The sequence below is a fragment of the Panicum virgatum genome, chromosome 3N, assembly GCF_016808335.1.
Source record: "Panicum virgatum strain AP13 chromosome 3N, P.virgatum_v5, whole genome shotgun sequence".
NCBI lineage: Eukaryota > Viridiplantae > Streptophyta > Magnoliopsida > Poales > Poaceae > Panicum > Panicum virgatum.
This window is the reverse complement of record NC_053147.1, coordinates 26,798,885-26,868,040: the sequence shown is the minus strand read 5'-3', so window position 1 is coordinate 26,868,040 and position 69,156 is coordinate 26,798,885. Positions and strand designations below refer to the sequence as shown.

Sequence of the window (69,156 nt, the reverse complement as noted above, 5' to 3'; positions counted from 1 at the left end):
TTTTGTAAAGGAAAGAAGTGGAAGAAAGAAATGTAGTTCTCTTCCAGTGATATTTTCAGAAAGTGTGGTCTCTACTACCCTGAAATTACATTTTCTTCTTAACTACATGATCTGAGCTGCAAGATGTTGTAAATGTAGCATTCCAGTGCCACAAAATTTGGTTGCTGAAATGCAGATAAGTTCTGTTTTTCACAATTTTAGTCTGTACTTGGCGCTTTTCAGCGGACCATTAGTCAGCATTGTCAAGAAAATTATATTAGTAGATATAATGATCTATGTGCCACTGTGGTTAACAAAAGGTGGCTTAAGGCAATCATAAAGAAAAGGTGTTATGATTCGTAGCAATTTTTAATGAGGAAAAGAAAATGCAAGATCATGGGTGAGGTACCTGTAATGGATAGTATAATCAGAGAAATTTCCCAATGGAAATAAAGTCAAGCACTATAGTGAAGAAGCAATATACCTCAGTAATATCAGAAACTCCTAGTCCTTGAGTAAAATATCCAGCGAAGTAAAGAGAATGAGTGAATTGATGGTAGTCAGAGATTGTTTCATTTTTATATAAACATAAACATTTAATAAGCAGAAATTCTTGTATTGTTCTCACTGCTCGAGATTTAGTAACTCTGGAACTTTGAATTGAGCGAAATGAAAATACAAAAAAAACATAGGCATATCATAGGCATTCTCATCTTCGCCATCCCAGTTCCACGACCTCCATGTTAACGGTAAGCAGTACAAAGCCATTAATCTATACAATTCCTTACAGGAAAGAATCAAGATCAATTGAGGAACAATAGCTTACTCTGAGAATCTCATCTCATGTGATTGCTTTTCCAGTTGTTAGCCCAAAAGAACACAGATAGCCAATGGGCAATGGGTGCTTGTATTTAGTAGAGTTTTCATATATTCAGTATTAGGTGTGCTATGCGTGATTGATTTTCTTTTCTATCTTGTCAAAGTACAATTACGAAAAAAATGGAGAATGGATTGAACCCACAGCGAAGTTCTTACTCTGAGTGATACTTCTTGCCAACTCCAGTTTTGAGAAAACTAACCTACTCAGGGAAGAAAAAGAAAATGCAGATTTTACTATTAGGCGGCATCCCAGATGTTGAGATGCCTTGATATTTAATGTGAGAACAAGCAGCTGCTCATCAAACAAGGCTTAGATGCTTAGTACTTGTAGATTAAACTTTGCACTTTAGAGCTGATTACTATTGTTTTAAAAGCAAAGAAATCTATTGTCATACCTGATTACCCACAAGGGCTCCAATTTTTTTGCTATTTTGTACATTTTTCCTCATTGTCGTCCTTTCCCCACCTTGCAGTGTTGCTGTACCATGCTTGTGCTAGTTACTAGTTAGTACTGTTGATTTTACTGGTTTAACACTTTAACTGCTTGGCATATGTAGTAGTGTAGTACTATGCAGGTGAAATGTTGATATCTGAAGGGTAGGTATGGCGAGACTGATCCTAATGGTCCCATGAGCAGGGTTAAAAATCCCGACCGGACCGGTAACCGGTCAAACTGGTCCGGACCGGTTCCGGTTCCGGCCGGTTTCAAACCGGCCCAAATTCAAAATTCAAATTTGAATTCCAAAAAATGAAAAATTCCCAAAAAATTCTTCAAGTTGCGACGAATCTAATGGTGTCAAATTTTTTCAAATATTCGTTCATTTAATATACTTTGCGAGCATTTGAAGTTAAACAAAAAAAAGCGTGCATACAAAAGTATACAAATACAATGTAAAAGTAGTACAAAAGAGGGTTGGAGGGTTCATTGAGGCTAAAACATGTTATACAAACATTCATTTAGTATACTTTGCGGGCATTTGAATTTAAACCAAAAAAGAAAAAAAATTGAATTTGGCCGGTTACCACCAACTGACCGGTAACCGGTCAAACCGGACTGGTAAACCAGTCGGCTAGCCGATAGGAACCGGTTGAATATGAGTTTTTGGTTTGGATTTTGAATTTGGCCGGTTTTTTTCCGGTAACCGGTCAAACCAGTCCGGTTTACCGCTACCGGTGGGCGACGGTTTTGTCCCACCGGTCGGTAAAAAAAACCCTGCCCATGAGTGGTTGGAAATTTGGAATTCATCATGAGCTCCCGACCCTATCATGTATTAGTTTGCTATGATGGGAAATCATTGATTCCTAAATAGTGTACTGGGGAAGCTTATATCATTGTCAGTGCGTCCTGTCAGCATTTATGAATTCTGTTGGTCCTGTTGAAACTCGGAATAGCTATGCAAATTCCATTTTTCCTTGCGAAACACTGCACAAGTTGGTTATAGATTGCATTAAGAGATTTTTCAGTGGGGCTAGCTCCAATTGTTTGATCAAGTATTGCCTGAACGTGCTGAACACTTTGTCAAGTATTATTCTTCTATGTTGTCAAAATGAAACCTCAATTGTGTCTCTATGTATCAATATGTCTTGTTTAATTTTGCAGGGTTTACAAGTAAAGTTTTCCCAACAGTTATGAATTAGCTACACAATATAAGATGGCAACTGAGGTCAATCAAAACTTTTTTGCATGGTCACAGGAGGAAACTTCTGTGCAGGATATTTCGCAGGTAAACTCTCTTTCATCGTTTTTTTTCCAAGCACTATGCCCAGCCAATGAAATTTACCTGAAGTGATATAAATTGCTAGAGCTTCGATGGCAACTACATGTGTCTGTCTGAGGAACCTTAGTTTTTTTGTCAGCATAAAAATTGATTCAAGGCAATGATTAATATCTTACGGTGAACCTGTGTGCCAGTGTAACTTGCTAAAACTTCCAGAATCCTTGGTAACTACCATTACCTTGTCTGTGTTGGTGTACCTGGCTAGTGGTGTTAACCCCGAAAAGTTCCTTAGAAGCTAACATCCTTTCTTTTATTGTATTTTTTCTAGGTTAATTATATCGCCTGTTGATATTCTCACACTTCTTTATTACTGGTACTATTTCTTCCTTTAGGGAACATCGCAAGTGTTTGGTCATGGTTCCATATCTTTTGGAAGATTTGACTTGGAATCATTAGAATGGGAGAAGTGGTCTGTATTTGCCAATGACAGGCGTCATGAAGAGTTTGGAAAGTTCAATGGATTGGTTGCTAAGAAGAAGGCATACTTTGAAGAATACTTTAAGAGGATTAGGGAGCTCAAGGCTTTACAGCAGCAAAACCAGCAAACTGAACTTCATCTGGAGTACGGTGGTCATAGCAGCAATTCTAGTCAAACAGGAGAACATGGACCAGCTGCACACCATGGAGCTCCTACTGAATCTGGAACATTTGTTGATGATTCCATGGAGCAGGCAACAACTGCAAACACATTTGAGCATGGAATTGAATGCAATGGTTATCATGAGAATGGGAGCTTAGTTAATGAAATTTCGGCGCCAGCTCATTCTTCACCAGTTGGTGGCTTGCAGCAAATTGGCAAACAAATGAGAGATGTTAGTGGTGAAATGGATATGTTGAAGCAACATTCTAATTCCAGCCAAAATGATCCTGGAATGGCTCATGAGATTATAATAAGTCCTTCAAAAATAGTTCCAAAGACTATCAAGATCACTCCTAGTAATGTTTCTGATCACACAATTGTTACTAAGGTATCCGCACATTGGCTTTGGACATGTTTTCATCTTGTTCATTGTTGCAATCCTATATGTGCCTTGTTTTCTAACAAGTAGACTATTGTGTTAGGACCCGGTATAATGTCCAGCTTCTTAGCATGCAAGCATGCAAGGCATTAAAACATGCCTATTTTTTATTTATTTGTGAAACTATAGAACTAGAATGCATAAGTTAGATCCTCTCTATTTGAATACCTTGTTGCATGGAGATGGCAAGATGATTTCTTCAATTTCCTGCTATCTTTAGCCATACAGATATTTTTTTGTGTTTATTATGAAGCTATAAGCTATTTTTGATTAATTTCAGGGACCTGGTTCAGGTAAACCCAGTGTGATAAACCAGATGGCAAAGTCAGAAAATATTCAGTCATTGCGAAGACCAAGAGAAGCAACCAACAATTTGGTTGGCACCACAGCAAGAAGTGTCATTACAGGTTTAAGAAGACCTTCCTCGGCAGCATCACAACGGCCCTCAACCAGAGAACGGCGACCTGTCACCAGAGATGCTTCAAGGAAACCTGCTGAAGTACCCACCCCATGCCACCCTTCTATTTCTGAAAGACGCCCTGCCACCAGAGAGTCAGCAATAAAGCATGCCAGCAATGCTACCCCATGTCGACCTTCTACCATGGACAGGCGCAATATGACCAAAGAATCAGCACTAAAGCAATGCAACATTGCTACTTCACATCGACCTTCTACTGCTGACAGGCGCTCTATGACCAAAGAGTCAGTACCAAAGCTATCCAACATTGCTACTCATCGACCTTCTACTGCTGACAGATGCCCTATGACCAAAGAATCAGCACCAAAGCTATCCAACATTGCCACTCCATGTCGACCTTCTACTGCTGACAGGCGCCCTGTCATCAAAGAGTCAACACCAAAGCTATCCAACATTTCTACACCACATCGACCTTCTACTGCTGATAGGCGCACTATCACCAAAGAGTCATATCCAAAGCATTTCAACATTGCTAGCCCATGTAGACCTTCTACTGGCGAAAGGCGCACTAGCACAAGAGATATGACCACAAAACATGCTGGTATTGCACCCTCATGTCTGCTACCTGCTGTCAAACAACATCGTATCACTAGAGAGGGTGCACAGAAGAAGCATGCTGATGTTGTCACTCTGTGCCATCCTTCTACTGCAGAGAGGCGCCCCATTGTTAGCGATGTTGCACCAAAGCATGTCATTGTAGCTCCACCATGCAGGCCTTCTACTACCGAGAGGTGCCCCATTGCTAGAGATGTTGCACTGAAGCATGGTTCACCTCACAGGCCTTCTACCGCTGAGAGGCGCCCCATTTCTAGAGATATTGAACCAAAGCATGCTCTGCCTCACAGGCTTTCTACTGCTGAGAAACGTCCTTGTACCAATGAGATTGCAAGGAAGCAAACTGATGTTGCCATCTCATGTTGCCCTTTGACTCCAGATAGATGCCTCACCAAAAAAAGTGACAATTCCACCCCACGACGCCCTTCTACTGGAGAAAGGCGCCCTATAACCAATATCACTACAATGAATCCGGATCCAAAAACACCTATCGGGTCAAGAACAATGCCTAACTATTCAAAGGGTGCTATGGTCACAGAAGTATGTTCCTATCCATTCTCTCATCATATTGCATAAATATATTAATTCTATTCTAAAAGACAGAAAGAGCTTAACATAGAGAATTTAATGGACAACAGACTTTCTCATTGTGAATTCTTGTTTCCTTTATGCTTCTCATGCAGGGTACTCCCAAAAAGGCAATAACTACCAGTGTTGCTAAAAGTAGCGTGCTGGAAAACATAAGGTTGTTGTTGCAAACTTTTTTTTCTGGGTTGCTTGACTAGATAAATCTTGAGATTTAACTGCAAAGTTTTTGTATTTTTTTGACAGCTATGTGAAAGAAAGGGTGGAATTTCAAGTGGATGGGAAGCAAAAGTCAAGGTGCTAGTTCTATCAGGGGGCTTTTTTTAGAACAATTGTATTAAGGACCTGGAGTGCTTTGGTTTTCAAAATGGGATTAATTCTATGTCTTTAAGCATTGCTCTCATTTTTCAGCCCTTTTAACCTGCCTCCAAGGAAAATGCTGACTTCCAATGTTAGAGATGACCGGGGTCTGGAAAATTTGAGAAAGCCAAACAAGGAGGTGAGAAGCTTCTTTTCCTTTTGTGCTGTTGGTTCAACATATACAATATACACGTGAGCCTGCAGTGTTCAAATTAACAATAAAATTGTCTGTATCCTGAATGCTTCTATATTTCACATAAACTACTTTTTTTAAAAAAAAGCTACTGTTAAACCTTAGTATAACAGTATAGCATTACTGTAAGCCCTAGAGCAAAAAAGGCTGAACCATTGCCAATACATTATGCAAAGAGCAGGCTCATTCTGAAAACTGATGTGCACCTAATTCTGGGATATGCAATTGTCGCTTCCAGCTTGCTCTCGAGTTTTTGACCTTTCATTCATGGGATTTCATGCTGTATCAGCCATGGTTCTGAAAACTGCCAACCTGAACCTGTCTGGTTCTGCATTCTTGCGGCCTTGCCTTTTCATCCCAAACACTGCAATACTTCCCTAAATATAATCAACATCTAATGAAATATGTAGAATTTTGCATTGAAATAGAGGCCATTGCCTGACGAGAACTGGGGTCCAAAACTGGTAGCTTTTAGCTCAAGAGTGGGTGAATACCTGTAATTGGTGAATGAAACTACTTCAGGGGTGTGCTAATTTATGAAGAATATCTTTTTGTAGGGTTTGTGTGAGGGAGTCCGGGCTCAAGCGTATAAATCAAATAACGTGGCTCCACTGACTAGAAGTTTAAAGACAAGGGCTCCTGCGGTACAAGCTTTTATCCTTTTCATTACATAACAATCATTCATGATCGTACGCACAACTTTTGAAGCCTATAACTTTGAAACTATAAATCTATTGTTGATTTTTGCTCACGTGACCTTACAGCCTCCACCACCTCCTCCACCACGTCGACCATCTTGCACTGAGAGGAGGCCGTCGAATGCCAACAATTCCCCTGCTGGTGGAAGGAAGCCAAAGTAAGAGCATCAGATACTGTCTGCAGCAAAACTATGTTTCACTTCTTGCGTGCATTTGTATGTATTCCAACTTACACCATCTCTTTGGTCTAATGCAGGGCCTCAACTCCACACTGGCACTAACACAGTATCTAGGATGATCCTGCAACATAACTCTGAAGCGAAAATGAAGCACTGACGTTACCTAGAAGCTACAACCAATGAACCAAGCTAGCAATGCTGATGTTATCTTTCGTTTTTTACAAGCACTCGTCACCTGTGTTAGAATAACCGTAGTAGTGTATGTAGCTAATCAGTCCGCTAATGTCTAATGGCTTCGAAGTTGTACCATCCCGGATTTAACTAGGGCATTGTATATACCTGGAATAATTGGAGCTTTAGCTGAAGAATATCGACCCGGAAATTATCCCCAGGATTTGCAGGTAACATGTTCTTGAATCTTAACGGATGTCCATACGGACTCCGGATCTACCAATTGATAGTTTACTGTCTGCATGCCTGCGAGTACTCGGTAGGTTTCTTTGTTGATTGCAAGCCATGTAACCATCGGTTGATTTGATCCCGTTTGAAGTTGAAACCGATGAAAGCTCTGGGGTTTTCCTGATGCTGGTGAAACCGTGAAAGTTGTTTTCCATGCAAAAGTTTCGCGATTGGTATGGCGTGATCGCATCGGCTTCCTAACAGACTTTTAATTCTTGTACGGGCAAAAGTTTCGCGATTGGTATGGCGTGATCGCATCGGCTTCCTAACAGACTTTTAATTCTTGTACGGATCATGACCGTTCACTGGCCCATTCCCTTTCCACCAACGGTTGTGATCATTCAGGGTCTGTTTAGATCGCTTGGGATTTTGGGAGGGAATTTTTCAACATTTGAAGTATTAAATGTACACTAATCACAAAATTAATTATAAATCTCGTCTGTAAACTACAAGATGAATCTAATGCGCTTAATTAATTTATCATTAGCACATGCTTATTGTAATAATTTAGTGTCTTATCACGACCTAATTAGGCACATTAGACTCGTCTCGCGATTTACATATCATTTGTGTAATACGATTTATTTTTCAACTACGTTTAGTACACACTTAGGGATGAAAGCGGTCGGGAACGGTCGGGAAAACCCTTAACCGTTCCCGTAACTGTATTTTTTGGTTAGGAACGGAAACGGGAACGGAAAAATCGGACGGGAAAACGAAATCGGTATTACGGGATATCGGGAACGGAATCAATCGGTCGGGAGCATGCCGGTTACGATCGGGAATCGATAACTCAAAACGGGAAAATACATACAACCACTTCAAACATTTAACTCGATAAAATAATTACAACTATGCATAAATAACATGGAAATAAGACTCGTATAACTAAGAAACACAGGTAAAGTGAATCACGAATTCACAATTCACGTTGTAACACATACAAACAACAATTCACGTTTACAACACAGGTAACACAGCCGACTACGACAAATACGGGAATTCCCGCGGGAATTTTCCCGGCTGAAAACGGGAACCGTGAAAACGGTCGGGAAAACACCCCAACTGTTCTCGTTCCCGCCCGTTTTCCCGTTTTGTTTTCCCATTTTTCTATTTTTTCCGCGAAAACAGTTTACGGTCGGTTTAGACGGTAAATGGAGCCGGTCGGGACGGGATTTTCCGTCCCATTTTCAACCCTAAGTACACTATGCAGACGATTTAAAAAAATTTTGGATCCCTAACCGCCCTGGCGAATCACCGACCGCAGCCGCAGAGTCCTCCGCACAGAAAAAAAGACTTTTCGGCACTCGCCCGGTCGCCGGTCGCCGGTCGCCGGTCGTTCCCCAGACACCCCCACTAGGCCACTGTACCAAAAGACGCGGCCCGCGAGGTAGCGCGTAGCACCCCGCCGCCCCCGCGTCCCCGCGCCCCGGGGGGCGTCGGGCGACCACGCTTCCCGTCCACGCGCCGCCCACGCTTTCCTTTTTCTCCAAGCCACGGAAACCTTCTCGAACCCTCGCTGTTCCCCATCCTGCCCCTCCTCCATCTCCCCTAGCTCTCACGCATCTCGGGGGCAGTTCCGTACTTCCGTGCCCCCGCCGTGCCCTCCCCCGCTCGACGCCTCCACGCCTGGGGTATAGAACAACCGGGTCCCTGCGATTTCGGCGCAAGTCCAAAGGGGCAAACCAGAAGTTGCAGTTCGCCTCCTCCTCCTCTTCTCCGTCGGCTCAGATCTCTCTGCGTGCGCGCGGCTGCGATGGCGTCTTTCTCGGAGGCTCCCCCCGGTAACCCCAAGGCGGGCGAGAAGATCTTCAAGACCAAGTGCGCGCAGTGCCACACCGTCGAGAAGGGCGCCGGCCACAAGCAAGGTGAGCGTCGCCCCGCGCCACTCAGCCGTCTAGGATCCGGATAGCCCGCTCCATCCCCCTCCCCTACGATTATGCGTGCGTTTGGGCCGTGGATTGGTGGATCAGATCTGAGCTCGGGCAGTAGATTCCTTCGATTGTGCTCCGCCCCTTGTGCGGCGCTTAGATCTGATCGATTGGTGCGAGGCTGTTGATAGGAACTTGGGTTTGATCGTTAGCTCGTCTTGTTTTAGCATCAGTTACCTGCGGGCTATGCTGCTTATTCTCTCCGCTTGATTTATGGTTGGATTAGGGGCGGCCATGCCTTTTTCCGGACTCGCGCTGCCTTGAATGGTCAGGATTAGGTGGTATGACTGTTTAGGTCGCTGCGCGTTACATGTGCACGCTATTAAGTTGATCTCCTATCTACTACTTAATGGTGTCTGTTGAGATTGCTGTTGTATGTTGTACCATTCAATGTCCTCAATTGCTGGGTCACCCCTTTTTTTTGGCAGCTTATCTGTTAGGAATTTGTACTCGTGCAACTTGCTAATAATGTGCAACTGGAACTGATATATAGAAACGGGAGAAGCTACTGGTGCTATTAGTTTTCGTCAGTTTTTCGTCAGCTTTGTGCCTGTCACAGCACTGGCTGGTGACCATTTGTGCATGCTTGACAGTGTTGTTTGTTCTTACTGACTTTGGTTACAGGATATCAAGTGTCATAAGTGGTAATATGATGAACCATATTTTGCAAATTGCAGGTCCAAACTTGAATGGTCTCTTTGGGAGGCAGTCCGGTACCACTGCTGGATACTCCTACTCTGCAGGAAACAAGAACAAGGCTGTGGTCTGGGAGGAGAACACTTTGTATGAGTACCTGCTTAACCCTAAGAAGGTATTGTTACTTCTCTACTTAGTTATTTGAGATGCTTCTGCTAGTCTTTTTAGTGTTTGTTTTTTGGCATGGAAGGGGAAGGAGATGGAAAGGATGTTCTACTGTAGTATTTTTTGTGAAAATTCCCCCCCTCAATCTTGTGTCTGTTCTATTGCCATTGAGATTACTTGTATCCTGCTGTACCAACACCAGGAAGTATGTTGCCTTGAAAAAACATGTAGAGTACCTAGACAGTTATTTCGGGCAGAACATTGATGTTCTGATGCTACCTTAACTTGATAGTCCTGTGAATCGTCATCAAATTGCTTTGTGAGTTGTGAAGATGGATAGTGCCAAATAACTTTAGGGGGCAAAGGTAAAACTTGCAAACTGCAGGATTTCATTAATTATAGGCCAGCAGTCATGAACAGATGCTTGAATGGTAGTTCATTATAACCAGGCCAAGCATGCTGATTGTTGTTCAACTGATAATACACTCAAAGATAACTGTACATTGCATTCTTACTAATTTAGCAATAACTACTAAATCTGTTTGATCTGGTGTTTTTAAATTAAGCTTTCTAAACTGCCACCATATGGAATGCTTTGCTAATAGTTATCTTAGTCCGTTATGGACCGGCATGCAGTTGCTTCAGGTCCTATCATTATATGCTAGTAACTTCGATGAACTTCCCACTCATGTTTTAATTGTTTCTTCTTTGACTAGTAGTACATTGCATTATTTGCCATTTTCTCTTGCCTCTACTTGTATGCAATTCTGTTGAATAGATCAAAAGCATGTATGAGTACCCTAAGACTTGTAGTGTGGCATGCCATGGATGGGTGCCCTAGGTGCCTTAAGAGTGTCTCCCACTTCATCCTAGTTGTATTTATTTGGCATAATTTGTTTAATCGTGGTTTCTGTTTCTCAAACCTTGCCAATACTGATAATCTGAACTGCTCGTCTCATTCATATTCAGTACATTCCTGGAACCAAGATGGTCTTCCCTGGGCTGAAGAAACCGCAGGAGCGTGCTGATCTCATTGCATACCTGAAGGAAGCCACTGCATAGAAAAATGGCATGCTGAACCATGAAGCAATTCGTTTTACAGTTTAATAAAGAGGTTTAGACAATTCGGGTCACTCTGGTTGAACAGGGTGCAATCCACGAGACAATTATTGAGCATTTTGGTTCTTATGTTTGTTTCGAATGTCTAGGTGTTTAGCTGAACAAAAAACAGTCAACTTTGACTGCTGCTTGTTTCAACTGCTGGAGAAATCCCAGCGCCCTATTTTTGACCACCGGGTGGTGGAACTGGAAATCTGGAATGCACCCATTTTGAAGGATCTGAGATGTGTAAAGATGTCAATTGTTATCCTTCTGCCCGTGTTTCAAGTCATGCTAATTCATCACTCCCATGACATGCTGTATATTCCGTTCTTTTGCTTAGTACTATATTACGTTGTTGTTTGGTTTCCTATCTCTCTGTTCGGCAGACATCCGTGCCTTCTGTGCACGATAGATTTCCTGCCTTCTGTATCCAGCTACTCGGCGGACAAGGGCCGTTTATATATATTTTAGAGCCAACTTAATATTATAGCCGGTTGCTGGCTGATCTTGGCCAATGTGCAAAGACTAGGCAGGTTGGCGCGCTTTGCGCGCCTGTATCAAAATGTTTGATCTAAAATAATAATAGAAATATATTATCATGTGCTACAGTTAAAACAATATCATATTAATGTATTTTAACAACATGTTGATGTATCGTGTGCTACAGTTAAAGTAATATCGTGTTGATATATTTTAACAATGTGTTGATGTATTGGATGAAGTCTGAAAGTTACAGGATATAGGTATAGTAGTTTAAAGTCCGAGAGCACGCTAAATGTATGGATATATATATTTTTAATAATTTTGTTTTATGTTAGTAGGTACGGTTGGTGGAGTGATTTACATTTATTATTGATTTTGGTAGGGTTAAAGATAAGTTTAGTAATTTTATTTGATAGAAAAAATGATAAGATTAGAAATGAATGGATGACTCAATTATATTTTGCGAGTTCACGAAGTGAAAACAAAATCCAATAAATAATAGAGGATAAATATAGTATATAAATTTTTTTATTATTTTTGTGTATAAAAAATAACTAAACATTTAAACATGTGGGTCCCACATGGTTTAGTTTTATATTATAAATTATTTTTAATTATTTTTTAATTATGAACAGTACCTGGACCCACATAAACAGTAGCTTTTATTATTTTCTATTATGAACAGTATCCCGGAACCACATGAACAGTGCTCCCGGGCCCGCATGAACAGTACCTCCGGCCCCACGTGGGGCCACGGCTCACGAGGGCGCCCCGAATCCTGGCGCTTTAGTATAGGTTATTGATACCTTAAGAGGTGTATTGCTAGAGAAAAAAAGGTTACCTATGTATAAATTTCCTAGCACACACTAACCACATCATATATAAAATGTATAAATGGTGTATGTGTGGTCAGAGGAGAGAGGTGAGTGGATGAGAGAATGTTTTATATTGCTAATATCAGGTGCTAGAATAAGAGAAACAGTTTTATATTTCTAATACCAGGTGCTAGAATAAGCAACAGGTGCAAAATGGTGCTAGACTGGCACCTTCTCTCCAATGTATTGGACATCCTTTATTTTTCTTCTCTTTTGCACCGGCTTAGAGCACACATTGGAGCTTTTCTAAGGATTTTACAGCCTACTCCCCCCGTCCCAAAATACTAGTCATCATGGAATTCAAAATTTGTCTTAAAAAATAAATCACCCTATCCTATTTAGAAAGTGTACGTGCATACAAGAATCAATTAGTGTCAAATATAAATAATATATATGAGCAAATATGGTCATTTTACCCTTATTAATTTGTCTTAGAATTATAAGATGACTTGTTTTATGGGATAGAGGGAGTATCTCTTAGTTCACTTGTACAGTAGTTAACTCTACATCAGCATTAATACATGATTCATTTGTCCCTCTTATAAAATTTATATTGAAACCAACTGTAAGTTTATAGTCCGTTTCTCTTTTCTCCACGTTAGCTCCCACGGTGTGTTGGTGGAGTGCGTGAACACTTGCGCGATGGTCGAATGACTACACATCTACTGCAATCTGGTCAACCAATGGTGGCTCGATCTGGTCATGATACACACATACCACCAACCAAACAAAACTTTCTTGTATACGTTCAGCCAGGCCAGCGGGAGTATACGTTCAGCCAGGCCAGCGGGAGCATGGTTACTACTCCCTCCTTCCTCGTTTATAAGGCACACACGCATATCAAGATTCAAACATTTATATCTTTGACCAATAATTTAACTATTAATTTTTAATTTTTATAATGTAAATTTTATATGATTGGATTCGTGATCAAATATAGTTTACAATGATTATAAATTTATAATCATAAGTGATATAATATATAACAAATAAATGATCAAAGTATCGTTTGGAAGACCGTGTCATGTTCTACCGTGCCTTATAAACGAGGGAGGAGGGAGTAGAAACAACCAGGCTCGTCCGAGAAGGAAACCAATCAGACCCGAAAGAGTTGTGGCAGAGAGCCAGAGAGCTACTACCGAACACCCACTAGACCTATCATTCTGTGGATATGGGTGGATATGGGAGATTATTGAACTTACCTCGCTCGAGTGGTGAACTGAGTGAAGAAGTGGGGAGTGAAGGCCGCAACAACCAAGGGCAACCACAAAGAGTTAAAGAGAACGGAACAATGATGGGTTGTCAGCAGAGAGGGAGTAAATCTAATATTAAATTATACTCTCTGTCTCACAAAGAATGTCCATTTAGAAAATTTCGGACATATTATTAGTAGTAAGAAATGATCTTATTATAATTAATTATAGCAGTTTTAATTGAAAATTATGCTGTTTTTTCGAAGATCCTTAATAAATTCAAATGCATTGGAAACATAAAAAATAACATCTACTTAAAAATTTGATTAGCTCCATACCTTTCTCTACATAATAGTTTCTTGATACTTGACATTACTTTAATTAGATGAACCTCATTATAGTCTACAATTATAGTCTACAATCTAAATGAACACTCTTCATGGGAATTTGAATACTAAGCGAACACTCTTCGTGTGGGACGGGAGGAGTAAGTTGCTAGAATTGTGAAGTACTTATCTTTTTTTTTTGCGGAAAACTACGTACCCATTTGGAATACAAAGCACTCTAGATATTTCACGACAACTTAGATGGACAAGTAAAAGATACATGTACCTTAGTTACAATATAGAGACTTGTGTTGCCTGGTTATTTCAATGACATTCACATAAAATAAGAAACCCACCTCACTAATTCTCCAATTAGCCAAACTATTCCTGCCAACTCTCAGAACTAAATGAATAATTGACCAAATATGGCTAGAATGACTTACATTTGATGATAAATGAAGTGTCATCGTTTTCTGCATGCTAAATCTGCTAAGGTTTGTGCTAAAAAAAATCTGCTAAGGTTTTATTGATAATGTGATATTTCGTTTTTTCATTGCTTTTCCATGTAGAGTTTTCTACGAAGTTTCATGAATCACGGTATCGGACTGTGGTACACTTAGCGCTGTTTTCGAGTTGTTTGGTAGGTGTTGTTTTAACATTGCATATACTATTTTGGAGCATGCTAAATCAGGTGTTCTTTAGTCCTTATTTAGATCCCAAAATTTTACATTAAAAAACATCATATCGAATGTTTGGACACATGCATAGAGTACTAAATAAAATTTATTTGTAAAATTTTTTGCACGAATGAGTTGTAAATCGCGAGATGAATCTAATGAGCCTACTTAATCCATGATTTGCAACAATGATGCTACAACAACCATCCACTAATTATGAATTAATTAAACTCATTAGATTAGTCTCGCGATTTACAACACATCCATACAAAAAGTTTTATAAATAGACTTTATATAGTGCTATGAAATAGTAAAATTCTCTTTCAAAAATTTATGCCAAAAAGATCTAAACACACCCAAAATCATGTGGGCTCTGGCCGTGCAGGTTCCAATCCTGCCACCACGTCATTTTTTATACTTCTATTTTATCTTCCATTACATTTCTCTTTCTCTTTTGTGCATCGCTTTTATGTTTCTACTTTTTTTTTCTTCCATTCCATTTCTCCTCTGTGCCTGGAATCTTTATATTCAACGGGTATTACTATTATCAAAATAACATTTATGAGGATCAGTATAAGATATTGAAACTATAGCATGTGCTTTAACCGGTGATAAGAGTGTTCTTTTTAGAAGGGGTGATGTTTGTAGAAGGGGTGATAAGTGTGTATCTGCTTTAATTATCCGTATCATACTATTTTGGCTCTTAACAAATCTATTCTAAGATCTACTGGTTACACTGCCGAAAACACGTATTTGCCGTGTGTCCCGTTGTTTTTCATATGCTTTCGATCGGGCACACGGCAAAGAAACTCTTGGTCGTGTGCACACACGGCAAAAATATAACACACGGCAAAGTCATGCTTTGTCGTGTGCTTTTTTTTTTGGCACACGACAAAGACATGTTTTGTCTTGTGTTTTATTTAGGCACAAGACAAAGTAAAAAAAAATTCTTCTCTCTTCGAAACTTTTCTACTCTTCACATACAACATATGATACTCCATGTTAAAATTTGGTATGTTTTTGTGTTTGTTTGCTATATTTAACAAATTAATTGCATTTCAAGCAATTTTTTGAATTAAATCAAATTTGAACCGCAAGTGATTCAAATAATAGCATAAAATAAGTGAAAAAGATATTCATGTTATTTAACATAATTTGTGGTCTTACCCATCAAATGAAAAGAAAATTTGAACATCTTGTCCAGAAAACACGACCATGAATGTGTGTTCGAATGATTTTAAAATTCTAAGAAAAGCAAATGAAGTCCAAAAATTATGAGATTTATCAATATTAAAGGTAAAAATAATTATTTCAAACAAACTTTGCCGTGTACCAGATTAAGACACACGGCAAATGACCAGGCTTTGCCGTGTGCCCTAGATCTGGCACACGACAAAGTTAAATTCAAATTTCGTAAATGACCTCGGATGTCGGTACCCTGTAGCAGGGATACCCACTCTTACTGCAGCAAGGCAGGACCTGTGTAGTTATCCGTAACTGCGTGGAAAGACGGAGTAGCCAGGTCCCACGGGCCGGGCATTTCCCTCACCAGGCCAACGGCCCCGGACCGTTCCCCGCCTGGGGATGGGTCCGGAGACGCCACGTGTCTCTAAGAAAGGGAAGCTCCGAGCTTCCCTCCGAGGCCCAGACCCTCATAGGGGTCCGGGACCTCCTGCGCCCATCCGGACTACCCTCACCGTGTAGGGGTCCGGAACCGCCACGTGTCCCGAAGGCACGGGATCGTGCGTGGGTCTTCCGCAGGGAGACTCGCCCACCCACCGCATTTAATGTGGTGGACAAGGCGTGCTCTGCCACCGCGGTACGCGAGACAGCCCTTGTCAGGCCTCGCTGAGCACCGCGTATTACCAAGGAGCACAGTGCAGCCGCCTGTGCCGCACCCGCGCAGAGCCCGCCTGCAGCATTAAATGGATACGACAGCACGGCACTTTTCCATCATGTCGCCTACGCCGCAAGCTACACCACCCGCTTAAGCAATGTGGCGGGCGGTGCCACTAGCTACGACAGGCCCGTCCTGACAAGACAACGCCAGGACATGATGGACGAAGGGCTCCGGGAGCAGGCGAGGGAATCCAAGAAGAGAGATCTCCTTTGCCTGCGACGCCATAATGTATGAACAGTACGTTATTTTATACTGCAACGTTGGGCCCACCTGTCGGGGACCCAACAGCTGTGTATGCACCCCCTTGAGATATAAAAGGGAGGCGCTCGCTGTGCACAGAGAGATCCAGACAGACCCAAGCTCTCACAACCTTCTCACTCTCGTGGGAAGGCAATACAACACACAGTGGACGTAGGGTATTACGCTCCGGCGGCCCGAACCACTCTAAATCTTGCTGTGTTCATCGTGTTCTTGGGTGAGATCGATCTAAGACTAGCTAACCCCCGAGTACACACCCTCTGGGCTAGGGCGGGTGCCTTCCGCCACCCGGCTGTGGTTTGCAGCACCACGACATTTGGCGCGCCAGGTAGGGGAATTTTAACTGGTCGCATTTCATCATCTTCTTCGTCCCCATGGTTCGCGTGGACGACGTGGAGATGACGGAGGGTGTGGCGTCCTCCACGCCACATGCCTCTCGCATTCCTGCTCCAGGGGCAACTGTGCCTGTAGAGCAGCCACCGTTGGCGGCGGCGCGCGCCGCTCGCCGGCAAGAGTCAGGGCACCCATCAAGGGCCCCCTCACAGGCTGCGAGCGGCGGAGCGCTGGCAGCGGCTAGGGAGTTGCTTCGCAACCCCCCGGCTGAGGCAGCTTCGCCAGACGCCCTGAAGCAGTGGCGGGACGACGTCGACCGTCTCCTCCACCTGGCTCAGGTCTCCCCCAGTTCAGCAAGGACTGGGCAACGACCTCCGCCCGGCAACGCGGTGGTACCTTACCGCCAGCGTCAGGGCGGTGCGTCGGCATTCGTGCGCTCCCCTACCGTGAGGGGTGCACGAACAGAAGACCTGCAGGCGGAGCTCAACCGCCGGCGCACGGGAGAGGATGCCCGCATCTCCGTCGAGAGGGCGCGAGAGCGCCGTCTCAACATTGAGGGACGCAACCTCAATGTTGATCTGGACGCGGCGGCACCCAGGCCTCCGGTGAACGCCCGGATTCAGTCAGGCGCACCGGTGGCCGGGGTGGGCTGTGCTGCACTTGTGGAGCACCTCCGCGCCGTGGCGTGGCCACCCAAGTTCCGCCCCCACCTGCCGGAAAAGTACGACGGTACTACTAACCCGTCGGAATTCCGGCAGGTGTACGTTACCGCCATCACAGCGGCTGGTGGTAACGGCGCCGTCATGGCAAGCTACTTTCATGTAGCCTTGTCTGGGCCAGCCCGGACCTGGCTCATGAATCTCACACCTGGGACGATCCAGTCCTGGGAAGAGCTCTGTGCGAGGTTCACAGCGAACTTCGCCAGCACCTACCAGCAGCATGGTGTGGAGGCACACCTTCATGCCGTGAGGCAAAAACCCGGGGAAACGCTTCGGGCTTTCATCTCGCGCTTCACCAAGGTATGGGGTACCATTCCTCGTATCTCAGATGCATCTATTATTACTGCTTTCCGCCAGGGGGTACGTGATGAGAAGATGCTCGAGAAGCTGGCGACGCACGAGGTGGAAAGCGTCACTACGCTTTTCTCCTTGGCAGACAAGTGTGCCAGGGCCGCTGAGGGCCGTGCATGGCACTCAGCCCCCCAAGACGGAGATACCAAGGCTGGTGGCTCCAGTGCTACCGCTCAGGGCGGTGGCAAGAAGAAGAAGAAGAACAAGAACCGGGGTCGCGGGGAACCGCATTCCGGCGGACCAGTCGTTGCAGCAGCAGCGCCAGCAGCGGCGCCGGCTGCGGCGGCAGCAGCTGGGGGCCAGAACGCGCATGGTAAACGCCCTCGGCCGCAAGGTGGAAGTGGAGGTTCATGCCCAGTGCATCCCACCGCTCGCCACAGCGCCGCTGACTGCCGCGAGATCCAAAAGCTCGCGAAGCGGGTCAGTGGGCGGCGTGAGCAGTCCTCCAAGGACGGTTCACCCCCTCCTCGCCAGCGGGCCGGCAAGGAGAAGGCCTCCGACGGCGGGGCCGCGGCCGGGGAGAAGGAGCCGGGGTACCAATCCCCCGCTCGAGAGCTGAAGGGCGTCTATCACGACGACGACTCTGATTCCGACAACGGCGACCGCCGCAAGAAGCTGTACGTAATGTATGGCGGAAGCTGGGAGCTTGTCTCCCGGCGGGACGTGAAGACCCTTCGCCGGGAGGTCCTTTCGGTGAAACCGGGGGTCCCGAAGGCGGCGCCGCACCAGAGGTGGATGAACACCACCATCTCTTTCGGGCCATCCGACTGCCCGGAGAATATGGCCGGAGCTGGTGTGCTACCTTTAGTCACTGCTCCTCTCATATCCAACGTGAGGCTCTACCACGTGCTGATTGACGGTGGGGCTGGCCTCAACGTCATCAGTTATGCAGCGTTCAAGCAGCTGCAGATCCCGGAGTTCAAGCTGACTCCCTCTCGCCAATTCTCCGGAGTGGGCCCACACCCGGTGTTCCCTCTGGGGAGCATCACATTGCCGGTCACGTTCGGGACCGAGGAGAACTTCCGCACAGAGAGCGTCATGTTCGATGTTGTGGAGGTGAACCTCCCGTTCAACGCCATCATTGGCCGACCGGCACTCTACCGCTTCATGGCCATTGCCCATTATGGGTATTTAGTCTTGAAGATGCCTTCCCCTGCCGGAGTCCTCACCGTGCAGGGCGACCGCACCGCTGCCATCGCTGCAGTTGAGAGACTGCATGCTCTGGCGGCAGAGGCTGCACGCTCCGAGGAGGATCCGTCCACCTCGCAACCCAAGGCGCCTGCAAAGGCTCCCAAGGTCCAACCGTCCGATCCGGACCAAGTTCCCGTGAAGACGGTACAGATTGGAGCAGACTCCACCAGGACCACCCGCATCGCGGGGAACCTGGAAGAGAAATAGGAAGACGCGCTCATCGCTTTCCTCCGGGCAAATGTCGACGTGTTCGCCTGGGAACAGTCACAGATGCCCGGGATCCCCAGGGAAGTGATCGAGCACAATCTGAGGATCTACCCCGACGCCACCCCGGTGCGCCAGAAGCCTCAGAAGCGGTCCGTGGAGCGGCAGAACTTCATCCGCGAAGAAGTCCGCAAGCTCCTACACGCCGGCTTCATCGAGGAGGTCCACTACCCCGAGTGGTTGGCCAATCCGGTCGTCGTCCCAAAGGCCAACGGGAAGCTTCGGATGTGCATCGACTACACCAGCCTCAACAAGGCATGTCCAAGAGACCCCTATCCTCTTCCACGTATCGATCAGATCGTGGACTCCACCTCCGGGTGTGACCTTTTGTCTTTCCTAGATGCATACTCTGGTTTCCACCAGATTCAGATGTCTAGAGAGGATAGGAAGCATACTGCCTTTGTAACAGTAGATGGGCTTTATTGCTACATTGTCATGCCGTATGGTCTAAGGAATGCCTTACCCACGTTTGTACGAGCTATGAACAAAACCTTCTGTAATCTAATTAGAGATATTGTTGAGGTGTATGTCGATGACATTATGGTCAAGACTAAGGTAGGGTCAACACTCGTGGAGGACCTGTCCCTCGTCTTCGACCGTCTTCGCGCCACGCGCACGAAGCCGAACCCAGAGAAGTGCATCTTCGGCGTCTCAGCGGGGAAGCTGCTGGGTTTCCTGGTCTCACATCGAGGCATCGAGGCAAACCCAGCCAAGATCAAGGCGATCGAAGCAATGAGGCCTCCCGGCCGCATCAAGGACATCCAGAAACTTACTGGATCTCTCCCTGCTCTTAGCCGCTTCATATCGAGGCTGGCCGAGAGGGCCCTTCCCTTCTTCAAGCTATTGAGGAGGTCCGGTCCATTTTCTTGGACCGAAGAGGCTGAACAGGCCTTCCAGGAGCTGAAGCAGCACCTCACCTCGCTACCAGTATTGGTGGCTCCAGAACCCGGTGAGCCGTTGTTTCTGTATCTTGCTGCATCTGCGGAGGCGGTCAGCATGGTGCTGGTCGCCGAAAGGATGGAGCAAACTTGCCAGGGGGACACTAAGGTCCTCCCGGCCAAGGATGGTGAGCCGGACCCCGGACACGGGGGGCCGTCAGCCTCACCCCAGCTTGAAGGTCCGGATCCCGCACAAGCGGGTCCGGAGGAGCCTCGTCCTAGTGGGAACCCAGAACCACTGGGGGCCCAAGGGCCAGATGTGGTGGACAAGGGCGAGCCGGACCCGGTAGCTAGGGTCCGGATCGTCCAAAAGCCAGTCTACTACGTCAGCGAAGTCCTCCACGAGGCAAAGGCCAGGTATCTTGAGACGCATAAGCTTATCTATGCAATACTTATTGCGTCCAGAAAACTGCGCCACTACTTTCAAGCACACCGAGTTGTTGTAGTGACCTCTTACCCTTTAAGAGCGATCCTGCACAACTCCAACGCCACAGGCAATATCGCCAAGTGGGCAGTAGAGCTGGCAGAGTTCCAACTGGACTTCCAGCCGCGCCATGCAATCAAGAGCCAGATCCTGGCTGATTTCATAGCGGAGTGGACTCCTTCCCCAAGCAATCCTGGGGGTCCGGTCATAAACGCTGGACCCCCGGAGCCGGAAATCAGGACACCAGTCTTCACCGAGCCTCACTGGACACTCTTCTTTGATGGGTCCGCCCGCGAGAAGTGGGCCGGGGCTGGTGTGGTCCTCATCTACCCAAACGGAGATCAGCTGAAGTACATGGTGCACCTAGAGTTCAAGGCCACCAACAACATGGCGGAGTACGAAGCTCTGATCTTCGGCCTGACGCAAGCCCTCTCATTGGGGGTCCGGCAGCTTCTGGTGAAGGGGGACTCCCAGCTAATCATCAAGCAGGTCCGAGGGGATTGCAACTGCAACAATCCCCAGCTCGCGGCATACCTCATACACGTGAGGAAGCTCGAGAAGGACTTCGACGCCTTGGAACTGCAACACGTTCCCCGCGAGCACAACTCAGCAGCAGACGATCTCTCTGCAAGAGCATCTACATGGGCATCTGTGCCCGAGGGTGTCTTTGAAAGACGGCTGCTAAAACCTACCGCCCAGCCTGCCGAGCTGGGTGAGGGGGATCAAGCTGGCGCCACGAAGCCAGCGGTCCCGGCAGCATTCCACCTATGGTGCCCAACCTGGGCTGTGTGCTCTGTTGAGGAACCTGGTGACCTCACAGAGCCACCCCCACCTGCTCTGGAAGCTCCCGATGCATGGATCTCCGAGATCTGGGACTACCTGAAGGATAACATCCTCCCTGATGACGATGTGTCCGCTGAGCGCATAGTCCGATTGGCTAAACGTCACGCGGTGGTAGAAGGGGATCTCTACCGCCGTGGCGCCAACGGTGTCCTCATGCGGTGCATTTCCCAGGGAGAGGGCCGCGAATTGCTCGCGGAGATCCATGGAGGCGAGTGCGGAAGTCATTCCTCCTCTCGCACGCTTGTTGGCAAGGCCTTTCGGCATGGCTTCTACTGGCCAACAGCACTCCAGGATGCGGCTGAGCTGGTAAGGTCCTGCAAAGCATGCTAGTTCCATGCAAAGCAAATACACACCCCAGCTCAAGCTCTGCAGATGATTCCACCCTCATGGCCATTCGCTGTGTGGGGTGTGGATATCCTGGGGCCTTTCCCCCGGGCTGTCGGCGGGTACCGTTTCCTCTATGTCGCCATCGACAAGTTCACCAAGTGGCCGGAAGTTACTCCTGTGGTGAATATCACTAAGAAATCAGCAGTCGCATTCCTTAGGTCCATTGTGTGCAGATTTGGCGTCCCAAACCGCATCATCGCGGACAACGGGACCCAATTCAAAAGCAGACTCTTCCAAGAGTACTGTGAGGACATTGGCATCCAGCTATGCTTTGCGTCTGTAGCACATCCCCGCAGCAATGGACAGGTTGAGAGAGTGAATGCAGAGATCCTCAGGGGACTCAAGACCCGCACCTACAACTGCTTGAAGAAGCATGGTGCCAAGTGGGTTGACGAGCTTCCGTGTGTACTCTGGGGCAACCGGACCACACCCAGCCGAGCTACCGGGGAGACTCCGTTCTTCCTGGTCTACGGGGCTGAAGCATGCCTTCCCCCAGAGATTCACCTGGGCTCACCGCAGGTCCAGGCCTTTGACGAATCCATGCAGGAGCAGCTGCGGTGTGACGACGTGGACTTCATTGATGAGCGAAGGTGGCGAGCAGCAATCCGAAATGCACGCTACAACCAGGCGCTCCGGCGCTATCATCAACGGTTCGTGCACAGCAGGGAGCTCCGGGCTGGCGACCTCGTCCTCAGACGGATCCTGAGCCGAGCAGGGCGCCACAAACTCTCCCCCGGCTGGGAGGGGCCCTTCAGGGTTACAGAGGTATGCCGGCCCGGATGCGTTCGCCTCACCACAGAAGAAGGAGTGCCGCTGCCCAACCCATGGAACATAGAGCATCTGCGTAAGTTTTACACCTAGGTAGAGCAGGGTAAAAAACTTTTCCTTTGTAATAAGATAGAGTTAGCGTGCGGCCCGGAGCGGTTGAGGGCCACCCTCGTAAACCCGACCTCTGGCATCCATCGCACTAGCGGCTAACGCGCGGCTCAGAGCGGTAGAGGTCCGACCTCGTAAACCCGGCCTCTGGCATCCATCGCGCAAGCCATGTACATCGAGATTGCAAAGGAAAGATTTTCTCCTAGTTCTGTCTTTGTGTCAAGGTTAAATTACGCATTTTGATTCCCGGAATTTTTGCTTTTTCTAACCCCCGCGGGACCTCTACTCTTGTTGCTGCAACTAAGATCTGCATTGAGCTGCTGGACTGCCGTACAGATCCGGACCCTCTTGCTGCTGGAGAGGGGTCCGGACCCCTAGGGACCTACTCTGGGGAGCGGGTACTTGTTTCCTGGGGTGGTTCGGAGCCCAGTGTAGCCGCTTAGCTGGTTCCGTACCCAAAAGCCTGCACACTCCACCACCCTGTAACGAGTGCTCTAGTACCTGGAGCCGGGTAATTGGGGGCCCGGACCTCGTCCCAGCTCAAGAGCCGGCTTCCTAAGTCCAACACGGCATGTCCAGCACTATATCTCAAAGGATCGAGCACAGCAAAGTGACCTCACCCACTGCTGCGAAGGGTCTGGGACGATGAAGCCAGGTCCGGAAAGATCGTGCTGTTTCCTGGGGTGGTCCGGAGCCCTGCGTAGCGCCTTAGCCTGGTTCCGACCCTAAGCCTACGCACTCCCCCACTCTGTAACAAGCACAGAGCTACCTGGGCCTGCGCATCTAGAGTCCTGGACCTGGTACCAGCCTGGGATTGGTCAGGAATGAGCCCCGCGGGTCTGCTACTAAGCTATAACTTTGAAGTGGTGCACAGGTTAAAGCCTGGTTAGTGGTAGTCAGTCTCAAACCATTGAGCCTACCTACCAGGGGGTCCGGGTATCCGCTTCAAAGCTTTCATGCAGGATAAGAGCCAGTCCGGGGCATCCGCTTTGTCCCAGACATCATGGATGAATTCTGCATGCGTCAAATAGCTATGCAGCCCGATGCCAAGGAAGTCCGGAGTATCTTCTACGGCTCAAATGGCAGACAGGTCCAAGCGACTGAACCTATCCGCCAAGGGGCCAGGGCGCCGGGGTGCTGCATACAGCGAATCAACAACTGACAAACAGCTAAGTTGAAGTTTTTTCTACTTCAAAAATTTCAGCTAGTACAAAGTTTGTTACATAATGCAAAAGGAAAAAGATACAATGCCCAGCTCAAGGGTCTATAGGCTCTCGCTTGAAGTAGGCGGCGACGAAGTCAACGACCTCCTGCACGCTGTCCCGAGCGGCGGCCTCCGTCTCCGCTACAGGGCCATCGACCATGGGCGCCAGCGAGATGGTCGGGTCGTGGCTCCGGAGGCAGGTCAGGATGTGCTCCGCCACCAGCCGGATCAACTCGCGGCCCTCGGTTTCAAGCTGTCCAGCAAGGACTGGCCCCAGGCGCTGGAGCCTATCCGAAGCAGAACTCAGCACCGGGAGGGCGTCAGCTATTGAAGCTGGCGGCTCCGCCACCTGGATCGGGCTCAGACCAAGTGGCACCAGCGCCAGGCTCGCTTTGGTTGCCCAGTCAGCGATCCGCTGGGCCTCAACGCACTGGTCTTCCTGGTGCTTCCGGACCGCCTCCCGGACCGCCTCTTGCACCCGGGTGTCCAGGGCCGCCTTGGCCACCTCCACCTCGCGGGACCTCTCCTCGAGCTCGCGGGACCTCCCCTCGAGTTCGCGGGACCTCTCCTCCAGCTTGGTCTCCCTCTGCTCCGCATATTAAGCTTCTTCAGCGAGTCTCGCTGGCGCCCAAGCTCCTTCTCTATGCCGGTGGCGTGAGCCTCCCGCTTGGCGAGGGACTTCCGGCCCTCCTCCAAATCCGCCTCGTCGGCAGTCAGCTGGCGGGCTCTTTCCTGCAGTTGTTCACGCCATCCTTGCAGAGTCGCAGAGAACACATCGAGCTCCTGCCTCCGGACCTCGAGGTCCTCGCTGCGAGTCTCCAGCTCTGACTGTTGGGCTGCGAGGTGGGCCTCGAGGTCGGACCGTTGAGCAGCGAAGCCAACAACCTCCAGGGTGAAGTCCCACTCCCGCTGCGCCAAGGATCTCTCTCGATTTGACACCGCGAACTCTCGGTCAAACACCTTCCTAAGGTTGGCTCGGTAGGCCTCTTGGTCCGCCTTGAGTTTTGACCGAGTTTCCGCGGCGCGGGAGGCTTCAACCTTCGTGTGCGCCTCCAGGCGGGTGTGCCAGTCGGAGAGGCGCTGACGCTCGCTCTCCAGAGCAGACCACTCCCGCCGGAAGGCCACCTCGGCGGAGGAGGTTGCCTCCTCGATCGAACGCCGAACTTGCAACAGCACCTGAGGAAGCGGAGTCGCATCCTCCTCCGGGAGTAGAAGCTGCAGGAGCCGCCTGCCAAAGACCACCTCCAACTCCTCCTCTGCAACAGGACCGGAGCTGGAGGTAGGGGCTTCCGCTGCGGCACTTGTCTCCGGCGCCTCCGCTACCGCCGAGACGGGAGCGGCCGGGCCCAGCTCCAGTGCCTCCGCTGTCGCCGAGTCGGGCACGGCCGGGCCCAGCTCCGGCGCCCCCGCTGCCGCCGTGTCGGGCGCGGCCGGGCCCAGCTCCGGGGCCCCCGCTGCCGCCGAGTCGGGCGCGGCCGGACCCAGCTCCGGCGCCACCACTGCCGCCGAGTCGGGAGCGGCCGAGCCCAGCTCCGGCGCCCCCGCTGCCGCCGTGGTGGCCGCGGCCGAACCCCACTCCGGAGCTCCCGCTGCCGCCGTGGTGGCCGCGGCCGCGTCGGGTGCAGTTGCGGCCGCCGCGTCGGGTGCCCCCGCCACCGATACGACAGGTGCGGCTGCGCCCTGCACCAACACCTCCACCACCGTGTCGGGTGCGGCTGCGCCCAGCACTGGCGCCTCCACCGCTGCAGCGTCGGGGGCCGCGGTGTCCAGAGCCGGCTTTTCAGCCACCACGGCATCGGGTGCGGCTGCACCCAGCACCGGCGTTTCCGCCGCCGTTGTGTCTGGTGCGGCTGCGTTCAGTATCGGCGCCTCCACCGTCGCCGCGTCGGGCGCGGCTGCACCCAGCACCGGTGCCACCGCCGCCGCCGCCGCACTGAGCACTGCAGAGTCTAAAAATGGCACGCCACTCAGCATCACGTCACGCACCATGGGGCTAGCACAGGTCGCCGTACCTGAGGGTCCCACACCTGCTGCCGCCGTCGCAGTCGACGCCAGGGCCGCCGCCTCCTGGGCACCTGCCGATGTGCCAGCGATGGTAGAAGAACCGCTGGGGCGGGGAGCCCTGGTTGCAAAGCAGAAAAGCCATCAGGAAAAAAAACAACAACAACAGAGAGCATCGGCACAAAGGAGGAGAGTAGAATGACACTAACCCGGAAGTACCGGGTACCCAGCGTCCCCGGAGCCCGGGCCTCTTCTCTTGCGGCTGCTGCTGTTGCTGCTGCTGCCCCTGCAGCTGCGATGCAGGCGCAACCCGGGCTTGCTCCCGCTGCGGCTGTCCCTGGGGCTGTGGCATGGGCGCAACCCGTGGTCGCACCTGTTGCTGATGTTGCCGCCCGCGTGCCTGCTGCCGCTGTTCTTGCGGCTGCTCTTGCTGCCAGCGGGAAGAATTCCTCGGTGGCGATGGTGGTGGTCCAGTTGCGCCAGAGGACCCGTGGGGGCCGGCAGCCCGGGAGCTACACTGGCCTGCGCCCTCAGAAGACCTCTGGCGCTTCGCGGTGGGCTCCGAGACCAGGGTCCCGTCGCCCCGGAGTAGCCTCCGCCGGCCTGCGTCTCCCGACGATGCACCGGAGCTGCTCTGTGCCCGGCTAGAGCCGGCAGCGACCGCACTGCTAGCCGCGGCCTGCTTACCCTTCGTGGTGGCACCGGACCTAGCAGCGCTCAGCGTAGCCTGATCCCTGGACGTGCCAGGGATCCGGAGCCCACGGTTCGGGTCACCTCCGGTCTGCCGTGGGGCCAGTCCCCCGTCGTCCAGGGTTGGCAGGGTAGCCAGCACCGCCACCCTCGCCGGGTCCTCGCAGAGGGGGACTATGCTCTGCGGAAGGATCAGGTTCTCCGGGATGAAGGTGTCTCCCGTCACGTTCCGCACCAGGACCTCCAAGGCCTCCTGGGTCAGGTCGCTTCCCTCCCCGCGGTGGGTCCTGCTGCAATCGTTGACGCCGGTGAAGCTCCAAGCCGGTCGCGGCCGCTGCTTCAGGGGGGCGATCCGGCGCTTCACGAAGTCCCCAAGCACGTGCCACGAGGTGAGGCCGCTCTCCGCCAGCGACCTGATCTTGTCCAGAATGGAGTCGAACTCCGGCTGCAGCGACGGCTTGGCCCTCCAGGATGCTTTGTTGGAGGCGGGCCCCGCGGTCGGCAGGGCAAGGCGCTCGTTGGCTTCGGTGGTGGCGATCACCCAATCCCTGCGCCACTCCTCCCACCTCCCACCAGCAAGACCGGGAATATAAGGAGTCGGCAGGTCGCTCCTTATCTGGAAGTAGTACCCTCCCACTTCGTCCTTGCTCCTTCCGGACCTCACCAGGATGAAGAAGTAGCGGAAGAGGATGACGCAGGGACGCACTCCCACGAACATCTCGCATAAATGCACGAAGATGGACGCTAGGAGGAGGGAGTGGGGCGTCAGATGCTGAAGCTGGAGGCCGAAGTCTTCCAGCAGCAGCAGCAGGAATGAAGAAATCGGCAGTCCCACGCCGGCGGAGACGTGCGAGGTGAATAGCACGAACTCCCCGGCGCGGAGGTTGCCAAGGGGAACCGAGCCTGCTCGCACCCCCCAGCCGGTCTCCTGAGCACTCCACCCAAGCAGGCGGCGCACTGTGTTCAACTCTCCCTCGGTCTGGAAGCGGCGGGGATGAACAAGGGATGCCATCTCTTGGTGGAGTGAGAAGGGAGCCTGTGTAGGGGAGAGAAGGGCGAGGGAAGCTCGAAGGCAAAGGGGCGCAAAGGCTGGAGGAAGAAGACGAATGCAGGAAAGCAACCGCGGAATGCGGTACGCCCCGTTATAAAGCCTGACTCAACCGGCGCGCCCCGGAACCGTCGCCGAAACTCAAGCGACGTCCGTGCCTGGAGTTAACCGCCCAGTCCATGACGAGGGGGGCCAGGCCCACCTGTCAGGGAGAGCGGGTGACCAACAGAGGTGTGAAAAGGCGGGGTCCGAACCGTCGCCCGCGCGCGTGAAGCAAGGCGGAAGCTGAGCTGACGTGCGCGCATTAATCGTAGGAGTGGCCGAGCTTTTCGGGAGCTGCGCCGGTGGTAAATGATCCGTTTACTCCGGCCGCAATAATGCCGAACGTCGCGCGTGTGACTAGGTGAACCACTGTTCGTGGGGCCCATAGTCAGTAAGCCGTTGCGATGTGATGAGGCAGCAACCAACCCGACGGGTAGTCAAAGCCGGTCAAGACCCCTGCAGAAAGGAGCTTCAAGCTATACAGAGCCAAATTGCGGAAGTGGCCCTACCTGTGGGTTCGTACCTCCCCCAAGGTGGGCCCGGGGGCCACTGTCGGTACCCTGTAGCAGGGATACCCACTCTTACTGCAGCAAGGCAGGACCTGTGTAGTTATCCGTAACTGCGTGGAAAGACGGAGTAGCCAGGTCCCACGGGCCGGGCATTTCCCTCACCAGGCCAACGGCCCCGGACCGTTCTCCGCATGGGGATGGGTCCGGAGACGCCACGTGTCTCTAAGAAAGGGAAGCTCCGAGCTTCCCTCCGAGGCCCAGACCCTCATAGGGGTCCGGGACCTCCTGCGCCCATCCGGACTACCCTCACCGTGTAGGGGTCCGGAACCGCCACGTGTCCCGAAGGCGCGGGATCGTGCGTGGGTCTTCCGCAGGGAGACTCGCCCACCCACCGCATTTAATGTGGTGGACAAGGCGTGCTCTGCCACCGCGGTACGCGAGACAGCCCTTGTCAGGCCTCGCTGAGCACCGCGTATTACCAAGGAGCACAGTGCAGCCGCCTGTGCCGCACCCGCGCAGAGCCCGCCTGCAGCATTAAATGGATACGACAGCACGGCACTTTTCCATCATGTCGCCTACGCCGCAAGCTACACCACCCGCTTAAGCAATGTGGCGGGCGGTGCCACTAGCTATGACAGGCCCGTCCTGACAAGACAACGCCAGGACATGATGGACGAAGGGCTCCGGGAGCAGGCGAGGGAATCCAAGAAGAGAGATCTCCTTTGCCTGCGACGCCATAATGTATGAACAGTACGTTATTTTATACTGCAACGTTGGGCCCACCTGTCGGGGACCCAACAGCTGTGTATGCACCCCCTTGAGATATAAAAGGGAGGCGCTCGCTGTGCACAGAGAGATCCAGACAGACCCAAGCTCTCACAACCTTCTCACTCTCGTGGGAAGGCAATACAACACACAGTGGACGTAGGGTATTACGCTCCGGCGGCCCGAACCACTCTAAATCTTGCTGTGTTCATCGTGTTCTTGGGTGAGATCGATCTAAGACTAGCTAACCCCCGAGTACACACCCTCTGGGCTAGGGCGGGTGCCTTCCGCCACCCGACTGTGGTTTGCAGCACCACGACAGATAGGGAAACGCCCAAAATGAAAGTTGTATATATCTCAAAAAGTTATGAAACTTTGTTGTTGACAACTTTTTTATTTGAATTTATTTAGGGTCTCAAACAAGCAATTTACACTCGGTTTAGTGTAATATATGGGGAAAGAAAATGTAGTGTAAACACAAGTGAGTGTATAGTGTAGTTTTAGAGAAGGTTACAAGTGAGAGGGAAGTCGTGTGTTCGGATCCTGTTGTGTGCATAGTGCGCGAAAAATGCCGCAACTTGCACTTCGACAGAGCAAGTATGTGGCTAGCCGGTGGGGTCTTCTTTGGATTAAATCTTTTTTGTTTCCTATTTTTAAAATCAGCTTTCTAAAAAAACAGGCCGACTTTGATAGTATTAGAGTGTTAGACGTTGACAAGTTTATAAAAGCCTTAGATTCTCACTCATGGTCCATTTTAAATTTGCTAGTCAAACGTTAGCAAGTTTATAAAGCCTTAGATTTTCACTCGTGGTCCATTTGAAAGTTGCTCTTTGATTGCCCAACACATGGTGAGCAAGTCATGTCGGACGACGATCTACTTCACAGCTCCTAAAAGATACTCTATAGAACTCATACCAATTGGTAAAAGAGTAAAATATTCTTGCTCGCTCCTTTCTATCAACCGTATTTACTTTCCTATTAATCTTGATGTTTGGGTTGTTCCAGTGTTGTGGATAGTTAAATGCCACATGTATATATGGGCACGAATTGTGTGGAAAGCTATGCAGTCGATTAAGAAAGCATCATACAATTAGTCGGAAATAGGGCGAGCTCCCCACTGTTCGATGGTTTAATTGGTTCTGATTACCATATTCGCTCTGTTCGCATCAGCCAATCAGTATTATTTTTTCTCATAACAAATTAGCACCAACCACCAACCACCTGCCAGCCAATAGTATATTTCTCCCATTACAAATCAGCATCAGCCACCAGCCACAACTAACCGAACAGAGCGATTGTTGCCATCGGCGGCACGATGAATCTTGCGTAGCACGACAAGCTAAGGTCTAGGAGCTCTGATTATCTCCAGTGCAGGTTCTGCTCTTTAGATTCGCTGTGTGCCAGTTAATTTGACCTACAATTGAAAAGAGAAAAAAATTTAATCAAACATAACAAGGGACCTATCGGCTGATAAAGCTACACGAATTAGCTGATAGAATAACAACAACAAGGTATATAATCTGGTCAGTGAATTAAACGAAGATCAATGAATCTATTGGCTATTTTAGATCAGCAAGAGGAAGGGTTAGATAGTAGCCAATAGACCTTGATTCATGTTGGATAACTTGTGAAATCTAGTAAAAACTCATAGAAAATCGGACCTAACCGAGACAGTCCTGTAAGCAATTACAAGAATTCGATAACTGGTGGGTGAACTAAACAAAACTACAGCAATACACCCGTAGTTAAAGCTTAGTTTGATCTAGTAAAGACGATACTTACGAGCAAATCGGAGGTCTGACCTAACTGATGCAACTCTACTCTCCGAAGAATACGTCCTACTTCTACTCTTACTCCGAGACTTTGGTGTGAGGTAAAAAAAAATGTCGTATTGGTGTATGTGTTCTTTACAACACCCTAAGATCTACTATTTATAACCTTAGCCTAGAAATCCTAACTTAACACTATTTCAACAAACTTGTTCTAAAAGAAATATCTAAATCTACTTTGTTCACAAGATAATTCCAAAAACAATCACGACTCCTAGATCGTTTGATGAGATCATCCTCTCGGCCGAATCATGGCCTATTGCTGGACTGCCTTTGACCAGTCTCTGACCCCACGTCAGCACCATATTTGACTAGACCTTCTCTTTGCTCATGGGACGAACAGGTCGTCGGCCTTTTTGAAAAATCTCCACCAGCTTAATTTTACTTCTAAAATTTTACATACCCCCAATTTTATAATAAAATAATTTTATTCCGAAATCCCACCAAACAATCCCTTGAGCTGAAGTCGGAACAACGCCTCGATTTTCACCACTATGGGCGGTCTTTTCAAATTACATCATTCCCACTTGATTCCACGGCTTGTACCTAAACTCCAAACCGGCATGTACCAATTGATTCAAAACTACTACCAATATCCTTGTCAATGATCACAGAGATTTCTTTCCACAAACTCCACATGGCTGCAGCAGTAAGGATGTTAAACTACCAAAAAAAATTTATTACTCAACCAACAGGTACCAATTGATTCAAAACTACTACCAATATCCTTATCAACGATTCCAGCGATTACTTTGCACATCTATTTTTGCTACCACACAGTCAAAGAAAAGATGCTGGTTGGTCTCCCTATCATTGCAAAACAAGCAAGATTCATCATCTAACTTTTTCCTCTTTCCCAGGTTATCCCTAGTGAGGTTCGTATTTTTTGTCAACAACCATAAGAAGAACTGAACCCTAGGTGATATTTTCAGATCCCAAACATTTTTTTTTTGAGAAAATCTACGGCAACCCTGGGGCTGCCTGAACTTTATTGCATTAAGAAGACAAATTTACAAAGTGATTTACAGAGGGCACAAAAGTCCCAAGGAGAAGGGGATACGAGAAGAGAGAGAGCTATCTACCTTTCTAAGAGCTAAAAAGGAATTACATTTAAACAAGGAAAAAATTACACCAAGATTCTAGTTTCAGCCGATCCACTGGGGATGTACATCTTTTAGACCAAAGAGAGAGATCCTCACTGCAACGCCTAGAGATCATCAGATTGGTTTCATCTTCATGCCGGAAAATCTTTGCGTTTCTACACTTCCAAATATTCCAAAGGACACAAGTGAGGACCGTATTGCAAACCTGGGGATTACTCTCTAGGAGGAGACCTGTCCAAAGCTGATCTCTTCCGAGGGAGGCAGGAAGCGGTGTACATGAACTATCCCTCTAAATACAAAAAAAATGTACATGCTAATCCTTAAGATAAGTTTTTTTTTATAATTCTTAAGATAAGGTTGGGCCATAGCCCATAGCTTGGAGTCCGAGAGATCCACAACAATGATTTTCCTAAAAACTTCAAAGTACCAAGATCATACTTTCAGATCACACGTAGCTACCAATCCGGATCACCTATTTGCTGTGTCCGCCCTCGGGTTTGGTACGCATGCCGTGCGTGCGTTGCGGCTGCCTAGACGAAAACGAAACGAGCAAGAAAAGCCACCCCACAACGACAGGTTTCCGTGACCTCGGTGAAACGCGACCGGAGCCGGGGAGGGACCGAGCGAGTGCAGCGGGGAGCGGTGCGCGAAACCTCTGCCCGCGGGGCCCACGGCGCACTCCGCAGAAGGTAGCGGCGGTCTGCGGAGCGGTCCAGCATCTTCATCAGCCCCGAGGCGCACGGCATCCCACCCGACGCGACCCCCACCCCACCCACACACACACGCTTGCCTCGCCGCCTCGGCTGCCCCCAGTCCCCCACGCACTTAAACCCCGCCACCTGATCAAATCTCCCGTCGACGAACCCAGGAAAATCCCCATTTCCGCCCCGGGCCCGATTCCACATTGCACTAATAAGCATCGAGCAGCATCTCGCGTCCGATCCAGCTCCCCTCTGTTCCGGCTCGCGGCACCGGCGTCGATTGCGCTCGCCGGCCGGCGGGCACCGCCCTAAGGTCGGCGGCGATGGGGAACCGAACGAGGAGCGGGAGGCGCCGCCGTGCCAGCGGCGGCGGCGGGGGGAGCGCGAGCGGGAGCAAGCGCCCGCGGTGGGTAGCGGAGGAGGAGCTGGAGGAGGAGGAGGAGGAGGAGGCGGCGGGGCCGGTGAAAGGGGAGGACGAGGAACTCTGCTTCGTCTGCAAGGACGGCGGCGACCTCCGCCTCTGCGACTACAGGTTCGCCCGCCCGCGGTGCTCCCTCCCCTCTCTATCTCGTTTCGTGACCCCGCGCGCCGCCGCTGGTTACGGAGAGGAGAGGGGGAAGTGGTGTTGGTTGGTGATTACGGAGCCAGCGGGAGTGAGGCTCGAGATAGAGCGCGCGTAGGTAGGGCCGTTGGGGGATGAGCAAAGCCGCATGCTTCGCGGAACTGCGAAATCGGGTGGATGCTTGTATGGCTGTGCGCGCGCTTCGGCATTGCTGCCGCAGGGGCCAGTAGGGGTTAGTGCAGTGTTTCCCTAAGACCCACGCCGTTGATGGAAGGACACGGGTTATGCAAACATCGACCAATCATCATTCCTGTTGCCTGTCGGTTTGTTATTTATCCACCCTGTTTGTAGAATGGTTCTAAGTAGCGGATTAAGGGGTTTAGCGGCTGGACTCTAAAAACAGCTAGTAGCGGGATAAATGAAGCTATAGTGGCAAAATTATGCATGAGTTCAAATAGCTGTACTCTGCCTCAAATAGCTATAGCTGGAGATTTAAGACCTTGGTTTGTAGTGAGTGCTGTAGCTCTAGGCTGGAAACAGAAGTGGCGTTGGCGCCAAGTCTCCTTTTCTTGTGGGGCACGTTGTCACCTTGTCGGTTGCTCACTCGTTGAATTACAGTGACTGTTACGGTGTTATGCCTTGTAAATAGCGAGCTCGTCGAGGTTGTCATATAGTAAAGTTTGGTTGATTGACATTGAATTGGACAATTGATGTTGAATTATCTCTTGGTATCACGCTGTTATTAATTATTCATCTCTAAGGTGGTGAATTACTATGTATCATTGCTGTAGCCCTTTTTCCATGTCCCCGAGATCTTCACCAACTATGTCATCGCTCTTCTTTCTTCCAGGAGCTGCCACAAAGCTTACCATCCTGGTTGTGTGGGGAAAGATGTTGACTTCCTCAAATCGGATGAAGAATTCATTTGTGGTGAGCATTTAGTTGGTCTTTCTTGAATCTTGCTATGAGTGCGCATCATTGTTGTGAAAGTGCATGTGTCTTTCCAGGAACAGACTGGCTTCCTGAAATTCGACAAATCGCTACCTTACTTTTTAATAAAGAAATCATATCGGATTGTACATTGCTTTTTCTTTGTTCTTTTTAGCTACCTCTTCTTACTCTAGGCATCGTATGATTAGGGACAGAAATATCCAGCTCAATATTTGGAAAATGAGTGTTTTTGGGAAACATGAGCGTACAATTTATCTGGCAGCCAACTAATTGGGTGAACACATAAATGAAATAATTGCTTAATAGGCGCAGGATCAAACCTAAAGCTCATAACTGGAAATATACTTCAGTTGTGACTTTTGCTCCTGGTTTCATATGCGTGTTCCGTACTTCTGTAGTTCTGTTCCTAACTAGATTATCAGTTATCCTGAACATTGGCTAAACTAAAATTTGCAGAATGGCATACATGCTTTATTTGCGAAGGACGTTCCCGCTACTATTGCTTCTGCTGTCCACGGCACACCTTCTGCCAAGGTTGTGTGGCACAGGCGGAATTTGTCTCGGTCCTGAGGAAGACAAAGGGGTTCTGCATTGACTGTTTAAGGATGGTCATCATGATTGAGAAGAGTGTTGATGTTGACTCTGATGGGGTAATTACATGCATGACCTCTGTGAAATTTCCTAGTTTTCCCTACTGTCATGCCATATATTGTCCCTTTTTTTACTATTGTTGGTCCTCCCCATTTTGTCATCTGGAAATGTCTGATAATATTATGTACTGGAAGTAATGATTTGATTGCAGCATTAGGAAGTTCCTACAACTGTTGCTAACAGGCCTGTTTCTTACAAGAGTGAAATGCACTTGGGTCTTTCTTCAACTTTTCCCGAATTCTCACCTAGGTCCATAAACTCTCAAATTGACAATATATGTCCTTCAACTTTTGAGTGGTTCGCTCCAAGTGAGAATCGGGGTCCCAGGTCCATAATTGGACCTATATTGAACCAGTTAAAAGTTTAAACCCAGATCCTCACTTTGAGAGTTTATGGACCTGTGTGAGAATGCAGGAGAAGTGCCTTTAAGGACCCCAAGTGCTTCTAACAATATAGTTTCTTCCATTTTATTTTTTGGGGTGAAATTAGTCTAGAGTAATTTAAGCTTTGGCGTTCTCGCTCAATGCAAGCATTTACTTTTTTTCGTTACGTTACCTCTGCCTACTATTGATAGACTCTAGTTTTTTTTTCCCACCTTACGGAGATATCTTATAAGTTTCTATGGTCCGAATAATTTCTTCACTTGTGGTGTTTTGCTTGTCGATATCTTCTGGAGATTACTTATATCCTTCTGCGCTGCAAGTAATATTGTTGGCTTGTGGTTGTAGCCGGTTCCTGTAAATGTTATTTAGCAGGCCTTGTTTCTTTCATATTTCTAAACTTTCCTTTTAGAATTAATCTAGGGTAGCTTAAATTTCGTAGTCTGTCTTTTTGAGTCAAGGCAGTCTATACCATGTAGAATCTATGTTTTTCTCACTCCTCTTGTATGTGCACATATAGTAATGGTAGTAACTCTGCATTTTCTAGGAGAGGGCCGATTTCAATGACAGGGAAACTTATGAATTTCTATTCAAGGAGTATTGGGAAATAGTTAGGGACAAGGAGGGCTTGACTCTGGATAAACTTGAAGCCGCATATGCTATTCTGAAAAGAGGCCAGAACTGCAAACAAGATTCAGATTTAGAAAAACTTCACGTTCACGATGAAGAACACAACTCAGACGATGACTTTGTGGGCAATAGTGATGATGATGGTGAAGAGCTGTCTGCCCGAGGCAAATTAAATGGAACAGCAATGAAAATAAAATCTTTCCTGAAGAAAGGCAAGTCAATGAGGAATGACTTTGTGGGCTGGGCTTCGAAAGAGCTCATTGATTTCCTTTTGTCCATTGGGAAAGATACATCAGAAACTCTAGATCAATATCGTGCTGCTGAAGTGGTGAAGAACTACATTCGACAAAAGGATTTATTGCAAAAGGATAAGAAAAAACTCGTCATATGTGATGACAAGCTCCAGCTTTTGTTCAGGAAATCAAAAGTAAAGTACAACAAGATATATTACTTGTTAGAAAAGCATATTGCTGCAAACATGATATCAGATGATGAAATCCTTGCTAGTTCTGAGGATAACAGTGATTCAGTTATGACAAAGAAAGCTCGTTTTGTGAGCTGTCAGTCCAGTACTCTGAAGCGTACTCCTGAAATAAACAAGAGATGTCTCGCTGCTCTTGTTCGTGATAACATCAATCTAATTTATTTGAGGAGATCATTAGTTATGGACCTACTAAAGGAGCAAGATACATTTGAAAGTAAAGTTGTTGGCTGTTTCGTCAGAATAAAGAATAATCTCAAAGATTGTAGTTTCCAAAAGCATAAAATGTTTTACCGGCTTGGAAAAGTAACAGGTAATGCTTGACTTTTTTGGCACTCTGTGTTTGAGCTTTCGCCATTCTATGCTTAATTTGCCTGCATTATTGCCATTCTTTTAGCAGATGATTAAATCAGCTTCTCATGCGTATGCCCCTTTTATTTTGCTGTGCATTCTTCGTTGTCTTTCTGTGGATTGAATAAAAAATTGTGGTGTATTCCTTATATGTTTCATCCATGCTCCATAGCTTTTAGCATCCAAAAATTTGTTCATTATCTGCTCATCAACGATATGCACAACAGGCATTAGGAAAACCACTGAAGAAGACGAGATGAAAGACACAGCAAATGTTCTTTTATGTATTTTGAACATGCCTGACGTCAACATCTCGGTGTTGTCAGATGAAGATTTTGATGAGGTACGATTTACTGTGCTCTCGTGTGTGCTGACAGGTTTTGATAGCTGCTGTTGAATAGGGGGACAGATTCCTACCTGCACCTTTTTTATAAAAAAAAATATTTGTCAAAAAATGTATGTACTATCAAACTTCAGTTATCATTGTTATTTCTCATTTGAAATGTTAGTTCCTCCCTTGCAATTTCATATTTTTCAATGCATGCATGATGCTATGCAAAACGTTTTATTGTTTATTTTAACAGGAAGAATGTGAAGATCTTCGTTTGCAGGCCCAGAATGAATCCTTTGAAAGGTATACTGTGGTAAGTTACTCGTCTTTCTTGTTTCCTGGCTGTGCAGTGGTAGATGATAACGCCAAGCATTGAGGTTCGTTTGATAGGCACTCTTTGTTGATAGCCAGAAAAAAAAAAGAAAAATATCAATAAACTGCCAGAATGCCTTGTAGACCCAAACAAGTTGGATTAGGCTAGAGATGGAAAACAACAAGAGTCATGTGCCTACTTCTATATAGCGAGATGCCATCTCATTGTTTGGTGCATTTCATTGAATAATAAAAGAGCCACAAGAACCTTTTCCTGTCTGACAGTTGTATCTTTATCGATGAACTGATGATCCAGTATTGCAGTAATTTGATGTTTGGGTACAATATCTGAAGGAATCTGCATTCATATACTTGGACATTGCTCTAATTACGATATCAAGTATTGCATGTTCATAATGCTTACGCCAAATCATGTCATGGATTATTATTTGTATGTGAAGTCTTTTGGTGCTGTATTTGTAAAACTAGCAGCAAACAATACTGGAGAGAATTTTCTCCTGTTTGGGCATATGCTTGTTTCTTTTATTGAGTATTTTGCCTGATTTATGTGTTAAGGTTCTTCTAGTTGTCTTAACTTGTTGGATTCTACAGGGTGATCTTGAGGATAAAGCAAGAAGCTTACGCAGGGACATCATGAGTCATGTAAGTATGCTACAATATCAGATTAACTTTGCTCATTATCTTGTATGTTCTGAAAAATGTTTGCGTTTTGAATTGAGATAAACTTCCATAAACTTCCTTTTCTGTTAAGTCAATAATCACTATTTGCATCTCAATTCTGATTACTTGGTTGCACTAAGATCTGCACTTTTGGTTCTCAGAAATGTTTTCTTATAGATACTCTTTTAATTTCACCTATTATTTGTTTGTTAGAGATTGTAACCGAGTGGCCATTACTCTCTTTCAGTGGATCAATAAAGAACTTCAGAGACTAGATAGATTAATTGACAAGGCGAACGAGAAAGGTTGGAGACAGGAATATCCTTGGTGCATGAGCTCTTTTGATCATGTAGTGATGTTTCTTAATGCGTAATTCAATCTTGTTTCCATGTTTATGACTGTCAATGTACTTTTGACTCACAAGTGAACTTTGTGTTGTACTGTTATATCCTTGACTGCTTATATTTTACGAAGGATGCATACCTGGATAAGAAACGGCTCTTACACAAACCATCTGAACAACAGCGTCTACTTGAAGAGGTCCCACGAGTTATTCCAGAGATGGAAGATAGTAAAGATACTGAGGTTCAAGTTACAACAAGAGACAGGTCTACTAGGAAGAGCACTGTTGCTTTTCAAGGTGACACTCCTGGGAATTGTTGGCCAGGATTTTCTATTATTGCTAATTGTTACTCAGTTGAATCTGTGTCATGTTAAGCTATTCAGAGAAATCTACAGAAATAAATTCTGGATGCACTTGATATTTTCTTTGCATCATCAGTTTTCTCTGCTTTTTGCATCATCAGTTTTCCTTTCTGCTATCTTTTTCTCTCTTTTTTTTGCGTAGATTTGTGATGTTAATTTATATAACTTCTTTACACTAGGGTTGCCTCGTGTAGTGTTCTTTATTTTGAATACAAAGACACTAAAAGTAGGTCATTAGACATCACATTGACCGAAAGGAGTTACTATTTTTTTGGCATTCTCTTGTTTATATCATTGACTTTCTCAGTAACATTTTTTTTAAATGTAAGCAAACATCATTTACCTTTTTGCAGGTACCAATGCAGAAAGCATTGTTTCTTTGAAAAGATGCTCAGAAGAAAAATATAAAGGTTTGCTTATATAATTTGCTTTCAACTGCTTCTAGTGAGAGGCGAACATTGTGATATTTTCTTTTTGGGTAGGTACCAATGGGACACGAGCATCATTTCTGAAGAGCTGCGCTGAAGAAAAAATCAAAGGTTTTGCATTTGCTTATATGATCGGCATTTCTGTTTTGAACTTCTATAGGAGGTTAATCCTTTTGTTTTGGTTCTGATTGGGGGAGAATTCTTTGCTTGAATATTTCTTCAGAAGGAAAATATAAAGGTTTGCTTATATGACATGTGCTAAACTATTTTGAATTGGAGAGGTAAGCACTGAAATTTGTTGTAGGTACTGGCGGGGAGAGAGACCTTTCCTTGAAAAGTTTATCAGAAGAAAAATCTGAAGGTTTGCTTATACAACATACATTTGCTTTGATTCTGTGAAGTTGTGTCCCTTTGATATAAATTTTTAGTTGGTAGTTTGGTACTGGGAAACAGCTCAATAACTCATTGCACCTGTTTATTTATGACCATCAAAGACTTTGGAACTCATCACTAAGGAGCTATTCGTGCCCATCTGGTACTTTTAACAAATTTTGCCATATGATATAGGATGAACTTAGTATGTCCACACGTTTTGCTCATTAATTATAGGAAAAACTGGTTCCATGACATCGAAAGATGGAACTTTTAGAAATATACCACCGAACTGACTTTGTACACTTTAATACCATTGAAAGATCACATCGTTTTGAGTCAGTTCGTTTTAATACCACCGAACTTTTAGAAATGTACCATCGAAATATGCCATTCCATCACGTTTTCCTTCCATAAGTTCATTTTTCCGTCAGATGTGATACAAGCGCTGTTATCTTCTATCTGCAAACATTGCTGGCTTGTTCCTATCCGTCTGTCTCTGGCTGTGCCCTAGTGCACGCCCCCCTGCTGCCCTTGTTCTACAGTCTCCCCCTCCCCCAAATTAAGCAGCTTGGAACTCAAATCAAACCTTTGTGCCAGCAAATGGAGCTTAATCCTACCCAAACCGAGCTTTCAAATCGAGCCACTCAGTTGTCAAATACTCAAATTGAAGCTGCAGGCTGCCCAATCGAGCTGTGCTCCAGCCCAAGCTGAGCTTGTTGATGTCCAAGCGAGTCTTCAACCAAATCGAGCTCGTCGTCGTGCGTCAGCTGTGCCATAGTTGTTCTCAGCAGCTCATAGGTGCAAAAATCTGCGGTGGCCTGTGGCAGAGTCAATTTAGGGTTCGGCTGTGGGTGAAAGCTGAATGGAGCGCAGCAGCCTTTGGCGGAGCTTAGCTGGGGTGTGGCTTTGCGTGGAGGTTTGCCTGGGTGTGACAGACTGTGGTGGAGCCTAACTGTGATGCAGCCACGGGTGGAGAGACTGCCTGGGATGTGGCGGTATGCAGCGAAGCCAGGATGGGGCATGCTGCAGGTGGAGGATGGCTAGGGGCCTGATTGGTTACCTGCAGCACGTCGAACTAGGCCCGTGGGATGCAGGTAGTGCCAGTTTGGTTGCTTGCTTCGGACATCGGGCCAGGCTCACAGCGTGCAAACTCATCCCCGCAGCCAGGCTCTGCGGGAACGTGGGAATCGATCGTTTCTGCTGGGCCTTGTTGGCAGGGTGCAGCGGTGGGCAGCAGGCAGGTAAAAAAAGCAGATGGGAACTGAACAAACAAGCAACCAATCACCATTTCTACGTATCCTTCTTCTGAACGAACAGATAACCAATCAAGACCCTTTGCATGTGGCGAGCCTGGCTGGCTGGTGCGACACAGGCTGGGCTCCTCCAGGCAACCAATCAGACCCTAGGGTGCTCAGTGGTGTGCGGCAAAGCTGAGCTGTGGCTGTGGGTGGAGGCGGGCCTAACCATGGCAGTCTGAATTGCGCTGTGGCGGTGGCCTGCACCGGAGATGCAGAGGACGAACTTGCTAGAACAGAGAACGCAGAAGATGAGTTGGCTGCAACGCAGAAGGCGGAGGGATGGAAAATTTGATGGAGTGGTAAATTTCTTAACAGTTTTCAGTGGTGTTAAAGTATCGAATCAGTTCGGTGGTGTAATTCTAAAACTAGGATCTTTCGATGTCACAACCAATTTTTCCTTAATTATAATGTAGTAAAATCCCTGAGTCATTGATTATGTTTGCTGTCTGTAGGATTTAAAACTGGAGCATGAGGATTGAGCTATCTTGTTCTCACTGTTATTATTGTTTGATGCAGCTACTAACACCTACACTAGTGGTGGTACAGCTGTAATGGATACTCAGAAACAGGACACTGAAGGTTTTATCTTGTTACCTGTCTTTTCACATACTTGATCTGTCTTCTAGCACCCTTTCCGCTGCATGTGTATCTGCCATGGTGCCATTACATTTTCATTCTGAGATATCTGAGTATTTGCATCATCATGCATCCAATAATGTATGTGATATTCCATCTGTTCAAAACCTGGGTGCTAAAGGTTAGCTTATACTACCCTGCATGTCTAAATGTGTAACTTGATTGAGGCATCTTGCTTTGAATTTTGGAGAAATACAAATGCCTGGTTTTCTTGTTTTCACTTTTCATTTTGCGTGATGTAGGTGCTGATGGGGGTGTTGATGGTGATACAGCTGGAGTGAATGTTCAAAGGCGGAGCACCGAAGGTTTGTCTGAAATAATTTTTTGAGGATGGTCTTCTATTACCTTTCTTGCGACGCACACACCATGTTGATCTACCTGACACTCTTCCTTATTCGTACTTCATACAGCCACAAAAGCCAACGCTGCTGGTGATGTACCTGGAACATTTGTTCTAGTGCAGGGTGCTAAAGGTTTGTTCTTACTAGTGTAGTCTGTCGTTTAAACTGGTACTTTTTTGGAGGCAGAGCTATTTTCAGTCACATAAAGTCATAGCTGACTTGCTGGTTACTGCTAGTTTGTTGTCTTGCTGATTGATTTTAGCATGGTATTTCTCTGAAGTTTTAATCCCTCTCCTCTCCTTTCCACTTGTTTCAGCTGCTGATATTATTACAATTGATGACGATGATGATCATCCGTGTGAAAGAAGTGGACAGACAGCAATTGTCGATCTAGAAGCCATCAATGATGTTAGGGATACTCATGATGCGCTACACAAGACAAATGACATATCACATGGAGGCCACGGAAACGTGAAGGTGAAGGGTGGAGCCTCACTGCACAGGCGCTTGTGGCATTACATCGATCCTCAGGGCGACGAGCAAGGGCCTTTTTCAATGGAGCAACTGTACAATTGGTGGAACAAAGGCTTCCTGCCCAATGATTTCAGAGTCTGGAAGACGGGCCAAACTAGCAACATGGCCATCTCGCTCATAGATGCTCTGCAGGCGATCAATGAGGCGGTGCCAAATACCGGGCCCCATGTTGTAGATGATTAGATGTACTTATGGGTATATCGCGGAAAGGGGGATAGGTCTTCTTAGTTGTAAATAGATGTAGTCTTTTGTAAGATATTAAACCCTACCCCCATCCCTGCCCCCACCAATCAAAAAACCCAGTCACCGAGCAAAACCGATGCTTTGCCTGGACCTGCCAAGGTGTGGCCTAATTTGGACTGTAAGCTGCCTCACCCTTTGGCCTAGATGTATTTTGTGCCCGGAAATTGCTTTAGATGTCTGCTTGGCATTGGCATAAAGCAGTTGCGATCAGATACCATGGGTTTATGTACCGACAATGCTCTGCGCGGTGGTTTTGATGGGAAAACATGCTTTGGTGGAACAAATAAATGTCAGAATGATCTGGTACCGTGACGATGCTGCTGAAATGCGCATCCCTTGACTAACTTGCATGCATGTTGGTTGCAGGTTGGCACGCGATATGCAGGTACATGCGTGTGAGCAAGCTGCAAGAGCTGTCCGTGTCCGACGTACATCGCAAGCCGGCTCAGGCCATCCCCTCACGCCAAACCAAACCGATTGCGACATGGTCACACCTGACAGCTCCTCCCGATTCCCATCAACCCAAACTTGAATCCAAATCCATCTCGCTCACGACTCCAATCCCAACTCCGTTTCCAAAACTAGAATCCTTTATTATAAACCTCGTCAGCAACCACCTCCGAGAAACAAGAGCAGGTCCAAGCAAGAAACCAGCCACCGCCATGGCCTCCCTGCGCCGCCTTGGCCTCCCGCTCCTCGTCCTCTTCATCCTCCTCACCGTCGTCTCGGCATCCGAGTCCGACCCGACCGTCCTGGCGGCCGCGGCCGGCGACGCCGCGGCCCAGCCGAGCGCGTACGAGATGCTGGAGGGGTTCGGGTTCCCGCGGGGCATCCTGCCGGAGGGCGTGACGGGGTACACGTACCGGCCGTCGGACGGCGCGTTCGAGGTGTTCATGGGCGGGGACTGCGAGTTCGACGTCGACGGCGGGTACCGGCTCACGTACCGGCGGAGGATCTACGGCAACGTGGAGGGCGGCAGCATCCGGAACCTCGGCGGCGTCTCGGTGCGGATGTTCCTCCTCAACTGGGGCATCGACCGCGTCGTCATGGAGGACGCCGGCCACCTCATGTTCTACGTCGGCCCGCTCTCGCAGGCGTTCCCCGCCGACAACTTCGAGGAGTCACCGCAGTGCCGGGGGCGCCGCTGCGGCGTTGGCGACGGCGACGGCGCCGCTTTGGGCGTTGCGGCGGTGTAGGCGGCCGGATCCGGCGGCGACACGCACCTATCCATGTGGATTATTGATCTGACGGAGAGGGGGGTCAAATGATCGAGGTTGTTGATTCAACTGTACGTGTGTACAAATTAAGACTCAATTCTATGGAAACAAGGCGCTTCAATTTGATTTGTTTGGCATCTGTGCGTTTGCGTAAGTGATTATTTTTTAGTGGTCTGCCTAGCTGATTAGAGTAATGTCGATGGTCTGTCTTGGCTTGTGTCACTCTCTCTCTCTCTCTCTCTCTCTCTCTCTCTCTCTCTCTCTCTCTCTCTCTCTCTCTCTATCTCTCTCTCTCTCTCTCTCCCCTCTCTAGGCTACCACAGACCCACAGTACCGTGCCGCGCTGCTCTCACCTTTGACGATGCTTTGCGCTTGTACTCTTATCCTTACACAAAAACATTCAAATTGTTCCTAACAGCATCTCAATAAACATCTCCTAATAAAATAGTATTGAATGTTTCAATACCACTTTTATAGATTATTAGGAAAGATGCTTTTATGGCACAACTACATATTGGGAGAGCAAAAATGCTCCCTTTATTTGACGGGAGTTGGAGTGAAATATTAGCACAACCCAATAATTATTAGGAAATGGAGAGTATTAGGGTTTAGAGAGATTGACAGATCTTCCTCCTAATATTATCACTTTATTGGGGAAAGAGAGATTGACAGAGCTTTAAGAATCTTACCTCAATAATTCATTCGTCATAGAAAACCAACAAGATTGGTAGAGTATAAACAGCCAGGCATTGGGATCACATCAATAATTCATCATACACAATAGAAAAACCAACAAGATTTGTATAAACAACCAGATAGTGACAAACAAGACGCTGGCAATTCGATCAGATTCCCCGTCGTCACTCGTGGGTGAAAGTGAACCATGAGCTTGCCGCAAGCGATGGTTTTGCAAGATCCGCTTTGAAATCCACGAAGGCTATGGCCCATGTGCATGAGCGTGCATGGGCCCTGCCAGTTGCGTGCGAAGGGGTCTGGCCCGTCCCGCGCATGCGGTGGCGCACCGCGCACGTGCTCGTTCCTCCTGACATTGGGCTGGGCCGGGCTAAAGTTAGGCCGTATTTTCCTTGATGAGATGTTAGGTACACCACCAAGCTGAATGTTTTTTATTTGAAGCTGAAAGTATTATATTTATGGTATATTTATATACAATAAACAAATTGAAGGATTCGGGCTCCGGGATTATGTTCATGACATCCAACGCCGTACGAATGAAGATTCCAGTGTACCTAATACCCTTCTACGTGGGTGTACAGGTACACACAGCTGGCATCGATGAGCCGCCACATCGATTTAATTAAAAGGACAGATTGGACTTTTGTAGGGCAAAAAATCGTTTATACTGCTGTCATATATACAAGTCTAAATGCCTTTGCCAGCAAACATTGTGCCGAGATAATGACTCGACAGAGCAGCGTTTCATTCAGATTCGACAGTGGCAATTACGAGCCATGAGGTCATATAGCCAGTGAAGACTTTTCAGTTCTGCTCGCTCATGCAATGCGACGGACAATTTGTCTTTTTTTTTTGAAATGGACGGACAATGCAAAGCAAGGGGGATTGGATTCCTGACAGGGGTAGTATGAGTAGTATCGGCCTCACAAGGACGAGACAGCGGCTGCAACAGTGCGGTGTGGCTTCTTCGCCAGATTGCTTTCCACCAGAGGACGGACGTCGTACCTGAAGATTCCAACAGCATATAGACGTGTGTACCCATCCATTGGAGCTGTCCCTCCTGTGTGCGTCGTGTAAGCCAGGTGCGCCTCTAATCGCCTCGGCTTTAAAACTAACACATATATAGTTTTCAAAAAAAAAAAGAATTAACACATGACACTCAACGCTGGCCTCTTATTCTGATTTCATGCGTGTACTACTTGTTTAACTTTTTAGTTTTGTTCGAGTACAAAGCATATGCACAGACAAGTAATGGAATCGTCAAGAAGCCAGGTAAGCAAGCATGCATTCCCAATCATATATATGCATAATTATTAAAATGCTTTAAGGTCGTTGTTGTACAGTAGTTTAGGTCAGCATGAACCCCAGCCTCATCTTTCTTTCTGGCCTGACATAATGCAAATATATATCGAGTACAATATAATAATGCAAGCACGCGTACATCATGCCGCTGGAACTTTGTGGAGCACTCGTATTATTTTGCAAATATATGTACTGTCAAAGTGTCAACTGCTCACCAGCTTGCCGTCACGCACTCACGCTTGTGCTTCTCGGTTAAGAGACAGCGCGACACACTGATGAGAGTGAGAGCTTGGTCCAAGCTTAAATTATTTATCGGATGTGGCGTCAGGTACGTGTCCAGCATGCATCAAGCGACACGATCAAGTCTAATCTTAGGATTAGACTGATAATAATGGAAGAAAACACACATGGACGAGGCTTGGCAGATGCGGGCACATATGAGAGGGGTGTGTAAGGAATATGGCCTCATTATGCCACTGTTTTGTGATTTTGGTGATCGATTGATAATACAATCAATGAGACTAATGAGTTTGTCAAGTGAACATTTATAGATCTCAGGGATGAAGCAAAAAGACCAAGCAAAGCAAAACACGAAGAAAAAACTCAAAGAAATGTCGAATTGGACGAGTTCGGCAGAAAACAGCTGCACCGGTTGAACCGACCCAGAAGCACCGGTCTAACCGGTGAGTGTTGGATGAACTGACGCATAGGCGTCGGAGCCATGAGCAGCACTGGCGCCAGGCCACGTGGAGAAAATCAAGTAGCACCGGATGAACCGACGATGCCAAGAAGAAGCGTCGGAGCAAGCACCGAAGGATTGTGCAGAGACAATGTCATGCGCGTTGAAGCAAAGCCTTCAGCACCGGATGATCCGATGGACACCGGAGTAATGCGTCGGAGTAATGACGTCAGTACCACAGCCGAAGATTCCTTCAGCACCGGATGAACTGACGCCCACCGGATAAACCGACGTCACATGACCGGTTTATCTGGTGACTCCCTCGTCACTTGTCAGAAGACCCAACGGCTACTTCAGGGCACAGAGTGACCGGATGAACCGATGCCCTAACGTCGGATGTTCCGATGCCTACGCAGAAAGTTAGGTAACGGCTCTTAACGGCCATTTCGATTTGGTAGCCTATATATATGGATTGCCCCGGGCATTTCATGGTCGCTGGAGTTCAGAGATATCACACCCACATCTAAGAACACCTCCAAGCCATCCAAGAGCTTAGTGATCATATCCTTAGTCCTTAGCACATCTTTGAGAGTGTTAGTGCTAGGTTAGCTCTTTAGTGAGTGAGATAGCAAGGTGTTGTGTCTTGTGAGCTGGTTCTTGAGTGAACCAAAAGAAGAACTCGGTGCGCCGACCCCATGCAGCTTTGTTGGCTCGTCGGCAACGTCAACGACCCTCCGACTTGGTGTGAAGCGGCATCGACAACTTTGTGCGGGGGACGTGGAGACCCCCACCTTCTTGGTGAAGCTCCTTAGTGGAAAACGGGATCAAGGTGACCGTGATTGTGTTCACGGAAGAGACTTGATTGCCGGGAAGCAATACTCTTCGTGAGTGCTTGAACAACGTGGATGTAGGTGCGCCTTGATGGCAATCCGAACTACGAGATAAATCCTCATGTCGAGAGTTTGCTTTCTCTCATCACTACCTTTAGCTTCCGCATTTGTTCTTGCAACTTGTGTGCCATTACTTTCATAGAGTAGTCTCTTGATAGGATTGGCTATAAATTGCTTAACTCTTTTGGGATGAGAGTTCCACACTAAGAAGAACCATAGTTGTACATCTAGATAGTTTGTTTTAGCTTAAATATTGTGCAAACTAGTTGGAGCCATATGTCAAGGTTTTTAAGTTGTCTAGTTCACCTCATTCCCCTTTTATGCTAGAGCATCCGATCACTTTCAGAGTGGTAGCAGATCATGACTGCAAATGCTCTCTTTATAATCTAACTGGTTATTACATATTTTTAGTTTAAAATTAAATAAAATAAGAGTCCGATTTTTTTAGAGTCGCACTTAAATTATCTAGATTAAAATTCAAAACTCTTTACCACCCTCACCCTAACATGAGTCACCACTATACGCGCGCGTACCGGTCATCTATCTAGCTATCAATATCTCGGTATTTTGGCCCTTTCTTGCGCTCGGTTTTCTCTCCTCTCCCTGGTGTTGCTGCCACTCTTTTTGTTTGACGCTGAAACCATGGCCGCAGCCATCCACGTACGTCCACGGTTCACCTGTCGCGCGCCACGCTAGGCCAGCCAGCTAGGCCATCAAAACGCTTTCCACGCGTTTTGCCCTGCAACGACAAGGAACAATGGTAACGTCCATTCCCTCCCTCATGTATCGTTGCAGAGAAGAGTAGATTTTTCTTTTTAGATTAAGCATGCAGAGGAGAGTAGATACATTGCAGCGAAGAGTAGAGATACGACTATATATATATATATATATATATATATATATATATATATATATATATATATATATATATACTAGTCTATCAATCCGTGCAACTGCACATATGCATTGCACAACAAATAATTATAGATTTTTTTGGTTAACACTCCCTCTGTTGTTTTAAATTGTAGTTTGTTTTATATTTATCCTAAAAATTCATCTAATTTTAACTAACTTGGTAGAAAATATAGACCGACACATATTTTAGTCTATCTGAAACCTAGTTTAATATTGTATGATTTTTCTATAAACTTGATCAAACATAGAGAAGTTTAACTTAGAATAGAACTAATGACTTACAATTTGCAACGAAGGGATTAGACTAATCTAGTTTTTATTTATAAACCATAATACATAGAATTTGAATATATTTAACTCTTTTGCAAGTAAATATACTTTAACTTTACCTCACAATAATTATGCATGCGCTGGTAAGTCTAGCTCTATCTTAGTGCTAGCCATCTAGGTCAACATCACGGCATGCTTCTTATCACAAAGCATCAAATTTTTTTAGAAAGGACGACAGCTCTCTCTTTATACGTAGACAAATATGTATACGTATCTAATTGGCCCTTTGGATAGGCTCTGCGATTTAAATAAGTAGAAGAGATGAAGAAATATAGTTAGGATAGATGTGACTAGTACTATTTTATAGACTTAAATTTTTAAAAGATCTAAATTAGGCTAGATCTAAAACAACACTTTTTTTGTGATTTTTGGACAGAGGGAGTAGTTAGGTAAATTTTTGGAAACAAATGGTATTATTATCAATGATGATTACCATATATTAATTGACAGCCAAATATTTTTGTTTTTAAATAATTTTTTTGAATTTATTTTTTCCTAGGGCATCCACCTAGGATTCTACATAACTTCACGTGAAAACACCAAAAGTAGCCTCCAATTAATAATAATCATATTTAATTATATTATTCTATTAAGTATTTATTAAGCGATACTACGTTCTTATACGTAAACTTATTGCTGTAGGTAGCTCGATCGGAGATAATATCTCGCGGCACATCGGCGTCAGCTTTTAGTAGCCCCACTTCCCGTCTTCACTCGATCGCTCTCCGCCTACGTGTCAGCCCCCAAATCTGGACGTGCATTAAACAAGCTTTCGTGCGCGGAGGACGACGCCCGATCCAACAAAAATATAATAATTGAGCTCGATATTTATATATATTCCGGTTGCAGGTACGATCACACATCATCACCAACATCAGTTTAGCATCCGATCAATAAATAATTGCGATCCGTGTGCGTGTAGCTGGAGCCGCAGGCACGGCCCGGCCCGTTTCGTCTTGGCCCCGCCGGCCGGCCGAGAAAAAAAGGTGGTGGCGACGAGATACGGACGCACAGTGCGGGGATGGGTACGCGACACGCGTTCCCGACGCGGGCGACGGCGGCCGGCCGGTGCATGCTTTCTTCTAGCTCTCGCTGTTGTGTGTTATCGGTTAGGCGTACGCCTCGGACAGCTAAGCCATCCGCCGGTACGTCGCCGTCGCCCGCCCGGCCACAGGCTGCAGGGGCACACGCACTAGCGCTACGCCGGCGTGCTGGTACCACGCATCAAGAATCTCCGGGGCTAGTACACACACCTGCGCAAACCTGTGCCACGTTCTCTCAAGGCTAGCAGCGGGGGGGAATTCGCAGAATAATAACCACGTATACAGCTGAAGAATATTGGTTGCTATTTAATTTGGTAAGAGATTAGAGAAGATGGCATAGGTAAAAAATATTTGAAACGTCACGAATTATTTTGAAAATAAACGAATTATCTCGACGCGTTGATTCTGGCTCGAAAGGTACAGGAGGGTCCTAATCCTAACAGTGCGAGCGCGATAAGCTTGGCAGCCGCCGACGCCGAAAGCGCTTTTCCCGGCAGATGCGAAAGCGGCGCTCTGACCTTGGATGGTACAGTAATGGCGAGCCTAATCTCCTGTCACGCCCAGCAGGCAGAGGCAGGTCCCGTTCCGTCCAGCGATGGAGCCTGGCTCAGCCAGCTACAGCCACAGCCCTACGCTACGGGCGGGCGTGTCAGGTATCTCAATCACGTGGCCACCGTGGGCAGCCGCGTGGGGGTGTCAGTGTGCGGGCTGCGCCGCGACCGGAGCCCGGATCTTCCGCGGACGGCGTCTCTGTGGGGCCGGCCACCACTTTGCGGTTCGTGTGTTTGACCGTTCGTTCCGTGCGAGTCGTGCGTGCGCGACACACATTTAGGCATGTGTACCGTCCACACATTTTGGTAATGCTGGTAAATAGCGAGCGCAGTTTGCAAATGGAATGGATTTAGATGGAGTGCAGTTTCTTGGGGGAAGACACCAAGGAGAGGAGAGAGAGAAGAGAGATGGTTCCGAGAGCGTTCAATGTGTAGCCTTATTTTATTGTGGTTCCTATTATTATGTGTGACTGACATGTATTGAGTTGAGTTGAGTTGACCTGCAAAATTTTATTTTATTATAAATATTCACCTGTTGCTGTTGGGAGTATTATCACATATTACTAAGTTTCTAAATAGAACCACACTACTAAAAACATTGCATTATTAAGATGCTTGGCTAAGTTATCAAGATGCAAGAGAACAAAAAGTGTACATATAATTTTATTAAAATGGAAAACGGTCACTTAGCCATAAAAGGAGCACCATGTGATGCTGTAACACTACATTCATTTATGAAAAATGATGGTTGATCTGATAAAAATAAGGTTTCTATGTGGGATCATGTGATGTTAAATCAATGAACCAAAACTTAATGTAGTAGCTCACGACTCAAATCTCACAACTATCCTAGGATTAGAATGAAAACATTTTTCCTAACCACTATAAAAAGTTTTGTTGTGTCATATTAAGTTTAGTTGAGTTAGACTAGGAAACCATATCAACTTAAAATGTTACAATCATGATGTAAAAGTGGGAATCTAGCTAGTTGATCTATAGTTTGTCACAAAAAGAATTTGAAAGGTAGCAATAAAGTTACAATATTTGTCAATTTGTTCTTGACGTCACTTCCATTTTGTGGCATAAATGGAAATTGAGTTGAGTTGAGTTGATCTTTAAAATATCGAAAAACAAGATTTCTTGTGACCACTACATGGTATGAAAATGTCATCATTGTCGCACAATTGATATAGATATAAAACCAAACTATATAAAAGAGTACATGTACAATGTAAAAGGTACTATAGTTGTGGCCAGTGTGATGGTTTGAGTGTGGTACCCATATTTTTAGGGGTCTCTAAAGTTATGAGTGTATCAATATATATCACCAGGTTCATTGTCATTTGCTTATAGAGGACATTGCCACCTTTGGATATAATTAACGGGTTATTGGGCATATGCCCCCATCCCACGTTATTTGTCATGCAACTTTTAAAAGGGAAAAAAGAGAGGGAAAATCAAGTATATATAGTTTCAAGCAATAGTTTGGTTATATCTTTTCTAAACCACTCAAAAAGTCAGTGAGTTTTCATGTGAAAAAATGGTAATTGGTCCCCATTACTTCATCTCCCCATTGGTCATTCTTGTATAACAGGCCATTTGCCCCCCCCCCCCCCCCCCCCAAATTCCACACACACAAATTGAAAATGTGTATGACATTTATTTTATCCAAGACTAAGCTAAGATGTACCATGGGAATGCATCAAAAGTGAGTTATACATGACAAAAGTGTTTGTTATATTAATACTATGAAGTTTCAATAATATTTAAAGATATAGCATAAATATGACATGAAGGAATAGTCATTTGGAAAGAAGAACTAGCTATGTAAGGTTATCTACGCAAGGACTGTGTGGTGGGTGATTTTCAAGTTTTTATCAAATAGCTAGCATGCTACATCTGCTAAATACAAATGCACATAATCGATAAAATTTTGAAAAGTTGTGTGAAGATATTGTTATAGAGATCAAGTATGGGAGCAAATTTTATTTCACAAAGTGCTTGCAAGATTTCTTCTATTGCATTGCATGTTAAACACATAGTCCCCCACAAATAGTACATTTTGTAGGTGCTGACTCTAAATCTTATAAGCTAATAAATCTCACCTCACTTTGAGGGAAAGAACCTTAGTTTGATTCGAGAAGTTGCACAATTCAGACAGCTATCCTATATATGCAGAATTTTGAAAAATATCATCATCCACGAATTCATGCATGTAATAATACATATAATTGGCTAAGAAAAATATGTATTAAACGAAGAACAAATTTTTTCCCCATTGTAACAAAGTGACAAGAGTTTTATGCATCAGGCCGAAATATCATTATTCAGGTGGTGATCCATTGATTAGTTGTTAACTGGGATCCAAAAGGACATGTTCGCTCACATTTATTCTATCTACCACGGAATCCACTTTTCAAGAAAAATTATGTGCCTTTAATTTTTATGAGAAATAATTAAAAATAAATAATATATTGATGCACCTCGCCAAAAGGCTTGCTGCTCGCGTACCCAACCGCAAAAAATTGCTAGTGCACTTTTAGAAGGCAACCGGAAGAAAATATCTGCATGCTGTAGATAGGAAATTCAGTGGGCATGGATACGGGTCTAAGTTTATGCCAACGGGTACGTGTGTGGGTGTGATCATAATTCGAATGGATATCCGCACATATAAACCTGCTAGACCCACTTTAAGAGTCAACATGTGACCCCAAATACCCGGATATATAAACTCATGTTAGGGTTTCACTCTCATCTCATCCTCATTTCTTTTCTCCTCCTAGATTCCCATTCCCAGCCGCCGTAGTCACTAGATCGTCTCCCTCCTCTAGTCCTAAGGTCCTTCCTGTGTGTAGCACCTTCACCCCTCCTCTCGACTGAGCGCCAGTGGCCTACTGACCCGTTCAGATGCCGCAATCTGCCCCCACCTCCCTCCTTCCTCTTGAGCAGAGCGCCCGACGACCGCAGCCAGGCCCAGTCCATCCACTCGAGAATCTAGCCGCCCGGCTACTGTGGCCAATCCATCGCGTTCGCACCCCGACCATGGACCTTTCGTCTACCTGTTGCCTTCAGATAAACCATTTGCCTATTACCCCGAGCCAGTGGCGGATGCAGGATGAGAGGCAAGGGGGGGCTGAAACAATGGAGATGTTGATTTGTGTGAAAATTTAATGGTGATTTGATGCTTTTGCTACAGTATTTTACGTGTAATTAGGGGAGCTTGGGGGGGCTAGAGCCCCCCTAGCCCCCCTGCTGGATCCGCCGCTGCCCCGAGCTGACCGCTATTGCGCGCACACGGGCGTACCCACAAGCATGTGCATGTTTTTCTACCTGTAGCGGGTTGTGGGTATGGACACAGGCTCAAGTTTTAGCTTGCAAATACGAATATCTGTAGTATTTATCCTCGCGGATTTATTCCTATAGCGTGAGGCCCAATCGAGCCCTACCTCTAACTATTATGTTTTTCGGAGCACTTCTCGATGGTAAAATTGGCCCACTGTGACGCTCCTATGCGCTTGCTCGTGGCTGCCATGGCGATGCTCAACCACAACATCAAGACATGCTAGGTGTGTTAGTGGATCAATATCCTAGTGATATTTGCATGATCCAACTAGATCTTTATAATTTTTTATCTTAAATTTCATTTCTGTAATATAAGATCCCACTGTTTTTGAACCCGACTTTTACATTATTCAGATTAAATTTTTAGGCCTTTTACTACCCTAAGTGCTACCACCATATATACCTTTGTTGTGCATGTTGCACTTCTACGAAGAAGACAAAGATTGAGATCCGAACTGGAAATTAAGTCCGAGAGGAGAATGGGTGGAGAGAGAGAGAGAGAGAGCGTGAGGGGGGTGGGGATAAGATTGGACGCACTATAGACATTTAAAAAAAATTGACATCTAATAGTGAGTTTAAAGTTTAAACTAATCTATGTACCACGGGGAAGATAGCTTGTTTTCTGGTTGGTCGATCACAATTTTGGTCCCATTCAGTTGCATGTTCTCTAAAAAAATTTATGTAAAATTCAGCCACGTTAGTAATTGTTTGTACAAAACTTCAGCTATATTCATCTGAGCAATTCAATCCTCCCGCACATTCTCGGCTATCCCCTGTCTTGGCCCGCACTTTCCCGCTTCGGCATCCTACCACCACGTGTCGCCGCGGAGTCGGACGCACGTTCCCGCGCGGGGCCCGCCCCACCGGCCCAAAACGGAACGCCTTTCCACTTGAGCCGCCATTCGGCGGGCCCGGCCGTGCCGCCTCGCCGCCCCTGGCCGCGCGCGCGCGCCCCCGTCCAAGCGCCCCGGCGTCAGCAGTGACTGAAGGCTGAAGCCGTGGCCCGTCCAGGACCCGCCGCGCTCGCTATATATCGCGCGCGCGCCGGGCGGCGCATGGTTTTCATGCCTCCTCGCGCCTCGCAGGACTAGAAGAGAGAGAGAGAGAGAGAGAGAGAGAGAGAGAGAGAGAGAGAGAGAGAGAGAGAGAGAGAGAGAGAGAGGGAGAGGGCGATCGAATCAGCCGCCGATTTGACCTCGCGATTCGAGCACTGAAAGCGAAGCATCGTCTGATCAGCCACCGGGCGGATCGTTTGGAGCGAGCGGGCGGGCGGACGGCCGCCGGAGGAGGAATCAATCAAGAAAAGGAGGAGATGAGCGGCGGCGGAGTGCCGGCGCCGGCGGCGCAGTCGCAGGAGCTGCATCTACCGCCGGGGTTCCGGTTCCACCCGACGGACGAGGAGCTGGTGACGCACTACCTCTGCCGGCGGTGCGCCGGGCTGCCCATCTCCGCGCCCATCATCGCCGAGATCGACCTCTACAAGTTCGACCCCTGGCAGCTCCCAAGTACGTGCCGCGCATCGCCATGCGTGCTCCACCTGTACGGTTCCAAGTTTCCTCGCTCTGATGTATGTATGCCTGCCGCGCAGGGATGGCGCTGTACGGCGAGAAGGAGTGGTACTTCTTCTCCCCGCGGGACCGCAAGTACCCGAACGGGTCGCGGCCGAACCGCGCCGCCGGCACGGGGTACTGGAAGGCCACCGGCGCCGACAAGCCGGTGGGCACGCCCAGGCCCCTGGCCATCAAGAAGGCGCTCGTCTTCTACGCCGGCAAGGCCCCCAAGGGCGACAAGACCAACTGGATCATGCACGAGTACCGCCTCGCCGACGTCGACCGCTCCGCCCGCAAGAAGAACCACAGCCTCAGGGTATGTCTTTGCTCCTACGGGATGCTACCTCTTGCCACGCCACTAGTCACTGCGTGCCGCTGCAAAAAAGTTCAGATAAGAGCCTAGTCGTGGACACGTATGGATCAGGAAGAACAATTAGCCGTCGAATTGTCCCAGCTAGCTAGGGGAAAAGATGCATGGCGATCGAGCCGAGCCTTTTGTGGATGATTCCTGCCGCAAGTGTGAACCCCTGGAGATGAGATGGTGCGTCATCCCCTTGGGCCGCCAGTTATCTCTCTTGCTTTTGCGAGCCGCGGCGACAGCGATCGGGGGATACCGTCGAAAGCGACGCGTCAATAATGCCGCTTCGGATTTCATTAAGAAATTCGTGTAGTCCTTTTTGCGGGGATAGATTGGGATGATGTGGTTTTTGTGGATTTGCTACACGAGATTATGATGATGAAACAATTTGTAATTTCTTCTCCTTCGGTTGCATTGCAGCTTGATGACTGGGTGCTGTGCCGAATCTACAACAAGAAGGGCGCGGCGGACAGGCCGTCGTCCGGCTCCAGCGACGGCGGGCGGGCGCCCATGGCGGTGGGCTCGCCGCCGGAGCAGAAGCCGTCCGTGCTGCCGCCCCCCGCGGCGGGGCCCGGGGCCGGGTACGCGCCGCCGCCGTTCCCGGAGCTGGCGGCGTACTACGAGGTCCGGCCGTCGGACTCGATGCCCCGGGCGCCCGGCGGCGCGGACTCGAGCGGCTCCGGGCATGCGCTGGCGGCCACGTCGTCGTGCGGCGGCGGCGGCGCCGAGCGGCCCGAGGTGCAGAGCCATCCCAGGATCGCCGCGTGGGAGCGCACGTTCGCGGGCGGCACCGGGCCGGGCGTGAACCCGGCCGGCTCGATGCTGGGCGGGCACCAGCAGCAGCTCGGCCCCGCGGCCGGGGGCGCGAGCGGCGGCGGCGACCCGCTGCTCCATGACATCCTCACGTTCTGGGGCAAGCCGTACTGAGGCCGGGGTCGTGGCTGGCTCGGCCGAGCTGCCGGCGATGAGGCCGATCGAGGGCGGACCGGCGGAGCAGGGAGGACTGCAGCAGGATCGGATCGCTGGGTATACTGGACACGTAGCTACGAGAGTAAATTTGAACTAAGCTGTGTATACGCGATTGATTTGGCGCTGGGATTTTTGTGTGCTTTTTTTTGTTAGTGGTATTACTGATCACAGTTTGGCTTAATCGACACCTTGTAATCACGTTGGTCGTCTCTTAATTACGAGATGGAGTATTGCGTGCATGCATCATGCTCATGTGCACCCGTGCGACCTCTGTCGTAACGACTTATTGCTGAACGCAGCAGCCCGTGGTGTCTGCTCGTACCAACACGCGTGGATGTGCCCCCTTGGTTCTTTAAATTGGCAACGTCTGTCTAGCACGGGTTTCACGTTTCTCTTCTTTTACAACAAAAGAAAAAGAAAAGACGGTACAAATTTCTGGTGCGCGTGTGTGTACGTGGCGACTCCGCCGGGCGTAGCACGATGAGCACGCCGAACTCGCAGGAACCTCCACGCCGGAGCGCGACGGCTTTGGTGCGTGCGTGCTCTGCTCACCGCGTAACGTACGGGCACCAACCAAGAAAACGTAACGCGTGATCTCCTAAATCTGGGAACTCTTTGGGAATTCCGTCCGTCCACCGGCGGCGATCCTACCGCCGCCGTACCGCGCGCGCCGAGTCAAAAAGGTTCGCCAACAATTCGTGTGGCTCGCCTCGCGGTTGCACGCTTCCGCCGATAAGCACGGACGCACGGTCACCCCCGCGGGCGGCGCACGTGGCGGAGCCTGGCGCCCTGGTGCGTGCGGGCGCGGTGTAACGACCGTGACGCGTCGGACTTGTCCGGCCCTGCGCGCGGCGGGAGGGGGGTCGGGTGCGGCGCGCGCGCGTACGTGTGCGGCCACCGAGCCACGACGGGGGCTGGGGGCACCATTCCAAGCTCGGCCGGCCGGTCAATCGGCACGTGCACGATCGTCGCCGTAAAGCGCGCGACACGTGGGTTTTGGGAGCGAGGCTTTGTTACACGAGTCGTCGTCGCGGTGCGCGGTGCCGTACGGCCGCGGTCTCTGCGGCGGGCGGCGGGCCGTGCGCCGCCGAGTGCCTTTTGCGCGGTCGGGATCTGCAGGGATCGTGCGTGCCTAAAACAAAGACCACCCGCCACGTCGCGCTCCCGCGGGCGGCCATGCCTTCCTTCTTCCGCCGCTGCAAGCGGCGGGCGTGGGGGACGGACGTCAGGCAGGTGCGGCTCCGGCAACGTGCTGTACTCGGGGTGCTGTACGTCTCATCGAGTTTACATGGCTCAGGGCCTACTTTTTATTTTAGCCTTATTTTGGAAGTTTTTAAAGTTTGAACTCCCGGGTGAGGTAATTATGTAGCAGCACGGTGCCAAAAGTTATGATGTACGCTGTTGTACAGAAGCACGAAGGTCAATATAAAAAAAAACTTACGAGAAAAGGACTTAGCCTTGTTTAGTTCACTTCCAAAAATTTTACACCCCGTCACATCGAATATATCAGCACATACATGGAACACTAAATCTAGATGAAAAAACTAATTATATGGTTAGCTTGTAAATTGCGAGACGAATCTAATAAATCTAATTAAATTGTGATTAGACACTAAACTTCTATAGTAACACATGCTCTAATGATGGATTATTAATAAATTTGTCTCATGGTTTACAAACGAAATCTATAATTTATTTTGTAATTAGTTCTCATTTGATACTTTAAATGTATGCTAGAATATTCAACGTGACATTTGCGGAGTAAACTTTTTGCATCTAAACAAGACTAAATTCTAAATGATATGCTGTCACATAGGATGTTTGGATATTAATTAGAAATATTAAATGTAGACTAATTACAAAAGTAATTGTTTAAATGGAGGCTTATTGATGAAACTGAATCCATTAAATCTAAATAGATTATGATTTGGCAATATCATGCTAGATAAATAAGTGCTAATCATAGGAGCATTAATGGGTTCCTCTCAACAATTAGCCGTGTATGCAATTAGTTTTGCAATTTTTATTTATTTAGTCAATCTAATCAGGACTCCCAGAATCCAAACGAGGCCTAAGTAGCTTCGCTTTCCGTTTATTCTGGGCTTTCTCCTTTCACGGTGCAGGCCTCTGGGCTGGGCTTGTTACAAGGCGGATGCAGGTTAGAGAGCCCATTTCGCACCCCCCCCCTTTTTTTCCCCCATCCACTGCATGCAAGTCTGGGACTGATATCTTTTCCGTTTCTTGCAAATTATTAATTGAATACTACCTCTGTTTCTTTTGATAAGACTAATTGCAATTTGGAAAGGTCTTACTTTAACCATCAATTACTTTCACAATAGACCATCGGTGTGGTTGGGAAATCAAGTCGTATTTTTTTATAACAAGTGAGACGTGAATAAATTCAAACAGCCTTTATATCTACTAAACATGCATAGAATTTTGAATAAGTATTGGTCCAAATTTGATCCTCATCCTCTGGATTTCTAATACGTCCTTTATTTTGAACTGAAGTTAGTTTCTCCGAAATTTTATTCATAGCATGGGTTGTAAGATTAGGGACTGTGTTTGTTTGCCTTCAAGAGGAAACATGAATGGTCGAGATAAGCCATGTGGCCACAACTACATCTGGATTTCCTGCCCTCATGATTAGATGGACAATAAACACCACAGATTGTTATTAACATTACATCGATTATCATAATCCTATAAGTTGTTTAAGATACGCTTATTTCAGATTCTATAATCTAGTATATATAAGCAGGGTTATACAAAAAGAACCTTAGCTGAAGCCTTATTATTTTAACGGATTCTTTTAGGGCGATACATGCCACCTACACACTCCTTTTAGCTTAGTAATAAGGCATGGTACTTATATTACATGCGGATAGAGCTTGATGACTTACAAATCATTATACCATACCATGGGCTGGCTCCGAATACATGAGCTAGAAGCCTAGAACAATTGATACAGCTGAGAGGGTACCACCAAATTAAACTAATCTGGTAGCAGCAGCACTTGGCTAGCCAAAGGTAGCTAGCTAGCTAAACTGTCTCTTGTGCCTTGTCTTGGCTCTGGGACGCCGACGTCGCCGCGTCGCAGGTGGGGCTGGCCGCGCCGAGCCAGCGCGCCAAGGCGTCGAGCGTGCGGGCGTCGGCGCGGTAGTGGCGCTGCGTGAAGCGCGCCATGTCGGCCCAGGTGAAGTCCGGGTAGCGCCGCCGCCGCTCCTCCTGCCCGCGGGCGGTGGCGAGGAGGCGCGGCGGCGGGCGCACCACGCGGTCCTCGCGCGGGCAGAGGAAGAAGGCCAGCGACCGCCGCTCCCGCTCCCGGTGCACCACCGCGCGGTGCAGGCAGCTCCGGTACCGCCCGTTCGACAACGCCTGCACGCGCAAGAAGAGATCAAAATGAAACTTCCGTATAGTGATACTAGCGACAGATCGATCGGGATCTGCGCGTGTGGCGTACATCGATCTCATCTGGTGGCCGTGTCCCGCATGGAGTGCGTGGTACTAGATTTGATTGGAACTGTGCACTAGTAGAAAACAAGCCAAAAGTCCACCTAAAAGTACCTGTATGAAGATGAACCGGTGCCTATACTAGCATAGGCACCGGTTCATCTTCATACCAGTATTTTTGGAGTTGATGAAATCTATGGGTGAGCCTTAAGGTTCACTATAGGTACCGGGTGGTAATTTTTACATTAGTACCGGGTGGTACCATCAACCGAACCGGTACCTAAGGCTCATCCAAGGGTTACTTCAAAAGGAAAATATCTCTCTTCCTATCACAAGTGATGTGTAGGTGAGATGGTAAAGAAGGCAACGTGATGCAAGAGGTCCCAAGTTCGAATCCCAGCTACCACCAGCATGCATATTTTTGATAAAAATGAGTGCCTTAGGTACCGGTTATTTATCCGGTGTTAAAGGTACGAGCATTAGCTTTTAGTCTTGTTTTTGGGGGTACCGGTTGAAAAAACCGGTACCTAGGGCCCTTCACAACCGGTGGTGTTAAAAGTACGAGCCTTTAGTCTCGGTTTCGGGATACCAGTTGGAAAAACCGATACCAAGGCCCTTCACAACCGGTGCCTAAGGGCCTTTTTCCAGTAGTGGTGAAAAAATAAGACGGGAACGCGACGAAAGGAAAATCGCTGGGGGATCGAGCCTAGCTAGCTAGTACGACGATGTTCGGCCTGCTGGACGCACGCGCACCGCGAGCATGCGGACAGCGGACGTACGTACGTGCGCTAGATCTCAGCCGATGCTGGCTGCCGGCCGCGCGCTTCGTCTCGGCCACGCACGCAGCCGCGCTAGGCTAGGGCACGCATGCGTGAGCCAGCCAAGCGCCGGAACTATCTCGGAGAAGAGGACGGCGTCAGGTACCCGGGGTCCCGGGCCCACCGGGCCACCACTGCACAGCGCCTGCGCCCCGCTGTCGGATGTCTCCGTCTCCGAAGGGACACCGCGGCCAGCCGGCCTGCGTCGTCGTCCCTGTCCGGCGACGAGCTACAGTCTAAAACAGACAAGCGTCCAACGGGGGGCCGAATTAAAAGAGAAAGGACCCTGTAGCCATTTCCAATCTATCCCCCCCCCCCCCCCCCCCCCGAGGCCGGCACACGGATCGTGAAAGAGCCGAGTAACCGCACCATGCATCCAGCCGCCCCCGGGTGTTTTGGGCGTAGGTTCGCGCTACACTTTCGGCGGCTCCTCAGGGCAAGTACATTGGTGTCGTCTTAAGGCGGTCTCATGCAGTGACACGTAATCTTGAGACGACCAACTTCTACAATGGCTTGTCTTTTTAGTTGTCTCATAGTTATACTACATTTCTTAATTTGTGGATGAAATAAAGAAATATTTTGAGTTGCATGGCAACAACAACTCATACAATGGTGGAAAGTAGCCTCATACTCTTAAATTTTAGGCTATGAGGCAGTTGTTTCGCGAGTCAACCAACTCTTTCTCTCACCTTACTCTCTCTCTCTCCTCCACATCACCCAAAATCCTATGTGGCATTGCATGAGACGACCTACGAGACGGATCACGTGTAGCAATTACCTGCCCTCAGTAGTGCTCGTGCTCGAAGTGAAATTGGATGCACAGACAAGGGGATCTAATTAAGGCTCTATATCTAGCGCGGTCTCGTGTGAGATGAGACTTCTGACTTAGGTTAATTAGGTCTTGTTTGGATTGTCTAGAGTTAAGTGTACCACTTGCTAAAGTTCAGCTGAGCAAAAGTTCAGCTGCTAAACTTTAGCATATGTCTATTCGGATCCATGGCAAAAATCTAGCTAGATAAGTAAGAAAAGTGCTATTAGCACTCATTAGCTCTCTTCTTCTAGACAAAGTTTAGACTCCTTTTTGCCTCTTAGCTAAAGTTTAGCGCATCCATTAGCATTCCTGTTTGGATGGGCTAGTGCTAATGTTTAGCATTTTCACCTATTAGTATTTAGATCCAAACAGAACCTTAGGTGTATATGCATGTAGCATATACATAGGGACATATATAGTGTTCCTGATCTGATACGCTTTACACTCCATGAACTTGGTTTTCCTGAAACAACTATGGTAGTGGTTTCCTTTTTGCCACCACTTGGGTCGGCAACAACCATTTGAGCTCGATCGTCTACATTATAATATTCATTAAGCTGACAGACAACGAGCAACTCATGAGCCTCTAGATTTTTTTTTAGCCCTAGCAGTAGTTAATTTAATTAGTCCGTATGTAATAAACATATAGCATTGAATTCATAGGTTAATTATTAACTTGATTCATCAAGGTTTAAACCCTTGTGGCTGTATATATTTGAAAAGATATGAATGCCTATGTGTTAGTGTACATGTAAAAAAGTAGACGATTTACCTTATTTTTATGTAAAAACAAAAAATTACATCGTATTGACTACTAATGATCAATATATAATTTACTTTTCTAAGCATAGTTTGCGCATAAATGCCATCGCAATGTTTTATCTACTAAAACGTTTAATTATGATCTCTTTGCTGATAAATTGCATAGTTTGCGCAAAAATACCATCACATTAATTATGGTCTCTTTCTCTTTTTTTTTTGTAAAAAAGGAAAAAGTTTAAAACTTGGGAATCACCGATGTCGACGAGTGACAATAATACAAGGAGCATGACGGTGACGTGTGCTCCGGATAAACTTCCTATATATATGTGTACCAGATGCAACCGGCTTAACCAAACGTAGTAGTTGTAGCACCTGCAGCTTTGCTAGAAAGTGAGCTAAAGCCAGTACTCAGCTAAACGACGTCAGAGCCACTACGTGACGCATTGGGGAACACTCACATGCGCGCTTTGGTTCCGGAAAACGATATGATGGAGCAGCGCAATGTATGCAAGAACGATGACTAGATCGACCGGCGTTGCGACATGTACGTCGTCGTCTACCAGCTGCGAGCTAGCAGGTCGAGGGTACAATACGTAGGTGACGACGTACCGTGAATGTGTCCCCGATGTTGACGACGAGCGCGCCGGGCCTCGGCCGCACGGGGCGCCACTCGCCGTCGACGAGCACCTGGAGCCCGTCGACGGCGCCGTCCTGCAGCAGGAGGGTGAGCGCCGAGGGGTCGCAGTGCGGCCCCGTGCCCAGCGCCCGTTCCGGCTCCGGGCACCGCGGGTAGTAGTTGCACCGCATGATGGAGCAGCCGTCAGCGAAGAAGTCCCTGTAGCAGCTCCGCCCCACGCCCAGGCTCACCCCGATCACCTCCATGATCGCCAGCGACACCTGCTTCATCGCCTCGCAGTAGTCCTGGTACACCACCCTATTCGTGTGTCCATGGTATACACATACACTACTCATGTCGTGTACGTGGTACAAGAAGTGAACGACGATCGAACACCTATATATCGCGCGCATGGAGAAAAGCTGGTTGATTTACCCTAAGGGTTTGAAGTCGCTGCCCAGGACGGAGGTGAAGTAGTCCACGACGACGTGGGCGCCGGCCGCCCAGTGGTCGCGGTGGCCAAAGGAGAGCGTCTCCTTCCAGGGCAGGTTGGCCGTGAAGCGGTCGACGTGGGCAGCGGCGTAGCCGGTCACGTCCCCGGGGGCGCGGCGGGCGCGCTGCTTCGCGGCGAGCGGGAGGCGGAAGAAGGCCGCGGCGCCGTCGAGCGCGGCGCGCGCCAGCGCCGGGTCCAGCCCGTGCCCGGTCACCTGGAACAGCCCGTGGCTCGCGCACGCCGCGGCGACCTGCTCGGCAGCGCGGCGCATTCCGTCGCCGTCACCGCCGCCGCGCATGGCGGCCCCGACGTCCACCACGGGCGCGTCCAGCTCCGTCTCTGACGAGGCCAGCGCGTCGGCCAGGGGCCAGACGAACGGGTCCGGGATCTTCGGCTGGCCCCAGCAGAGGCCGATGGCGGCAGCGTCGTCGTCGTCGCCGCCGCCGTCGGCAGGAGGCACGCGACGAGCAACGTCCATGCCCACTGGGTGGTCGCTGCCGCGGCTGCGGTGATGGGGATCTTCTGGCATTTTGTCCGGACGGTAGAGTGCGCGTCTCTCTGGCTCAGGCAGCTATTGCAAGTGGTTTGCGTCAGTGTGCGTGGGCGAAAGCCCTCCCGAGCAAGCGGCTATAAGTAACGGGCGACGGCAAGGCTTTGAGCCTCGAGATGAGCAAGAGTGTGATGACCTCGTATCTAAGTGAGAGGCAAAAGGACGAGTGATAGGATTGAATTGGACGTATCTGGCAGGGTGGGGTGGGTCCACTACTACAGAATAGGCCTTTGTTCCAGGTCATTTGTCTCGGTTATCTTTGGGCCCGGGACAAAATGTGGCTTTTGTCCCAGGTCCAAAGGCTAGCCGGGCCAGTGGGGGGGGGACAGGGGCCTTTTGTCCCGGGTGGAGCCACCAACCGGGACAAAAGGCCCCTCTTTTGTCCCGGTTGGTGGCTCCACCCGGGACAAAAGGTCCAACCCTTTTATTCCGGTTGGTAACACCAACCCGGACAAAAGGGTGACCCTTTTATCCCGGTTGGTGGTACCAACCCGGACAAAAGGACCCTTTTGTCCCGGTTGGTGTTACCAACCCGGACAAAAGGCCTCTCCACGTGATAGTTCAAAAGAGAGTTATTCTTTACTGAGTCATACGTACTACTTAGGTGAGTTGGCAAGCAGGCCAAGCGCTAGGCAATAAGTCTTGGGTTCCAATCCCGCAGGGCGCAAAGATTTTTTAGTGCGAGGGACATTTTGTCCCGGTTCTACCACCCAGGGCTTTTGTCCCGGCGGCCGAATCCCGGGTCCAAAACCAGGACAAATAGCCCTTTGAAACAGGGACAAATGACCCGATCTGTAGTAGTGGTCGTACATACCCTGACAGTAGTTAGCGCAGTATAGGGTAACAGGTAACTGGAATGGAAATAGAATTTAATACTCCTTCCATTCCAAATTATAATTCATTTGATTTTTTTAGAGTAAAATACACCGGTGGTCTCTAAACTTGTTGGGGGTGTATCATCTAGCTCCTAAACTCCTAAAATGCATTTTCAGATCCTCGAATTTGTTTCAAGATGTCACATAGGTCCATAATCTCTTAAAATGCAGTTTTAGGTCCATAAACTTGTCCCACGGTGACATGCAGGACTACCGGCTTATTTAAAATTTTATGCAAACATAATCAAATTTATGATGGAGATTTGCCCTTGCTCCGTTATCCATCGACGCTATTTCGAAGAATGCCGTCATCAACTCTACCTAGATAGAAGTACACTGGTAACATGAACATAGAACCCATATTGAAGGCGCCTTGTAGAAGAAGCCATTGAAGCAAGATACCAAGCAAGATGCTCAGACGACAACCAAAGAGGGAGGAGGGGAGCAAATAAAGGCCAACACTAGTATGTCTTTCCTTGCAAGGGGACAACCCAAGATTTTGGGTTTCTAGCTTCGATTTGCCTGAAAAAATCAGACAAATATTCTTGAATTGCATGGTCAAAATTTGAAAAGAAGTAGCTCCTAAAATAACAAAATACAATAGATTCACGAATTTGCAAATAACTTTCTTTTGATCCATGAGAAATTCCACCCCTTTACAAGCAATATGTTACCTACAAGATTTATCATCCCTCTGAAAATTGAAGAACAAGTAAATAGAGGTTATCACTCTCTCATCTCACTCAAGCACTTGCACTCACTACTAGAAAATGGACTAGTGTTCCAGGAGGGGTAAGAGAACCACCTCTCCAACTGGCCAGCTCCCTATATATATATATATATATATATATATATATATATATATATATATATATATGTTCTCTGGAGAATGATAAAATACCCCACTCTAGTATCTAAGATAAACTACCCATGTAGGGGCATTTTAGTCTAGCTCTTCATATACCTATCGGATGGACCGAACGCCTTCATGATTTTATTCCGCCTTTACGGCTTTGACACAAACTTCGCTATGTTGCCACGCGTCTTCTGATCAACCACGTGACATGCCCTGTCTTGTGATCCAAACTAGAACCTGCCGCCTAATAGTTGAGGCCAAAACCATTAAACCGTCTATCTTTGCTAGCTGTTGTGTGTCTTTCACTATGTACACATGCACGTATCTGACCTCCGCCAAAAGCTCTGATGCATTCAAGTGTTTCACCCTCCCATGCCCAGGTCGTTTTGCCATCCTCTTCTTTTTTACTTGGCCGACGTCATCTTCATTATTATGTACTCTTGCTCTTCATTCATATGCATGATGTAAATCACTTATAACTTTGTAAAGACTCTCCTTGATCGGGTCCCTCGATCCCAAGTCTTCTTGTCCATCCTTCACTGTTAACGGTCCCTAGGCATAAACACACTCTGGATCTTTACCTATCGCTGTCATCTGTCATGTTGCGCCCAACACCTGCACATTGCAAGTCAATACGTGTTGTCAATCGCTCATTTAAAAGAGAGTAAATTAAAGCTCCATTGTTTTCTCATTTGGAAATGTTCCAACATATCCCTTTTCATTTTACTTGTAGCAGTGTAACGAACATGGCCCATTTAGGCCATTTCGAGTGATTTTGGTGATCGATTGACAACGCAATCATTGGGACTAACGAGTTTGTCAAGTGAATCTATCTAGGTCCCTAGGATGAAGTAAAGAGCCCTAGCAAAGCAAAACATGAAAAAAGAACTGAAAGAAACACTGAATTGGACGAGTTCTGCAGAAATCAGTAGCACCGGAAGTTCCGATGGCCCATCGGAACTTCCGATGACTCCATCACCGGAAGGTCCGACGCCCTAGGATCGGGCTAATCCTCAGTGGTGTTTGAAATCAGTTGAAAAACTCAGTACCACCGGAAAGTCCGATGCCACCAATAATAGCCATCGGACTAAGCATCGAAGCATTACACAGAGAGCATGTCATCAAGGGCGCAGCAGCAGAGTCTTCAGCACCGGAAAGTCCGATGGCCATCCGAGTAAGGCACCGGACTAATGACATCAGCACCAGAAAGTTGAACAGGAGTTACTTCAGCACCGGAAGTTCCGATGCCCAGTCGGAGCAACGCATCGGATCTTCCGATGGCTACCACGTTAGTTGTCAGACCGCCAACGGCTACTATTCAGGTGCAGTGTGACCGGAAGTTCCGACGCCCTCCATCCGAAGTTCCGATGACTACGCTGAAAAAGGAAAAACGACTACAAAACGGTTAGTTCGAGTTGGTGTCCTATATAAGCGTCTCACCACTGCCATTTTTAAGTTGCTGGAGGTCAGGGAGACCTCATACACATTGAAGAACACCTCCAAGCCAACCAAGTTCTTAGCAATCAAATCCTTAGATTTAGCACAAGTTTTGTAAGTGAGAGTGCTAGGCTAGCTCATGTTTGAGTGAGAGAGCAAGGTTGTGTGCCTTGTGTGCTGTGCTTGAGAGCAGCTCAAGTTTGTACTTGGTGTGCTGGTCATCCTTGGAGTTTTGGTGACTCGCCAGTAACACCAACGGCCCTCCATCTTGGTGTGGAGCGGCGTCAACATCTTTGTGCGGGGGACATGGAGACCCCCATCCTTCATGGAGAAGCTCCCTAGTGGAACCCGGGGCCAAGGTAACCGTGGTGACTTGCAAGCCTTGGTGGCAACACAAGAAGAGTTCCAGAAGAGACTTGGTGGCCGAGAAGCGATACTCTTGATAGACTGCTTCAACAACGTGGAGTAGGAGCGGCTTTGTGCCTAACCGAACCACAGAATAAATCTCGTGTCAAGAGTTTGCTTCCTCTCATCCATATTTAAATTTCCGCATTTCTTATTGCAACTTGTGTGTCTTTATTTTCTTAGATTAGCATCAAAATTAGGATTGGCTATAGGTTGCAAAACTTATTTTGGAATGATAGTTTCATACTAGATGAACCGTAGTTTTACATTTAGATTGTATGTTTTAGTTTAAATATTGTGCAAACTAGTTGAAGCCTTAGATTAAAGTTTTAAGTTACCTAATTCACCGCTCTCTCTCTTAGGCTACGAGCATCCGATTCCTTTCAAGCAAATTTTGCATCACCAGGCCGGTTTGAACACATGCCATCGACCAGTTTGCTAGATCTACTGGTAGATTTTAATTTATAAAGACATGAGTGCAACTGCTACTGTTTTATGTTGCTTGCCTGTCTACCACAGATCTAGCCAGGATCTCGGCACTGCAGCCAGCCAGTCATCTGCCGATCGATCGCCGGCCGGCCGGCGTGGCCCCGGAAGGCCGGAACTGTGGTCGCGGAACACGACACGGGCTAGCTATATACGTAGGCAGAGGTAGCTCTGGCATTCTCGTACGACGGTACGAGGAGGCTATGTGATGCTTCCACCGGCCTCACCTCCCCGATCATTGGGCTGATAGATCTATCGTATACGAAACAACAGCGTGACCGATGAGATGAAAAACGAGCTCTTGCAAGTGGAGACGGCGTGCTTGTCGCCAGCGACCACGCCAACACCGCGCGCGGCGGGAACGCATTCGACCGCCCCCTGCGTGCATCGGTGCATGTGCCAAACAACACAACACTCTTTGCTCTGCAAACGACAACGCTAGCTGCTGATCGGCTCGCGGGGTTGTAGTGGAGACTTGCAGCAGCTAGCTAGCAGCCAACTATTTCAAGTCGGCCTGAATGTGGTCCGATTTCAAACCGGGCAACCCGTGTAACCAGCCCATCCTAAACCGCTCCTGGAGATCATGCACGGGTTGGTTTGAGTCCGGTTTTAACCGCATAACCCGTTCCAACTTCCAAGCTCAAGTAACATATATATATATATATAGACACAACTTTATCATCGACGTGCCTTCGCGAGTCTGTCTGCGCACTGCGCCTCGTCAACACCAGCGCCCCTCACGACCATGGAAGAGCGAGGCCTGACACAAGCGGGAACAATGAGAACAACGCAAGTTCGAGCCCCCATGGTAGGCTAGGCGACAACGATGAGCCCCATGCACCTGATGACCTGAAGAACGAGAGCATGACGCCATGTGGAGCAGCGGCCGACGGAGAGGACGACACGCATCGCTGTGTTGGCCTAGCTAGTAACGTTTGCT

General features: G+C 47.9%; 6 protein-coding genes across 10 annotated transcripts in view; 5 read left to right on the top strand and 1 right to left on the bottom strand.

Annotated features, from left to right (window-relative positions):
• LOC120665430 (mediator of DNA damage checkpoint protein 1-like) overlaps positions 1–7,153 on the top strand; it is a 7,848-nt gene extending 695 nt beyond the window's left edge. The window contains exons 2-10 of the mRNA XM_039944999.1: positions 2,459–2,582; positions 2,969–3,604; positions 3,936–5,228; positions 5,372–5,433; positions 5,520–5,570; positions 5,685–5,772; positions 6,384–6,470; positions 6,591–6,682; positions 6,781–7,153. Coding sequence (XP_039800933.1) covers positions 2,511–2,582; positions 2,969–3,604; positions 3,936–5,228; positions 5,372–5,433; positions 5,520–5,570; positions 5,685–5,772; positions 6,384–6,470; positions 6,591–6,682; positions 6,781–6,805 — 2,406 coding nt within the window. The 5' untranslated portion in view covers positions 2,459–2,510 and the 3' untranslated portion in view covers positions 6,806–7,153. The remainder of the gene's footprint in view (positions 1–2,458; positions 2,583–2,968; positions 3,605–3,935; positions 5,229–5,371; positions 5,434–5,519; positions 5,571–5,684; positions 5,773–6,383; positions 6,471–6,590; positions 6,683–6,780) is intronic.
• Positions 7,154–8,673: 1,520 nt separating this feature from the next.
• Positions 8,674–11,262, top strand: LOC120665429 (cytochrome c). The gene is made up of 3 exons (XM_039944998.1): positions 8,674–9,030; positions 9,771–9,904; positions 10,864–11,262. Exons 1-3 carry the CDS (start codon positions 8,919–8,921, stop codon positions 10,954–10,956), a joined length of 339 nt encoding a protein of 112 aa, XP_039800932.1. The 5' UTR covers positions 8,674–8,918; the 3' UTR covers positions 10,957–11,262.
• Positions 11,263–32,992: 21,730 nt separating this feature from the next.
• LOC120665427 (zinc finger CCCH domain-containing protein 19-like) lies at positions 32,993–43,103 on the top strand. 2 transcript variants are annotated; one of them, XM_039944994.1, is made up of 17 exons: positions 32,993–33,457; positions 34,338–34,417; positions 34,895–35,088; positions 36,017–36,893; positions 37,159–37,274; positions 37,516–37,575; positions 38,187–38,237; positions 38,503–38,573; positions 38,726–38,895; positions 39,314–39,370; positions 39,443–39,499; positions 39,612–39,626; positions 39,693–39,749; positions 41,578–41,640; positions 41,940–42,002; positions 42,108–42,170; positions 42,355–43,103. In XM_039944994.1, the coding sequence occupies exons 1-17, from the start codon at positions 33,249–33,251 to the stop codon at positions 42,753–42,755; spliced, it is 2,604 nt and encodes an 867-aa protein (XP_039800928.1). In that variant the 5' UTR covers positions 32,993–33,248; the 3' UTR covers positions 42,756–43,103. The 2 variants fall into 2 exon arrangements, with proteins under 2 accessions (XP_039800928.1, XP_039800929.1); XM_039944995.1 differs by lacking the exon at positions 39,612–39,626.
• A 358-nt stretch (positions 43,104–43,461) lies between these two features.
• On the top strand, positions 43,462–44,160 carry LOC120665428. Its single transcript, XM_039944996.1, has one exon. The coding sequence runs from the start codon at positions 43,478–43,480 to the stop codon at positions 44,009–44,011; it is 534 nt and encodes a 177-aa protein (XP_039800930.1). The 5' UTR covers positions 43,462–43,477; the 3' UTR covers positions 44,012–44,160.
• Positions 44,161–54,795: 10,635 nt separating this feature from the next.
• LOC120665426 (NAC domain-containing protein 48-like) lies at positions 54,796–56,900 on the top strand. Of its 4 annotated transcripts, none has more exons than XM_039944993.1 (4): positions 54,796–54,879; positions 54,940–55,282; positions 55,366–55,643; positions 56,106–56,900. In XM_039944993.1, the coding sequence occupies exons 2-4, from the start codon at positions 55,090–55,092 to the stop codon at positions 56,610–56,612; spliced, it is 978 nt and encodes a 325-aa protein (XP_039800927.1). In that variant the 5' UTR covers positions 54,796–54,879; positions 54,940–55,089; the 3' UTR covers positions 56,613–56,900. The 4 variants fall into 4 exon arrangements, with proteins under 4 accessions (XP_039800927.1, XP_039800926.1, XP_039800925.1 ...); XM_039944992.1 differs by having other exon boundaries at positions 54,812–54,869; positions 54,930–55,282; XM_039944991.1 differs by having other exon boundaries at positions 54,841–54,869; positions 54,922–55,282.
• Positions 56,901–59,433: 2,533 nt separating this feature from the next.
• LOC120665425 (gibberellin 20 oxidase 2-like) lies at positions 59,434–64,252 on the bottom strand. The gene is made up of 3 exons (XM_039944989.1): positions 63,550–64,252; positions 63,108–63,432; positions 59,434–60,032 (listed from the first exon to the last, which is right to left on the bottom strand). Exons 1-3 carry the CDS (start codon positions 64,134–64,136, stop codon positions 59,697–59,699), a joined length of 1,248 nt encoding a protein of 415 aa, XP_039800923.1. The 5' UTR covers positions 64,137–64,252; the 3' UTR covers positions 59,434–59,696.
• Between the last annotated feature and the right edge of the window lie 4,904 nt (positions 64,253–69,156).

What these genes read in the sequence shown, in the direction of transcription:
- LOC120665426 (XM_039944993.1), top strand. Translation starts at nt 55,090, where the DNA reads ATGAGCGGCGGCGGAGTGCCGGCGCCGGCGGCGCAGTCGCAGGAGCTG. An exon ending in CGACCCCTGGCAGCTCCCAA is followed by an intron (nt 55,283 to 55,365) that starts GTACGTGCCGCG and finishes CCTGCCGCGCAG; the next exon opens with GGATGGCGCTGTACGGCGAG. An exon ending in AGAAGAACCACAGCCTCAGG is followed by an intron (nt 55,644 to 56,105) that starts GTATGTCTTTGC and finishes GTTGCATTGCAG; the next exon opens with CTTGATGACTGGGTGCTGTG.
- LOC120665429 (XM_039944998.1), top strand. Translation starts at nt 8,919, where the DNA reads ATGGCGTCTTTCTCGGAGGCTCCCCCCGGTAACCCCAAGGCGGGCGAG. An exon ending in GGGCGCCGGCCACAAGCAAG is followed by an intron (nt 9,031 to 9,770) that starts GTGAGCGTCGCC and finishes TGCAAATTGCAG; the next exon opens with GTCCAAACTTGAATGGTCTC. An exon ending in ACCTGCTTAACCCTAAGAAG is followed by an intron (nt 9,905 to 10,863) that starts GTATTGTTACTT and finishes ATTCATATTCAG; the next exon opens with TACATTCCTGGAACCAAGAT.
- LOC120665427 (XM_039944994.1), top strand. Translation starts at nt 33,249, where the DNA reads ATGGGGAACCGAACGAGGAGCGGGAGGCGCCGCCGTGCCAGCGGCGGC. An exon ending in CTCAGAAGAAAAATATAAAG is followed by an intron (nt 39,371 to 39,442) that starts GTTTGCTTATAT and finishes CTTTTTGGGTAG; the next exon opens with GTACCAATGGGACACGAGCA. An exon ending in TCTAGTGCAGGGTGCTAAAG is followed by an intron (nt 42,171 to 42,354) that starts GTTTGTTCTTAC and finishes CACTTGTTTCAG; the next exon opens with CTGCTGATATTATTACAATT.
- LOC120665428 (XM_039944996.1), top strand. Translation starts at nt 43,478, where the DNA reads ATGGCCTCCCTGCGCCGCCTTGGCCTCCCGCTCCTCGTCCTCTTCATC.
- LOC120665425 (XM_039944989.1), bottom strand. Translation starts at nt 64,136, where the DNA reads ATGCCAGAAGATCCCCATCACCGCAGCCGCGGCAGCGACCACCCAGTG. An exon ending in AGCGACTTCAAACCCTTAGG is followed by an intron (nt 63,433 to 63,549) that starts GTAAATCAACCA and finishes ACACACGAATAG; the next exon opens with GGTGGTGTACCAGGACTACT. An exon ending in ACATCGGGGACACATTCACG is followed by an intron (nt 60,033 to 63,107) that starts GTACGTCGTCAC and finishes TTGCGCGTGCAG; the next exon opens with GCGTTGTCGAACGGGCGGTA.